This window comes from Vigna unguiculata, chromosome 9 (assembly GCF_004118075.2).
Source record: "Vigna unguiculata cultivar IT97K-499-35 chromosome 9, ASM411807v1, whole genome shotgun sequence".
Classification (NCBI taxonomy): domain Eukaryota; kingdom Viridiplantae; phylum Streptophyta; class Magnoliopsida; order Fabales; family Fabaceae; genus Vigna; species Vigna unguiculata.
This window is the reverse complement of record NC_040287.1, coordinates 10,027,322-10,099,410: the sequence shown is the minus strand read 5'-3', so window position 1 is coordinate 10,099,410 and position 72,089 is coordinate 10,027,322. Positions and strand designations below refer to the sequence as shown.

General features: G+C 31.8%; 2 protein-coding genes across 3 annotated transcripts; both read left to right on the top strand.

Moving 5' to 3' along the window:
• Positions 1-25,710: 25,710 nt before the first annotated feature.
• LOC114163363 (nucleobase-ascorbate transporter 6-like) lies at positions 25,711-31,732 on the top strand. 2 transcript variants are annotated; one of them, XM_028047634.1, is made up of 15 exons: positions 25,711-26,077; positions 26,356-26,475; positions 27,115-27,212; positions 27,324-27,500; positions 27,735-27,835; positions 28,118-28,193; positions 28,280-28,339; positions 28,959-29,143; positions 29,859-29,955; positions 30,151-30,237; positions 30,405-30,463; positions 30,554-30,645; positions 30,750-30,827; positions 30,945-31,105; positions 31,253-31,732. In XM_028047634.1, exons 2-15 carry the CDS (start codon positions 26,382-26,384, stop codon positions 31,469-31,471), a joined length of 1,584 nt encoding a protein of 527 aa, XP_027903435.1. In that variant the 5' UTR covers positions 25,711-26,077; positions 26,356-26,381; the 3' UTR covers positions 31,472-31,732. The 2 variants fall into 2 exon arrangements, with proteins under 2 accessions (XP_027903435.1, XP_027903434.1); XM_028047633.1 differs by having other exon boundaries at positions 25,711-26,226.
• A 19,347-nt stretch (positions 31,733-51,079) lies between these two features.
• On the top strand, positions 51,080-52,299 carry LOC114164247. Its single transcript, XM_028048839.1, has 3 exons — positions 51,080-51,470; positions 51,551-51,675; positions 51,941-52,299. Exons 1-3 carry the CDS (start codon positions 51,158-51,160, stop codon positions 52,064-52,066), a joined length of 564 nt encoding a protein of 187 aa, XP_027904640.1. The 5' UTR covers positions 51,080-51,157; the 3' UTR covers positions 52,067-52,299.
• The last annotated feature ends 19,790 nt before the right edge of the window (positions 52,300-72,089 follow it).

Genomic DNA, 72,089 nt, shown 5'->3' with positions numbered 1-72,089 from the left:
GACAGAGAAATTAGCTTCCCTTACCTGGTATCTTGCTTAAATAACTCTATAAACGTTAGACGTCTCTAACTTCACAAGATGCTCTATCAACACATAAAAACATCACAAGAACGATCAAGACATACCATTATGATCATTGATCAGCAGAGACTCGTACTGATATATAAAACAATGCATGCAAGCGGAAGAGGGTTTACATGCAACAAAAAACATAAAAGACCAAAAAGACAGCGAAAATTTAACTTACGCGAACGGAGAAACTGATCGGTCCAAATTGAAGAGCTCACCGAGAGGATCAATCCTACGGTCTTGATTCTTTAATTAGATGACCAGAAAAGTAGAACTCTTAGAGAGAAATCAGAGAGCTCTAATAAAGTCATTTCTAAAGAGATGATGTGTTTTAAAATAATAAAACTCGTTTATAACAATTCTATTTATACTAAAACTTTTTAATATTATAATAATCGAGTCTCACTATATTATAAACCACTATCACTTCTAAAATACTATTTTCTAGGATTTTACAAAAAGTAAACTAAACAAAATTATAAATTAAAATTAATACATAAAATTAAATTTATATTAGCTTTTTCAAATTCTTATTTATAAAAAGAAACTTATTTTTAATTTTATTATTTTTCTTCAAAACGTTTACATGAAAATTTATCCAACCACGCTCTAAAACTAATGTTTAACCTCCAAAACCACAGAAGATTCAGCAGAATCAAGGGTGTCTGGAGAGGGCAATAAATTATGACTTATTCACCGGATCAAAACGTTAAAAAAAAATTATAAATATAAAAATTTTCTTTCTATTTTTATTCTATGTAATGCAATAATGATTTCAAAGCCAAATTTCACAAAGTTTGAGTGTTGGAAAATAAAGATGGAAAGTACTCGAATAAGGGAATGACATAAAATTATAATGTCTGAAATAGTACACAAAGATTATCCATAACTAATGGACAATACCTTTTTTCTTATGATACAAACCACATAAACATAACATGGTTTCATTTTTATTTTGCGAGCACCAAGATCTGGTTCAAATGATGCAGTTCTTTTTCTATTGGGCTGGAATATGAGAACAATGCTTACCCAACCCTAACTAGTTTTTCTCACACTGTATGTGTTCTGAAAGCAATAAATGTGTTCAATCAGGAACTGTGTTCACAGTGGAAGAAACTTCAAACTTTCTTATGAAACAAGTACAAGCTATTTACTTAGTTTTATACACAAGTACCAATGAATGTGTGACAAGACATTTTATCATACAATTTAGCAGCATTGTAGCAAGAAACTTTTCACTGTTTTTAGTGGTGTCTATGGTCATGCTCGGTTTTCATCCAAATGAGATGAGTCAAAGTTTAAAAAAATTACAACCTTGTGACTCAGACAATGCTCCTTTTAGCAAAAATGCAAGGGGAAAACAACAACAACAATTCTTAAATTATTATTATTTTTTTAAATGAAAGCATGGGTGACGAAGGATGGAATGTTCCTATACATTTCCCATGTGGTCCTGTTCATAAACTCATGATATTTTCCTAAATTGTTGGCGGTGACATTGTGACAATGTTTACAAATACATAACAGTAGATAACTTAGATCGAAGGTTAGTGATATTTTAATTTTGAGTAAATATATTTTGTCTTCAAATTATTGTAAAAAATCATATTCTATATTTAAATTAAATTATAGTACTTTGGAAAAGTTATATAAAACATTCTTTTCACCATGTGAAAATTATACTATAATTTACTAAAAACTCTTTGTTGCATAAGAATATTTTACACGACTTTTAGAAAGTAGAGAAAATAAATACTTAATAATTTGATTGAGAAATTGTTAAGAAATAAATTTTAAATTTAACTCAATTTCATAAAATTGATTTATAAATATACAAATTTTATTAAAATAACTATGATACCAGGTTAACAAATAAATTTTAAATTCACAAAAATTTATTTTTAAGATAAGATTTGAATCTATGTACAGTAAACTAATGTTATTATTAGTTAAAAAAACATGTCAAACTATTTAACATGATTTCAAAATAAGTCATGAATTAAAAACTGATTTATAAAACTGGTTTATAAGATGGTATTACGAACCGATCTTATTCCAGTAATATGACTCATATAACTAGTAATCACATATGATAAAAATCAAACCTAAATTGCTTACTACAAATGGATCATTTCCACAAATACAATGCACGTAACCAAATACGATCAATCCACAAACATTATAAGGAAGAAAAGAATAGAAAAATGGTTGATGATGTTGGTTGGGAATAATGGTCGGGTTGACATTATGGCTTAGAACAGTGAAGACACTTGCAATGTAGCAACAGCAAAAACGCATCAATTGTGTTAATTTGTTCTTCATGAGCACATGGTGAGCATTAGAGAAAAGAGAGAGAGAGAGAGAGAGTGCTTGTGAAAGAAAATGAAGCACCAACAACCATATATATCTCCTGTTTCCAATGTTGTGAGGTCACACTGTGTTAGTGATTCTTTGCAATGGAGAAAGTTTATAATGGTAACCCTAGTGAAAGTGATGGCAACCCCTATGTTGTGCCATGCCACTATATATGTCACTTGTCTTGTTTCCCTTGCTTCATCATCACCATTCACTCATTTGTCTTTGGATACCATTGCTCACTTCCATTATTACCACCAATTCTTTTTATTTATCTATACTTTTATTCTTCCTTTTCTCATTACAATTTTATTTTATCTCTTAAGAAAATTTCTTGTTCTTGCTCTTATTAACTGTGTAATTTAAGTTCGTGTAGTTACTTTATGCATGTTATTAAAAAAGTTCACATCAAAGTATAAACAAGTGTCACATCATGGATATGAATAATGCAAGAAAGTATCTTTTTACAACTAAACACTAGTAACACTTTCATAAAAGTTTTGTGAGAAAAAGTTCATCAATATCTAAACACACATATTTTATCCTAACATAAAATCTTGAACTTATTTAACAACTTGTTAAAAATCCTCTAAAAAGTTTTTCTAAACTATTTTACATTATTCTATTTTCTATCTTCATTTGTTTGTTGGATGTTTCATATTGTCAAAGATAAAGTTATTTCAAATATATAAAGGATACAAATCTTACTTTACAAGTCGATTTTATATAATTGAGTTAGATTTAAAGTCTATTTTTTAACATGATTTCACAATCATGAGTTAGATCCTTCCTAACAAAATTTAATGCTAGTTGTGTTTATTGTTTCATTCCCTATCAAACAATTATCAAAGACCACTTATTAATCTTTCACTTACACGATTTCTGATCCCAAAGAATGTGCGTCTGATGGTATCGTATATAAGAGAAAAGTTTTCTCGTTATTCGGGTTCGGAATGAATTATTGAAAGTCTAATATCGACTAGAAATAAAATTAATTCACATTATATAAGTAAATACAAATCTCACCTTACTAGTCAATTTTATAAGATTAAGTTAAGCTTAAAATCCATTTGTTAATATTTGTATATTTGAATATTTTTAATCACTTATATGTTCAATTTATCCTTTTTACCTTTTAAACTAAATTATAATATTTAAAACACAAATTATCTAATAGTTAAAACTAAATTTTATGACAGAATAAAAGATCTATCATCAATTTAAAATGTAGTTAAGAAAATTATTCATTACAGTATATTATTTCTTATAGGAATTTAAATATTAAAAAAGTATTTTGTGCATTGTAGTATTACTAGTTAAATTGGTGAAAAGTAAAACATATAGAGTTAGAGTTTGTTTAGCAAAGATGGATGTTTATGTTAAGGTTTGGTAAATCCAACAACCTTATCCTATTAATACCCATGTTTGTGGCGATGACAAGAATGTAATGATCCACACCCATATGATTTGGACATGCCTTAAAGTGGAAGAGAAAAGTTGACAAGGACAGATATAAATATGTTAAGGAAAAGGACAAGGTTAGGCAGCTCAATTTCTAATTTCTTCAAACCTTTTTTCCTTTATCTAATAGCTGTCAGAGACCAATCAATTTCTTCAACTAATCTTTCAATATCACATAATTGAAATAATCATGTGCCCTAAGAATTTACATTTGCAACAACACACCAACGTTACTGTCTTCTTAATTTATGCATCAATGTTTCATCGCCTTTCAAATCACCAACGGCTAATTTTTTTCCAAACCTATACACCATTCGCTCACTACCCTAACTTTCATCTTAATAATAATAGTAGTTAATGAAACCTGCCTCAGTTAGCTTTTTAATTAATTCATTAATTAATCCAACAACTTTTCTTTTTTCTTTTTGAATAATCATAACTTCCTCCATTATCATCAAATACAGTGTACCATTTTTACATGAAATAGTTTTAACTTAATAAGTAACTAAATATTAAGATTAGTTAGATATTTTCAATTTTAAATATGGTGTTAACTTTCATTACTCCAATTAATTATAAGTCATTGTAGAATATATATATATATTATGCACAACTTTTCCTATTTAATATGTTATTCCTTTTTTGTTTTAGTGGATACATTTGATCACACAATCAAGTATATTAGTAAGAAGTAACTTTTATTTAACCAAATAATTTTATAAGATTTAGCTAGATCTTATATTAAAATTTTCTTTTAGCTCTTAAAGTTAATGGGTAATTTTGGTCCCATGTAATTAGTAAGAAAAAATATTATTATTTTTATTAGTATAGTCAAAGTTTGTTTTAAGCCTTATAATAAATAGTTTAAGTAAATACGTAATTATTATTATTGTTATTATATGGACACTTAAAAAATTTGTTAGCAATTGAATGACACAGTACTTATGAACCAAAATTATCAAATATTAGAGGATTGATGAAATGTGCTATTAATTTCTTATAAATATTAAAATTGCATGTAAGTAATAAAAACAAATTTAGTAATATATAAATTTGTGGAGTACCCGCAGAAATTCTTTATTACTTATAACGATCTTATACTAAAATAAAATTAGCTTTTGTAATAACAAAATTTGAAAATAACTAATACCATTAGAATAGATTAATGTACATGATTGGTCTAAGTTGGAACAAGGATGCGTGAATGGTAAGATAGAAATTCTTCACCGACACGATATTACATTAATTTTCCATAACACGTGGTACACTATCCAATAATTTTCTTAAGCTTGTCATTTTTTATCCATGTTCAAATAATTAACACCAATAGGATATGAGGCATATGATTTAAATATAATAAAGCATTACATTGAATATAAAAGAGAATGATATTTAAAAAAAAATTATATATCATAACTATAGAAATATAGAATTACGAAATACGGAAAAGAGTCCCCAAAGTATCTAACGTATATATCATATAATTATTATTTTCAAATATTTATATTTCCATCCTAGTTTTTAAATGATGAGTAAAGTTTTATCATCACTTGATTTAACTTTTTGTTTAGTATGAAACTAAAATGATAATAGTAACAACATAACAACATATGATACAATAAAAAAATTATGATTTTAATAACTTAAATAAAACTCTCGCAAAATTTAGAGAGTTAATTTTTTAAAGTAAAGAGTTTTAACGAATGCTTATTTAAAAATTATAAAAAAATGTAAATATCATTTTATTAGAAACATAAGAAAAATGAATATATATTTTAAAACTAGAGAAAATATGAATATACCACTTTCATTACCTCAAAATCTATAAATCCAATTTCTCTATAAAAAAAAATTAAAGGATTAATAAAACTGTAAGAAACAATTTCAGGAATTTAAGTCATTTTTGAGTTTTAATTTGGTGTGATTAACTCTGTTTCATGACATACTGTTAGTTACTTTAAAAAGTACGTTGATATTTTTTTCTTTCTAGAACACAATTTTGTGAAGTCAAAACATGAGTTGTTTTCTAATGTAAAGTTAACGTTGCAAATTTTAATTCAAACATGTAATATAAGACCTTTTTACGTTTGGATCACAAAGACTTTTTCTTATTTTATTTTTATATATAGGGTCTTGCGTAAGAACATTTTATACATAATTAATTATAATATTAAATGAAATCTGATTTAATAACGATAAATGCAATTTTACTTTATTTAAAAAGATAAGAATACCATAAATATTATATAATTATTATATTATTTATTTAATATTTACTAATAAAAGTTAAAAAATAATTAAATAATAAAAAATTATATTTTAATATTATTAAAAATTAAAATATAATTAAACATAAAATGTTTAAATTAACAAAAGAATTAACAAAAAATAATAATAAATATCTAAAAAATTACAAAAAATAAAAATAAAAATAAAAGTATTAATTTGATATTTAATTGAATTTCCAAAATTCTTTTTTTATTGTTTAGAGATTTTAAAAGATATTTTTATATTTAAAAATCAGTTATATCTATTTATATTATTTTAATTAATAAAATTAATTATTCTAACTTTCAATATAAAAATAAATAGATAAAATTAATATGCATTTATTATTTAATCAGTACCAGAGCACTAATTAATATTCTCTTTTTAAAATCACAACATTTAATAATGATGACTAACCTTATGTTATATATTTCGATATACAAAACAAAAAACATCACAAACGAAATACATCCGTTGACGCAAAACCCAGAATAAAATATAACCATTATTATAGAGAAACTAAATAAACGGAAAACAAAAGGAAAGAAATACATTAGTTAATGACAAAAAAAATAGTACACCAAAATCCACACACACTATACATATATTATATTTTAAAATGTATATAAAATTACTATTAATACAAATATTAAATTTTAATTGATTAAAATAAAATAGCATGCAAAATGCATCCAAAATGCAACATAAACGTGTTTTTACTAGTCTTTTATACAGTTCATATTACTTTTTTTGTTCCTTGTGACTTTGATGGAATGTATTAACTATGGTAAAACGAATTTTTAAAAGCTCACTTATGATTTGTTCCATAAAGAAAAAGACAAATAGATTGAATGAAAATAAATTAATAGAGTAAAAATATTTCAAAATAAATTAAAATTTTAAAAATTTTGACTGAAAAAAATTGAAAATGTATAAATAGAAATATTTGAAAAACAATATAATAAAATTAACCATTTCTAAAATTATTTATTTTGATAAGGAGTCATCTTCCAACAAACCAAGACTAGAGTAGTAAGTTTGTATCACGAATTAAAAAACTTCTAAAATTGTTTTTGCACATGGTTTTGTTTTTTATTTTTTAAATTTAGAACCGAAACTTAGACAAAGGTATAGGCTATGTTTAATTTTTGGTATGGATATTCTAATTTAGTATATATAATAAACTTACTTTCATGGCATAATTAATCATTTTAAAAACACATTTGTGCAATAAATGTTTGGATTAATTATGATTTTGTCCCTAAACTTTAACACGATTTTGGTTTTAGTCCCTTCTTCAAAGTTTAATCTAGTTAAGTCCCTCTCCTTACAAAATATATGGAATTGGTCCTCAATAGTGAATGACATTAACTAGTCATGGGGACCAGAAAAGTGCTTCCACCATCCGTCGTTGCTACCACGCCTTTGGTTGGAGGAGTCGCCACCATCGTTCAAGTGTACCATCGTAGAAGAACATGAGACCAAACCTCCACTTGGGGTTTCCCTCTATAGTGTCGCCAATTTTCCTCTTCCTTACCCATTTCTCTACACCCTTCACCTTTTCCTTCTTTTTTTTTTTTCTTATTTTGATGTGATTTTTACTAATGGTAATTTTCTTTGTTGGAAATTTTTTGTTCCGTTAGGGAAGAATGGACCGAAATCAAAAATTGACAAAGAGAGGATGAAGGTGGAATGGAGGCACATAGGTGAAATTCTCTAGGTGTATATCAACGTTGGAAGAGAAGGAATGGAGATTGAAGATGAAATGTGGAGTTTGATAGGTAAGTTTGCAAAGTTGATGATTGAAAATGGAGGTGAATGATGGTGGCTTTGATGTTTTTGAGTGTAAAAAAATGATAAGGAGTAAGATGAAGGTAATGAATATTAGGGACCAATTCCATGCATTTCGTAAGAAGATGGACTTAATTAGATCAAGAAGAAGAAGAAGGCATAAGGATAAGGTGTCACTCTATTTGCCGCATCCATGAAAAAAGTTAATGTCGTTAGTTATTAGGGACCAATTCCATGCATTTCGAAAGAAGATGGACTTAATTAAATCAAACTTTAAAGTAGGGACCAAAACCCAAATTGTGACAACCAATTTCTTTATTTACTTTTTTTTGTTACTATTATTTTCTATATTATACTTATAAAAAAATTTAACACATAATTTTACAATAACATATAACATACTTAAAATATTCACATACACATATATTTATATATTTTGCAGTATTGTATGCATCTTAAATTTACATCATTTGGTACATATTAGATTTTCTACACTAGAAGAGGAAGAAGTATTATTTATTTACAGTTTTCCTCTCGTAGATTAACCTTTAAACATGTGGAAAAAAAAGGTTATGGATAGGATTCACTTGGATTATTGGGGGTAAATAAAAAGTGACTCCAATATGTTCTTCCAGGATAATCAATGCATTTGGAGCATTTAGGAATGTAATAGTAGAATTTTCAGTTCCTTAAAACGTTACCGAATTATTACCACATTAGTTTGTCATGTGTTTCCCATAAATACTGCTACTATATTGGTAAGGAATGGGTCGGACATGTTAGGGGCAGCCATCTACGATGAGATTATAATATTCTTTTTATACACAACCACAAAATAGGAAAGTGGGACAAATATCACATAAAAATATAACATATCTCAATAAAATAAAATAAAATGAAATGAAAACTCTTTCAAATTCATGAAACTGAGTTTTTATCATACTTCATAAAGATTTAATTAATTTTGTAGTGACTAGTCGAGATAAATGAGTCTTATCATGACCAACAAAGTAACCCAAGAACATCTCATCTTGAGTAATATCCACTCATTTAAATTCCCAAGGTCGTACCTCTAACTATAACAATCAGATCTTTATTTATCATAAATTTTATTTTGATATTAAACCATATAATTCTATAAATAAATAAATAGGACTAGTGCATATATGAAAACAAATATAGATAAATAACGAGGATCAATACGTAATTGGAGGTAAATATAAATAAATAAATAAATGAGAATAATATAAATTAAATAAATATGACTAGCACAAAACTGGAGATGAATATAAACAAATAAATAAATAAGAATTAGAACTAAATATAAATTAGAATGAGATTAGGGACACCTCAGTTAAGGTAAATATAGAAATAAAAATAATTATGAAGAGATAAAAAATACAAAAAATAAAAAAATAAAATGATAAATGTCTCATCTCCTTACCTTAAAGATCGTAAGAGATAAGTGCACGTTTCTCCTTTTTATACACTCGCATTGTTGGCTCTTCTTGTTAACTATGCCTTCTTTGTTTTTATTTTTCACTTCATTGTATTGCTTCGTTTCACTCTCAATGTCTTTTTTTTAGTCGTTTGAACCTTTGCTATTTATAAACATCTTAATCTATACATAGATATATAGATACACTTTTGCATTCAATTTCTTTAGATTTTGGTTAGATATGATTTATCTCCATCCTGAATTTTCTATAGAAAGCTCTTAAACATTTAATGTAACTAACAGTTTATACTTAAATTTTATCCATCATCATTCTTTATATTCTCTACATCCTGAATTCCTACATATCGAAAAGGAATAAAAGAAAAACTAACTAAAGCCATATATATTACTATATTCTATGTATGTTAAGTTAATAAATATCTAAAAGCTAAAACCTAAAGTAAGCTAGATACATATGACGATACATTAGCTCCTTCAATATATATTTAGAAGGTGTTTCGGTTTATAAATGTTATTTGCTAACTAAAAAAATTATCTTTATTTATTTACTTTATCCTTTGAGTATTTTTACTATTTTATTTAAATATTTGTTATCATTATTGTAGTAGTACTTATTATTTATTATTATTCTTATTTCTTTTTTTTCTTTATAACTACATTATGTCTAATAATAATAATAATAATTTTTAGTTATATATATATATATGTTAAACAATAAAATATTTATAAAAAATATGATTGTAATGCATCGTATATTATTGCATTATAAAATTTATGGATGTTACAAAAATCGTGTTATAGTTCAAGACCAAAAACATAGTTAACCTTAAATTTTTTAACTGAAAACTCACTTCCATAAAGACATAATTTATATTACTTCTGTAAAATCGGTTTACAAATTTAATTTAACTTAAATATAAATTTACAAACTTAATAAAAAAGGTATTTAATATTTTCAATGTAAAACCTATCTCCTTCTTCACAAAATCAACACCACCAAAACCTTTATCCACGTTCTAACCTCCCTCCTTTCCCTTTTCCTTTTCCTTCCTCTTTAGTATCTCAAAATTTTCTCTCATTCTTCCTTACCCATGAGTTGCTACTCAATCAGAAGGGAGAAGCTCCTAAACTCCTTGCTACTCACCCCATTCAAAGTAAGTGACGATCCCTTTTTCCCTTAGTTGTTTTTGGTTCACACATGCAAGAACTTTTTCCCCCTTGCATGTGCTCTTTTAGGTCTCTTGAAGGATCTTCTTTTAAGTGTGATTCCAAAGAATCGAATGTGTCTCTAATCCATGCTCTCTGTGTGTTCTAGAAGTCTCCTACGAGTTTTTAGTGTTAGAGCTTTTTGTGAGAAGGAGAAATATCGTTTTTGCACCACAAGGTGAGGGAAGCTATTTTCTTTTTGATGGAAGTAATTTTGTCTTGCCTGTTATAATTTGATAGGTTGAATTGCTGTAATTTTTGTGTTCTGATGTGTTGAATTAGTGAGTGCATGTGAAGTTTAATGGTTTATGGTCTTGGTTTTTGGATGTTTAGAACAAGGTGAAAATTTGCTATTTTAGCTTAAGCGAGAATCTTTAGCTTAAGCGAGAACCCCTAGCTCAAACGAGAGAAATCTACTCAAGCAAAATTAACTACAATTTCACTCACTTTTCTCTCTATTTAAGTTTAGTTCAAACGAGAATCTTTAGCTTAAGCAGGAGTCCCTGTGTATATATCATTAAGTGTATGTGTGTGTGTGTGTGTGTGTGTATATATATATATATATATATATATATATATATATATATATATATATATATATATATATATATATATACTTAGATTATCCTATACTTATATATAATATAATGAGAAATATTTTAATTATTTAGCTCAGTTTAAGAATGACAATGTGGGGATAGGTTATGTAGGCAACCCATAAGAAAAAAAGTGTTGGACAGACTGAGTAGTTTGACCTGCTGACTTACTTTCTCTCGTATAACCCACAGAGACCAAGAATAGGATGGGATGGGCTAATCCACATAACCCATGTTGTGTGGATTTGTCTCAAAATGTATCCATATCTTATTATGTGTCTATTGATATGAGTATTGTGAGGGTTTGTCATTAATTAAAATTATTTTCGAGAGACTTTTTTTATCGGTTCTTATTTTCTACAACTTTAATAACTTGAAATTTAATTTTGGTTGTGATTTTAGTTATATGCATTTGTTATGAAATTTTTAAGGGACTTGTATTTAAAAATTAGAAATTATAAAATGATAAATGATATTTATATAAAAAATATGGTTATAAAATTTATTATTTCTACTAATTTAATTAAATAAAATAAGGTTCTTAAAATATTAACTAAGAAAAAAAATTATAAAATGAACAATCTTTTATTGTTATAACCGAGAAAGAAAATTATAAAATGAATAATCTTTTATTTGAATGAGCCGGTTCCCAAGTTCACATGTTAAATGTTATGTAGAGCGGATGAAAAAGATTAACTCACATTTCTTGTACGAACAAACCAAATGTAGTTCACTTATTTCGATTCAAATGGTGGACGGGCCAAAAGAAAGCGTACCAAATTGTATTACATACCTAATTATAATACCCATTGAACTAAGTATAAATAAATTTACTTTTGTTTAATTTTATAAACTTTATTTATATATGTATAGACGACTATGCAGCCAGAGCGAAGTGATTTTAAGGAAACATGTTTTTCTTTGTCAGTAAAAATAATAATCATAAAATAAGAAACGTATCAAAATTATTTGAAAATGACGAACTGTCTTCAATAATCCCACAAACGTGAGAGTTCGTAAACAAAACTAAACTAAACTAAAATAATTTACTCCCATATAGAATATGAAATTTCACAGCAAGAGAGTGAATTTTCAATTTGATCTTTAAAAGTGTTAGCTATTGTTATTTTTTACTTCCTCAGTTTAATAAAATATATTGACAATTCATTTTAGTATAAAAATTTAAATATTAATATTAGCGTGCTTTATTTATGAACTAAAATAATGATAATTACTTAAATTAAGAGACCGATAAACATATAAATGTATATATGATAATTTTTTTCCTTAATTTTAGATGCTATCATTAAAACTTTCATGATGAAAATTATAGTTTACACATACTAAAAGAAAATATGTCTAATTATCGTTTATATTTATAGTCTTGCCTAATGATCCTATCAATTCAACAACTCATTAATGGTAGACATGAGATCTAAAATTTGAAACTTATTATTGTCATCATACTTTCAAATTCAGCCCCTTATACTTTCTCTCTCTTTTCTTTTTTTTTCTTCTTCTTAAAATTGGGTTGGTATTTCACTTTGTCCATCATGCAAAATAGTTATTTGCTAAAAACCATCAAAATATACATAATAATTATTTCAGTATTTAGATCAACTAATTAAAATTTTTGTACAAGCTAATTTAATAAATTATTTAAATGCATATTTCAAACATCAACAATTAAAGAAGATACACTACCGGAATAACACGTAAACAAGTTGAATTGGTCAGTGATTTATACATTCAAATTGTACATGACCTTTCAACCCATTACAACCTTAATTTATTTTAGACCTGTCTAATACGATAATACAAATTAACAATTTAGCACCCTAGAATTAGACCAATGATTTTCTTTTTTAGGAATGGGTCCATATAATTCTGATTTTACCTATATATCTAATATCTTGGTGAAGAAGGACAGAAACAAGAAACAATGAATTTTAAAACAAAGTACCATTGTCTTCACAAACGCACTTTCGTTGTTGGTCATATACGAAAAAGCACATTCACTATGTCTTTCCATGTTGCCATGTCTTTCTCACTCAACCTTATCTTTGGGTAAAGGCCACCAATTAGGGAAAACAAAGGTGTGGATGAAAGTGTGGTTGAAAACAAAGCATTTGTAAACTTTCATTAGAAGTTACTTTTTCAAGAAATACTCATAGCCTAAGTTTTTGTAGGACTTCGTTATATGTGATTGCTTTTAACTTGTTTCGAGGTAATTACTAATTTATTATGTAATTATACTTGTTACGATTTTATTTATGTGAAAATGTGTTTTTTACTGAAGAAATTAGAATCTCTCGCTTTGAAATTTATTATTTAGACACGTGAGAATTATATTGGGTAGAAAATAAAGTTAAAACAGTAATTATTTTAATTTATTGGAAGATGTGATCATGTTCACGAAAGTAGGGGACGTGCTCCCATAGAAGAATGATTTGGACACGTGTTATATTTTGTTTTTAGAGATTATAACCATTTATAAGCATGATTTTGTAATGTGTTTTTATGGGACCAAACTATAATTTGCAATTCAGTTGAAAGGTTCGTACGTATGATATTTAACAAATCTTTTCTTGCTCTGAAAGGGTTCCGAGGACGGCGTAGGGGACCTATAAAAGACACTCTGATGGCTAAGTCAGCACTGTGATGTCAGGGTTTTAGAGAATAATTTAATGCGTAATTAATGCATAGAACAGTGTGCTATTTATACCTTTTTACCTGTGGGTCCTACCTGAAATGGGCTTTTTGGTCCAATATTCCCTTTCTGGTCATTTCTGGATCCAATGGTAAGGAGAGAAATTACCAGGAGGTCCTTCGAGGGTTGGCGATGCTCGGTATTCGGTCATGAGGATTTTTATGGGTACTTCTTGTCTGTCTTGACCATCTAAAAGGTAGTTGGACTCGTCTTTGGTCTTGAGTGCAGAACAAATAATCTGGAGAGGGGTACTCGGTGTAAGGTGTGCGGCTTTAGGGAACTGTTGGCAACCGCACATTGCGGAGGGGGACGTCTAGTGCAGGGAGTGCAGCCAAGAAGGTCGTTGGTGGCTGCATATTACAAGGGGAGACCTCTTGTACAGAGTATGCGGGCCAAACGTTTGCTGAGGGCTGTAGGCTATAGAGAGGGACATCTAATGGAGGGTATGTGGCCATGAGGTTTGCTGAGGGTCGTATACTATAGAGGGGGGGTATCCAACACAGGGTATGTGGCCATGAGGTTTGCTGAGGGTCGTATACTTTAGAGGGGGTATCCAACACAGGGTGTGCGACCATGAGGTTTGCTGAGGGTCGTATAGTTCAGAGGGGGGTATCCAGCACAGGGTATGCGGCCATGAAGTTTACTGAGGGCCGTATACTTAGGTGTGGTTGCGACATAATAAATTACAAAAAGTCATCTTCTTTAAGTTGTAGTCATAGATTTCATTCAAAAATAATGTGTAAAACTTAAGTTGTGATTATTTTAGTGTGCATGTGTCAAATTATTAGGATTATGTTCTTTCATTATTTGATGCATCTAAAGTTATTGAATTGGATCTCGATAACAATATCGAAGTTCGAGAAAACTGTATTATCTTTTAAATAAAATAAGAAATAATTTTGTAGGATTAATATAATTTTGGATATCATATTTAGACTTTACAAAATAAAAAAAAATGATTGTAAATAGCGCATTTTATTATGTAGTATAAAGTTACCATCCTTAAAAAAACGTAACGCATAATAAAAATGTGATTGACATTTTCAAAATTATTAACAAAGTATAAGTTAGGGTTTAGTTTAGATGAAAGCGTAGTCCATATTTTGGGTGTCTAAGTATAGGTCACGTTTTGAATAAATCATAGTTTATACTCAGACGACTAGATTGTAAACTACAGTTTTACGAATAATCGTAATATATACTATTTTGAATAGGGTTAATTTGTGAAATTTTTATTTGTCCCCGAAAGGTCTTGTTGTATCTCATTAACTGCGAATTTGTTGTTTTTCTCCTACTTTGTGAAATAGAGGCTTTTTCCTCCCTTTGTCTTCCGTAAGTTATTGCGTTGAAGTTTGTTCTCTCTTCCTTCTTGTTTTCTTTATTCTCTTTTCATTTTAGTCTCCTAATATGTTAAACTACAAAATAGTAAAACATTTTGGAGTGACACCATTGTAGTCCTCCCATTGTTTCTTTTGAGCTTGTATTTGCATTTGGAGGTTTATGCCTACGTTTTGGGTTTACCCAGTGACATGTTTTTGTATTTTGGGTCCTGTCATTGTGTTTTGCATTTTGGATTTTCATTTTGGGTCTTCCCATTAATGTTTTTGAACTTCTGCATTTTGCGTCATTGACCTAGTGACTTAGTGAGCTTCTACATTGTTGCGCTCCCAGGTTCCTCTCTCGTGGCTATAAGTTTTAGAATTTTTATGTGATTTTTTATTTTTTTATTTGAAATATTTTTTTTAAATATGTTGAATTTTTTTTTTTAAATATGTTGATTTTTTTTTTAAATGGTTTATTGTATGCTTAAATTTCGTTTGTTTCAAATTGTTGTTGCATTGAGTGATCCTTAGTTTCTCATTTGAAATTAAATACAAAAATTTGTACTACTTCTTGTTTTTTTTAGTGTATATTTTATAAAATTAATATAAGACGAGACAATATTGATAATGTACATGTATTGAATCTTGAATTGTCTGGATAGATAGTTTAAAAAGATTAATCATTTGTTAATAGTTTATTTGTGCATATAAATTTTATATACATATTTTAAATTTCATGATTTTTTTCTAATTGTATTTCGTATTAATTTTCGGGTGCATATTAGGTTTTGATTGATAATTTCTTTCATTTCATGCAACCTAAAGACCAATGTGAATGACAATTTTACGAAATTTAAGAAATAAATTTTAAAATTGATATTTACCAATGAACTAAAGAAAGTGAATCTTTTCGAATGGCATAGGGTAACACCTTGAATACAAAAGTGGGGTGATTTCATTCAGAGAATCTTGAAATTGTTCATACAATTTCAGTACATATACGTATGGATCTGGATTGAATTAATTCAGTACATTAGTGTTGAGTATGAGAGATACGTATAAGAATTATACAATTACCGCAATGTAATGAAGGTAGAAGTGGCGATGAAGTCAAGTTTAGATGTCCTTATGTCAATTTTTATGGAGAAGGTTGTATGCAATTGAAATTAGGGAACATTATGATGGTTTTCTTAGAAGTTATACAACTTAGACATAACACAACTGATTAATAAACTTTCCAACTATATCCTAAACTGAAGATGTTGATTCTACCATGGAAGAATGATTGGTGGAAATTAGACTTCCCAAGTATTTTCTAATGATCGCATATTATACAGAAAAAAATTTGAATGATTGAAAAAATGTCTAAATGGTAAATTTTAAGAAAATTTCTTAGCAAGAGTGGGTTGAATTAGCTGCGACTCAAATAATAATTTAACAAATATTAAATAATTACAAATTAAAAATAAATTACGAAATTAAAGATAAAAAAATTAGTATAATTTTTTGTAAATTAGTCGGTAAAGTAGAAGTGTTTTAATAATTTATAAAAGAGTCTGATGAGAATATAATCCAGAACAATGCAACTAATACAAGATTTTTCTGCCGTACGAATATATCTTTGATTTGGTGCAAATTGGTATATAACGTTTTTATATAAGGAAACAATATTTATAAACTAACACGTCATTAAATTGAGAGATACAACTAAAGATTTAAATCTAATAAATAAAAGATTATATTAAATGTGATAAATTATAATTACTAATAAAATAAATAGATATTCTGGTCCTAATATTTATCATAAAAGAATTGCTACTTTACATTCTATCCCTACATAATTGATAAAATTTAATTCAAAAGAAGAAGTACCCTTTTCCATGTTGATGTTTGTTAACTTTAAACTTTATCATGATAATAATATCAAGAAAGTGAGTGATATTTGTCATATATAAAGAGCATAATCTTTATGTGATCCAACTCTAATCATTGTGTAAGAGAGAGTCTGAAAAGGAGCATGGCACTAACTTCTTTTCTTAATCCCACACTCTCTTGTCATCATGTTAACAACCAGAGAATTAACACCAAAAAGTAAGTGCATATTCCTTTAACCTTTTGCTTCATGCTACATCTTAAGTTGATTCTCTCATAATTAATCTGCAATTAAGAATATTGTTAATCATATTATACACCATAGGTGGTTATTACTCATGTGATTCCGGTTAATCAGGTAGGACTTTGAAAATATTGAATACGAAAACCATGTGCTGCTTTAGACACCGGCTTTATAAATAATTTGAGGATGAGTTTAACTTTATGCTTTAAATTTTCTTATTACGGAAGGAGCAAATTGAACTATTTTTTGGATTGCAATCATACAAAATTAGATGGTATTTGAATGAGAAAATTATTAGAATTAGGAACGATAACGAGTCAAACTGGGAATGGATAATGTTTATTCGTAATTCGATTCGCAATAAAAAAATTTAATCGTTGTCAGACTTATTACCTGTACGAGAATCGATATAAAAAATATTAAAAAATTATTTTAAAATTTGCGAATGAAATACCTACAAATATTTCAAAAAAATATTTTATAATTTTTTAAAATTAAATTTAAATAACATTATAAATAAATATAAAATATAAATTAAATTAAATTAAAATTAAAATTTAATCTAATCTAATAAAATATAATTAAATTTGAATTAAATTTAACTTAATTTAAATTTGAATTTGAATTTCTCATAAATAATAAATACTTACACGTACAAATAATATGATATTCATACTCAATTTATTTATAAATATATTAAAATATCCGTTATCTGTTATCTACTGATAATAAATATTCACGAATATCAATTATTCATCGAAGATTTAAAATCTTCGGACCACGTACGAAATTTTTTTTATATTTCTTATTAAAATCACATGTTCCTCTTCTATGAACAATAAAAACTGCAAGTCGTACTTTCTTTTACAAGAAAATTTTCTAGCAATTCCCACAAATTATTATATTAATAAAAATTATTTAAGATATACTCAATGATAAAAATATATATATAAAAGAAAAAGAGTTTTGTTCAAGATTTTTTTTATGTTTATTAAGAATGTTATAGAGTCTTGGAATTAAAAAAAAAAGAGTAAAGTTAAATATGTTTTTTATTTTTAAATTATTATTAAAAATGTGTAGTTTGTCTTGAAATTAAATTATATATTATTTAGTTCCTGAATTTTATGAAAGATAAATATCATTTTGAACCAACGACAGATAAACATATGAAACTTTATTTGTAATACGAAAAACTCTCCCCACATTATTTATTATTTATTAGAGAGAATGTTTTAACTACTATAAATTGCAGAAACAACATAATGTATAATTTATATCAGGGACAACACAATTTTTGTAAAATAGTTTGAAAGAAAAACATATATAACCTGAAAAAATAGAGTAAAAACCATAAATAAAGATTTAAGAAAATTATTGTAAAATATATTGGACACGAAATTTTTTGTAAAGAATGAATATTTAAATATGCTTTAAAATCTTAATATATCTTTAATTTATTTAAACTATTTTTTTTCCTATTTTTCATTTATTTTCTGGAATCAAAATTAGAGGGGTGCAAAAGGATGAGATTACGACAAGTCTGGAGAATAGCACTGACACAGTGACCAGTGTCGGTGTTTTAATGTGACGAGATACAAATTCTTATCGACTTTGTTCTCTCAGAATTGGACGAAACGTTTTTCCATTTCCTCTTCTAATATCGAATAATTTTATTTTTGTTCTAAAAATCAAATGTCATGAAAATCTATTCAGCAACAAAAAAAAAAAAATAGCACTTTCCATCAAATTTATAAAAGTTATTATAGATTAAGAAGTTGATTAGTTTGAAATAGAAGTTGAGAACGTTAATCCAATTAGAAAGTGTTAGAAGGAAGTGAGAAAATGAAAAAAAAAAAAAAAGGCAATGCCAGTTGTAAGTCAATAATAATAAAACTTATAATAATGGACGGCCAACACAGTTCGTTCATTCAGCGATCTTAAGGATAAGACGTAAGAGTATTTGTCGGTCGTCCAATCTTTCTTTCAATTTTTTTTTAAATATATAAATTTTTTTAACTTAATTATGTTTATTTTTTATTTTTAAAATGTGGTTTTAAATCAATTATTGAATATTTTTTATTTTTTATTCTGATTTGTACAGAAAAAGATATAATTTAACAGGTAAAATTTAAGTTTTAGACATCTAATATTTTCATGAATAATAATAATAAAAATAAAAATATCATAATAGTTTAGTCTATACAATTTATAACAAATAAGAACATATTTATTTTTCAATTTTTCTTTAAATTTATTAGAATTTTCTTTCTTCATTTTCCATCTGTGCTAGTAATAGACACACTGCTGTATCGTTCAATCATTATTTTCACAAACTCTCGTAATGGCGTTTACGTAATTGGGTTCTCCAATATTCCTCGTAATGTTCCTCCCAAAAAAGATCTAACTCCCCTTTCAAATTATTCACTTTTTTTTCACCCATGTTACCAATCCCTTTCTAAGAATATTCTAATCATTTTCGATTTTGTATAGCTTTTCTAGGAATATACTAAAGGCCTTACTTCTAATAAACAAAATAAACAAATAACACTCATTTTTATTTTAAAAAAATATAATATTAAGAAAGTAATTAAATATAAGATTTTAGTGTGGTCGTTTAATAGCAAGGTCACTATTTACTTTATAATGTGATCGAATAACCAATTGTTTTTCACTTAAAATATAATATTTATAATCGCTGTGGTCAAAATATATATGTTAAATAATATATTGTATAGCAATGTCACTATTTGTTTTATAATATGATCGAATATTTCACTTAAAGTATAATATTTATAATCGTTGTGGTCAAAATATGTATGTTGAATAAGATATTGTTAATTCTTATTATGTTATTATTTATTTTCAAACTACATTCTTTTGTCTAGTGTATTTGAGTTAATTAACATTTCAATTTCTTTAAATTATTTATTTTCTTAATTTGATATTTTTATTCTTTAGATAGACTTAAATCTCACAAATGCACTGAACTTACAAACATTTTCAAAGTTTATAAAAACCTTTATTCCATAAATTCCGTAAACTTTATAAGTTAAACTAAAATGATGTCTTCGTCAAATATTATTGTTTTACAATGGTTTTGTAAAGACTTGAAAAATAAATAAAGAGTAGATGCAACATCTTGCGAGGGTTATGCCCTTGGAGTAACAGTTGACAGAAGTTAGTTAATTTATAACAATCACTAATCACTAGTGCAGAAATTCATTTTTACCTCGCCTTATATGTTTTGGTTGTCCAGGAACCGAAGCATATAATGACGCGGTGACATTTTTGCAATTTTAGACAACTTTTATGTCTTGGTTCAGCTTAACCCGAAGCAAAAAAGGATCATATGCTTCGGTTCGCCAAAAATCAGTGCCAAAGGAGGCTCATATGCTTCGGTTACACAGACCCGAAGCCAAAAACTCATTAGTCGTTACCTCTTTGGCCTCGGGTGGGTTTGAAACGGTGCCAAATAGGGCTATATGCCTCAGTTCAATTAATAACCGAGGCCATATGGATTAATTAGGGCACCAAATTCGTGAGTCCCCCTTTCTCTTCTTCCCCGCGCCCCTCTCTACAACAACACACTTTCTCTTCTCCCTCCGGCATGGCTGTTCCAGGCGCGGTGGTGATGTCGTCGACGTTCCAGATGCAACAATGGTGGCTCTGGTGGCGCGGATTCGCTGCTGCTCCGATTTGTTCGAAGGTGGTGGTGGCGTTGCGTTGTTGCAGTGGTGGTTCGCTGCCTTCGTTCGTGGTGGCGCTGCTCTCTACATCTGGTGCGTTGTTCACAGTGGCGTGATGGTGGTGGTCCACATCTGGATGTGCGTTCGCGTTTCGCGCAGGTTGTGGGTTTGTGTTTCTGTTGGCTGCAGGTTTTCGCGCAGTGGTGCGTTGCGGAGAAGAAGACGAAATTGTGGTGCGGTACGTTGCTTCTGACAAGGGTGGCGGCTGCCATGGTGATGGAAAGAGATGATGAAAATTAGGGTTGCTCGAGCATGGTGCAGATGTGTGGAAGAAGATGGTGATGGCTGCTGCGTTTCGCCGGCGAGGATGATTGGCTTCGATTCGAATTTGACCTAAGGCAGAAATGGAACTCTATGGCTTCGGATAACAACCGAGGCCAAAAGGGGTGCCTTTTGGTCTCACCCCAATATGCGTTGGTTCTAGACCCGAGGCAAAATGAGAAAAATAACCGGGGCAAAAAGTCTTTACTGCAGTAGTGAATACTCTATTTTGATGATTTGATTTGATAGTAGTGAGATTATGATCAATGCTTTATTATGAGAAAGGTAGTTCTGATTAGTAGTTTGGTATACTTGATTTGTTAAATATTGAGTATTTAATTAAACTAAAATCTTTGATGATTGTATGACTTTATGATTGCTAATTGAATTGGATATATCATTTTGGTCAAATTGTTATATTTAAGACATTTTTGAACTAACTAGTAGTATTTTGTTTTTCAATTGAAAACGGAGTAGAGTTGTCTAGATAACTCAAACTGATGATTTGATGTATATGTAGAATTCTAAAAAGTATGCAAATTTGTTGGGTGAACTAGCTAGTCGCTAGACAAAAATGTGACTTTGAGATTTCAGAGAACTCGAGTGGTCTTACTTGTCGGGTGAGCTTTTGAGAAAAGCTTTCAAAGATCTTGCTCGACGAACGAGTAAACCACTCGCTAGACAAAAATCTTTTTGTGAAAATCTAGTGAGTTGAGGTTGGCTAAGTCACTAGGTGATCTCTATTTTCGCTAGGTGAATTCATTCCCAAATCATCATGTTACTACTATTTGTTTCATTTCACTTATTTAAGGTCAGCCAAATCAAACAATTGCAACACATTCTTTGCATTAACTAAAATCATGGTCATTTATTTTGTTTGTTGAGCTTGGTTGTCCTCAACAAAAAGAAACTTAGTCATCTTCTCATTTAGCCTAAAGAGCTAGAATGACTACAAGAAATGAACGTCTATGTGAGGTGTGACTCCATGTTGTTTAGACATTGGTTGGCTAGGTCATTTACATAAAAAAACAAGTAGCTCGTTCAATGGTTTTAACTACAATCTTTGTTGCATTTGGAAGATATTGATTTCTCCAAATACAAATTCTCATCGATGGTGATAGTGTAGTAAACTCAAAGATTAAGACATTGGAAGATATTTTGACTCTACATTATTCTTGTAAGGAGCATTACGTAGAAGACATTTATCCTTTCTTCCTTATTTCCTTTATGCTTTGGAAGAAGTTGAATGAAGTTTCCATCATGAGATGCTATATCATACACCTCTCAAACTCTATGATGTGGTCCTTGAACCTCATCTTATCCAAGATAAACTAGTTGCTTATTTATTGTCAAATACTTACTTCCAATGTTAGTAGCTTGTACAATTTTTTTTTATTAATGAGCATCGCATCAAAATGCTTAGCTTACAAAACATTTTTCATTATTTTGCCTTGAAGGTACTTTTAGTCACAACCTTCATAGTAATAGTCGTTCACATGATCACCCTTAATGGCTTGACTGAAAACCAGTTGATAAACAATGATAATGTGACCTAACATACAAAAGATGATGTATGTCTTCCTTAGTACCTTCGCAATTCAAGGTATATTTTTTGCTTTATAGTGAAAAAGCCCTTACTATCACATCAAATTAGAGTCATTGTTAAGGCAAGTATCCTAGGATCCAACTCTCTTACATTGATATAATGCTTAATGAAGATCTTGATGGGTGTGATCATTGTTGCCTTGGGTGATACAAACTTATAAATCTATAGTTCCCTTTTGAGTATAATCCCTTATAAAGAGATGCTTAATGTCAATATGTTTGAAATAAGAATGCAATATATGATTTTTAGAGATACTAATGACAACACTATTATCGCATAGAATATGAATGTTACTTTTATAAGCATTATGATCTTTTAGTTGACTCTTGATTCATAGTAGTTGAGAAAAAAAACTAGCCACTGAGATATATTCTATTTCAACTATTGATAGTGTTCCAATCTTTTGTTTCGTGCTTGCCAAAGATACTAGGTTCTCTCAGATGAAGTACCCCTACTTGTAATTTTTTTTCTCTCCACTTTATCTCCATTGTAATTTGCATCACATAATTACAAAAATAAGGTTAGTGGTTCTGAGGAATAACAAAAAAGTACTTTAACAACTATTAAATGAACTTCTCATGGATTATATTGGAAATGTGCACATGAAATCAACAAACATAATAGTTGGTTTAGCATTGTCTTGGTCATATAATCCTTCGTAAATGGACTTTAGCTTCATTTGAGATATGAAGGATAAGTTTTCTTGGAAGGTATATGTCATCCTCACTCGTTCAATCAGATCTCTTATGATAGTCTTAGGTAGATGATTTCTCATGGTTGAACATTTAAGGTGATTAATTGGCTCTCACGTGAGCTAGATTGTCTAGTGTGAGGTTAAATACTTTAACAACGTTGTCTAATGATAAGGAGGACACTTCTTTATTTTTACTTTGATCAATATGCAAGTTAAAGAAAGATTGTCTAGATTTTGATAAATTTCTTATTAAACTTGTGATTATTGAATTTGACATGAATTTCCTCTTCCACTACCATCGTCTTAAAGTTATAAGCTTCCTAGTTTTATAATGTTTTAGAGTATCCAAACATGATTCCTTCATCACTTATAGAATCAAACTTAATGTGTTTACTACTTTAGTTCACATGTGTTTGAAAATTGAATTGAAACTTGTAGTGTAATAACTTATATTTTCTCTCCAATACACTATTTTGTTTAACTTATATTTCCTCTCCAATACACTATTATCACAAAATTGTTAGAAAACATTTTTTACAAACATTCTTTTGTAATTACTTCTTATTGAGACAATAAATAAAATCTTATTTTAATTTTTGTTACAAAATTTTGTAAAAAATTCTAAAGTTTCGATAACTTATGTCTATCTAATATAGTAATCTATTATGATCATAGTGTATGTTTTGCCATACAAACATGATTCTTCATAATTCAAATAAATTTGTCATAGAATTTTCTATCGGTAAAAACAATGACCAATAAAATTTATGTCTTGGCATTTAATAAAAAATAAAATAACGTATAATAACAAAAAATTGAAAAAAATGATTAAAATATTATTCACATATTATATTGCAAATTAAAGCAAACATTTTATTTGTTATATAAGAAGTAGATGAAATAATAAGAAAATTACGACAAAATAAATCAATTTAATTTCATTTTACACAATATTTTTGATTTTTGATTTTAAATAATAAAACAAATAATGACGATTAAATGACAATTCACTAACATCAGGATTGTTTCAGAAAAAAGGTGAAAGGGATTGATGACCGAAACAAAGCATGGGAACTTACAATCCTTCCTTTTATTTATATTTAAGAAAATTAATATTTTATGGTTTCGTAGAAAGTTTATAAAAAGGAGAGGGAGAAAGTTCAAGAAAGTATTAAGATATAAATGTTCCTATTATAGTATATTTCTTTATGCCATTTTATATGATTGCATTTTTCATTTTATTTTCTACTCAATCAAATAATTTTATTTCCCTATTTCCATTTCGTTTCTTTTACTTCCTTCTTTCTAGGTTTCCTTTATCAACGAAACATAACAGTATCATAAATTATATTCCAATCCAACATATAGGTAATGGTTTTATTTTTCAATAAGCATATTGACATTTTAAAAATAACAAAATAAGATAAGATTAAAATTTCAATACTTCGTAATATTAAAAATAAATCATATTATGACTAATTAAAATAAGTAATTCTCTCTCTTTTCTCCTCTTCTTTAGAACCTTCCAAAATGCTGGCTGGACTTGCACCAAACAAACCTTTTTTTTTATATATATACAAAAAAGAAAAAAGCATTAAATTAGAAAGAAAGAGATTAAAAGTTGAGGAACTATTCTTCTTATGCATATTATATTAGAGAAATTCAAGAAAAAAAAACTATACAAACTATCTGTCTTTTATTTCAATCAGTTGGAGAGTTTATAGTTTATCATAATAAATTACTTATTTTAATAGATTAATCTGTTTTTGAGATACATATATGATAAATAAATAGTAGTGGAGAGTCTGATCTCACTTACTTTACTTTTTAGAATGGTATTTGTATATGCATTGAATAACTTCACTCCTTACTTATCGAGTGATCAACCTAACATATATCTTCATATATAAAATTCATACGCACAACATTGAACAGAACAAGATTTTAGTGTTTTTATGTATTAAAATATATGTGCATACTTCAGTTGCAATGTGTGCATGACACGATTATGCTACCTAAACATTCTTCCATGGCAAATTCATAACACCAAACAAAACAATAAATGTGAGCAATATTTGTTGGAAAGTAGTAAATTAGGGTGTGTGAGATAGCTACAATATAACTCAACACAAGGCTACTAGGGAGTGAGAGAAAGACAGAGAAACATTACTTTTTGGTAGTAGCAACTAGCTGGAGAAGAAAGAGAATCTTCATTCATTTTTTTCTGCTCATTTCTGTTTACACCTTTATCGTTTATCTCCAAGCATTGGAGTCTGCTTTACTCCACACTCCACAACAAAGATCGTCTGAATTCCCTTTCCCTTCTCTTTTCACCCCTTTTTCTCCTTTCTTTTCTGGTGGGGGCACCTCATTTTGTTTTTGACTTCATAATACTACTACTCCTTCACTTGGAAAAGGTGCTTTCTTTTTACTCTCTACTCTAACTTCCTTCTTAAATTGTGCAATTATTGTGGCCATTACTTTCACTTCTTAGCAAAGGAGAGTCCCCAGCTCAGCTCAGCTCAACTTTAGTTGTTGCATTTTTCGTTTTCTAGGCTTAGTCATTGTAAGAAAGCTCCTTTTTTTTATGTTTCTTTCGTTTCTTTGTGGCATTGGGGGATCTGGGCTGGTGTTAGATTTGGACGTGTTGTAGATTTATTATTTGTTAATTATTGTTGATTGTTCGCTTGTTCAGAGTTAGGGAGAGAAGGAAAAAGGGTCATGGCAGGAGCAAAAGCAGATGAGCCACAGCCTCACCCTCCAAAGGATCAGCTTCCCAATATTTCTTACTGCATTACTAGTCCTCCTCCATGGCGTGAGTACTTCATCTTGTTTAGATTCAGAAGTGCAGAAAAATAATAATGATGCTGTTGAAAATTAAATATTGCTTTTTTTCAGATTCCAGAGTGGGGAATTTTTTCTTTTTGAGGGAAAACTAGTTAATCTCAAGGTGGTTGTGGAAGCACAGGAAAAAGAACTGCCTTTTCTACTGTGGGGGATTTGGGTCTGGTTTTGTACTTTTATATGCCTTTGGCAACTCAGGCTTCTTTTTACTTGATATTAATGGAAACAATTTGAAGTGTTGTTTTGTTTCCAATTTAGTTGAAATCCTTTTAATTATATATATAAACCAACCGCCCTTTTCTGTTATTTCCAGATCCAGATTTGGTGCTCTGGAAACAATTTGATTGCTACTTCCAAATTTGCCCCACTGGTTTAATACTTTTTAAATATTTCAATAGGTTAAAAAAAAAAACTGTTATTAATAGTACTGAATTTTGGGGTTAATGGATTTTAAGGATGTTGCATATTTGGCTGACTTCAATCTTTTTTATCATTTGTAGTTTGTGTATAAATTTTAAGAATCTTCCTGACCTCCTTTTTAGTTGAGTTTTACTTTGCTATACTATTTCTTCTTTATTTTGACTAGAAATTTTGGGTAATTGTGATGCAGCTGAGGCCATACTTCTTGGTTTTCAACATTTTCTTGTGATGCTCGGCACAACTGTGCTGATTCCCACTGCTCTTGTTCCCCAGATGGGAGGTGGCAATGTAAGTAGTTTGGAATAACATGATAGGGAATGTATCTAACCGTGTGATTGAAGATGCTTTTTCGTCTTAGCCAGAATTATAAACAATAGCAATTCATTTTTTTTTTTTCAGAATGAGAAGGCAAGAGTTATTGAAACGCTACTTTTTGTAGCTGGTATTAACACATTGTTGCAAACAATGTTTGGAACTCGACTGCCTGCAGTTATTGGAGGGTCTTACACCTTTGTTCCAACCACAATCTCTATTATCCTCGCTGGCCGATTCAGTGGTGAACCAGATCCTATAGAGGTCTTGTTGTAACTTGTCAGCACAAATCTAACTATGTACTAAATTATGCATGATTGCTATAATGTATACATTGTCATATGTGTAATCATGTTGTATATCCATTTTTTATGTACTCAATTATGTTGAAAATAAAAGAGTATGAATTTGATTCAAGAATTACCGTTTAACATTATATTTTGTGCTTAGTTGGTTGGAATTTTTTGATAACCATTTTCCCTGTTTTTATGTAATCAGAAATTTAAGAGGATAATGAGGTCAATCCAGGGTGCTCTTATTGTTGCTTCAACTCTTCAAATAGTACTGGGCTTCAGTGGTCTTTGGAGGAATGTTGCAAGGTTGGCCATAGTTCTTAGTGCATTATGTGTTTTCTGTTTTGTCTTGACAGTGTCTAAACTAAACTGCAATCTATATTTAAGAATTTGTTTGCTATGTATGCTCATTTGCCACTTTTCCACCAAGTTAAATTCATGTTTGAAGTGGGTATTACAACTCATGTCATTTGTTTAATTGGACTTGGATTAACTTGCACATAAGCCAAAAAGAAATGAAAGAATTGGATGATATCTTGTGATTGGTTAAAATATTCCCATCTTATGTAAGTTCAATTCTTTCTTCAGGTTCTTAAGTCCACTTTCATCAGTTCCTTTGGTATCTCTTGTTGGTTTTGGGCTGTATGAGTTAGGATTCCCTGGGGTAAGTCTTCTGCTACAAATTTACAATTTTCAATGTATAAAATTAATTTACCAAAGTTTCAATATTGATTCCTATTTTGTCTGTAGGTTGCTAAATGTGTAGAGATCGGACTGCCTCAGCTTATATTGATCGTATTTGTTTCACAGGTAGAGACAGAATTGCATATGCATACTATCTTCTAAGTTTCTAAATCTCTAAATTAGGATTTATCCCATGCCCACTATGGATATAGTCAAGATTTAATATATTAGTGGGTATAAATTTTATGTTATAAGTTGGTTTTGTGAGATTAAGTTAAATTTAAATTTCACTTTCTTTCTAAGATGGTATCACGAATATCTAATCCTATACTGGCTACACATATGATAGATTGACTACAAATACGATAAAGTATACAAGTGAGTGTAAACTTTATTTTACTAGCTGTTATTGTAAACTTGTTAGGTTTAAAATTCACTTTTTAAGACTTAATTGTTAGTGTTGTTTTGGTTTCTTCACATTTCTAGAGTTTCTTACATTATGGTTCCTGGAGTGCCACTGGCTATTGGACCTCCTACAAATATTTAGAAATATGACCAAATTAAGGTATATAAGTAAATGCAAACCTTATTTTATGAGTTAGTTTTGTAAAGTTGAGTTAGACTTAAGATTCAATTTCTTAGACTTAGTTGTTATTGTTGTATTGGTTTCTTCACATTTCTAGTTTCTTACATAATGGTTTCTATAAATTTGAGTTTGTAATTGGTTATTGTTTGCCACATGCAGTATGTGCCTCACGTGCTACATTCGGGGAAAAATATCTTCGATAGATTTGCTGTGATATTTACAGTTGTAATTGTGTGGATATATGCTCATCTACTTACTGTTGGAGGGGCCTATAATGATGCTCCACCTAAAACTCAAATATCCTGCCGCACTGATCGTGCTGGACTTATAGATTCTGCTCCTTGGTTAGTTGTATGACCTCATTGAATTTTAACTGTTAATGGCGATTTTTTTCTGTGAAAGTTGTGTTAACACCTATAATTTCACTATGTTTTAAAAATAATCCCATAATTGAAAAACTTCCAATTGGTTCCCTACCATGAACGTTAACTATCTGGCATTTGTGAACTAGAGGGTGGCCAACTTAATCCATTTCTTGTTTAAGAAACACAGTCATGTCAGTGTTTGCAGGGTTTGTTGTAGTTGTGCTAGGGATGGATTGTTTTGGCCACCATCTAATCCACTGTGGCAAGATGGACTCAACATTAAATTATTGGCAACAGGCCTGTGATAGGGTCCCAAGTAAAAGCTTGGTAAAACTATATTCTGCTTGTTCATTGCAAAATGAGCCTAAATTATATTCATTATTTGACATGTTTCTCCTATCTCATATTTTTGCTATTTCGATTTCAGTGTACTATTTTGAATAAGTGAGGGTTACCTTTTGAGTCGATAAACTGAGCTGCATACATGTTACATGCATCAGTCTTATGTCTTATAATATTTATCACTATTATGCATCTTGTATAGTTAGTATATTGATATTTCTCAAGTCATTCAACTGGATCCTTGAGACATTGTATTTTTTTTTTATTGGTATTTTGGTGGGAATCTACTAAGGCTTAGTCTTGTGTGTTGAAACTTATTGAGAAGAATTTGGCATGGATTTTGAGCTTGCAGGATAAGAATTCCATATCCCTTTCAATGGGGAGCACCTTCCTTTGATGCAGGTGAAGCGTTTGCCATGATGATGGCAGCTTTTGTTGCTCTTGTAGAGGTAATAATTTCTTTCATTTGATCTTCCTCATCTAAGCATTCATTTTTCTTATTAGTCTTATACTTGCGAGATGACATTCTTGCATTATCTGGCTTTTATACTTATACTTTGGCTCAGTATCAGTGTTATGCAGTTACCATGTTGCATACTTGGACTAAATTATTTGCTAATGCTTGTTTCAATTCTCACAAACAGTCCAGTGGAGCTTTCATTGCTGTATATAGGTATGCAAGTGCAACACCATTACCACCATCAATTCTCAGCAGGGGTATTGGTTGGCAGGTAAAAAAATGGCTTTTACTTTAACATTTGAATATCTGTGAAAAAAATTTCACATGCATAAACGTTAGTGGTAGAATACCTTTACTGATTAGTGTGATATTTTTACCAAGATATTTAAGTACACTCTCGAGTATAATTCCCCTCATTCATCTTGTTTACGCTCTCAGGGAGTTGGCATTCTGTTATCAGGATTGTTTGGAACAGTCAATGGATCTTCTGTTTCCGTGTAAGATTGAAATTGTGCTGTTTGTATCCTCTGTACCTTACTGGGAAAGAAAACTTGTTGATGAAAAGAGTTTTGTTGGTTTCCCTACAGAGAGAATGCAGGTCTGTTGGCTTTGACACGGGTTGGAAGTAGGAGAGTGGTGCAAATATCTGCTGGATTTATGATTTTCTTTTCAATTCTTGGTGAGTTGTTAAAACATGATTTTTGTGATTCAAATACCTACTTTACCTTATCCTAGTAAATTTCCTCCCCTTTTAACACTGACTCATTTTCTTCTACTTTGTAGGAAAATTTGGAGCAGTTTTTGCCTCAATTCCACCTGCCATTATTGCTGCCCTCTACTGCTTGTTCTTTGCTTATGTTGGTATGTGTGATTCTTGAAAAACACACTGGTACATTTATTTATATACTTTGATACATAATGACCCTACAAGAAGCATCACATGTAATGTTCTGCTCCACTTTTTCTCACCATTTGCAGGTGCCGGTGGTCTCAGTTTTCTTCAGTTCTGCAACCTCAACAGTTTTAGAACAAAATTCATTTTAGGCTTCTCAATCTTCTTGGGCTTGTCTGTTCCACAGTACTTCAATGAGTACACAGCCATTAATGGTTATGGTCCAGTCAACACAGGCGCAAGATGGGTAAGGATAACATGTATATAATATAATATAATATAATATTTTAACAACATTTAGAGGGAAATTTGAAGAGGTTTTCAATATTAGGGGACAACAGAAGATGGTGTTGTTTGTTCATTGCTTACAATGAGATTTTTGTGCACATGACAGTTCAATGATATTATCAACGTGCCATTCCAATCAAAAGCATTTGTTGCGGGTGTTGTGGCATATTTTCTAGACAACACTTTATTTAAGAGAGAAGGAAGCATTAGGAAGGACAGAGGGAAACATTGGTGGGACAAGTACAAGTCCTTCAAGGGTGACACAAGAAGTGAGGAGTTCTATTCACTGCCTTTCAATCTAAACAAGTACTTCCCCTCTGTTTGATTCTCTGCACAAGACAAGACCTCTCATATAAAGGTGCCTTCTTCATCTTCACCACGCTCCACTTCTCATATTCAATTAAATCTTCTTCTTACACGCCATAGCTCTCTCTATCAATACTCCACCCTATTGTATTGTTATATTTATAGCATTTTCTAATACATTTCTTTTATGCCTCTTGTTTTTGTAAATCTCATCAAGAAATATCGACTGATGTAGCAAATGCGCATGGCTAAATTATCAATGTCTTCTTCTTCTTCTTCACTTTAGAGTCACTTTTACCACCTCCATGCAATACTCTATTTTCTATTCAATTATATGGTGCTGTGTTAATAGGGCAGAGAAAGAAATGGTTGAAGAGTTAATGTGTTTTGAGATTTAGAAAAGTAGGTTAAATATTTTTTTAGTCATCGAAATACAGAATTCGATTCTACTTAAATTTTTGTGTCAAATGTATTTTATTTTAATATTTAAATTATTTAAACTAGACGTGTTAAAATTAGATGAATCTTAATTTCATAAAAAACTAAAATTATATGTAAATATATTTAACTTTGTAAAGAATCGAAGTTTTTTTTTGTTTGATAAAATCATGTTCTTAACCACACGATAGACTTTAGAAGGTACTTGGCGATGGTTAGAATATTTTAGAAACTACAAGAATAGTTAATGTGATAGCTTCAGTCTTATCACATTGGTTTCACATCAGAAGCTCTAAGCCACTCAGTGCTACCGATGAATCTTATCAATACTTGTACACGTGTCAAGGTTTGGGAGTTTCATTTCCGTTCAAAATTATAACATGGCATTAGTGTGATTTGCTTGTTGAACAGGTGACACTTTAATAGCTAGAATTTAGTCTTGAGAAATGACATTTATGAAAAACAATTTTTATTTTAAGATAAAATTTTCTCTAAACAAGTGCTGAAAAAATATTATTAAATTGAGGTTCGATAAAACTCATGAAAACTGTAAGATCTTTAAAACGAGATATTATATCAAGTTGTACATAAAGATAAATTGGGAAGAAGATAGAAGATAGAGTTTGATAGGAAGAAGACAGAGAGAGTTTCAAATATGTCTTAACTTATACTTTAGACCTAATTCAAGACTTGTAAAAGTGAGGTTGATATTAATTTATATATTATAAAATTTTAAATTATAATTTTGATATTATGTTACAAAGTAAATTTTAAATTTAATTTAATTTTACAGAGTCAATTTATAAGTTGAGTTTTGCACTAGAATTTTAGATAAATTTATTTTAAGAAGTTTGTTTTAAAACAGATTATATATATATATGTATATATATATATATATATATATATATATATATATATATTCCAGAAAATTTTGTTTGGTAAAGTTCTTTTTAAAATATATTTCGTGTTTTGGAAGGTGAATTCTGAGAATCCTATTCAAAAAATTTTGTTCTACAAATCCTGTTCCGGAAAATTGTTTTGGAAGATAACCGGAACATATAATCTGTAAGTAATTTTTATGAATGATAAAATGTCCTTTTAAAAGATATGGAGTGGTAAGAAATTAAGGGAGTGCAGGAAGAAACAACCCTTCTGTAGTTATCTTAATCATCTTAACCATCTCCCAAATGGGATCTCACTATCACCACGAAATTTCTTTCTACACCCCCATCAAATAGTATTCTGATTTCCGGAACATACTAAATCAATTCTGGATAAAAGTTTCTGGAAGTCCGTGATAGAGTGCAGGAAGAAATTTGATAGGGTGCAGAAGAAACACCCCAGACTTAATTGTTGTCCATATAAGCATGTGTCATGGCCCATGCTTCCACAGAAATTGGGATCTCACTATCACAATTTTTTGATACAACGTTTACTAGACTACCTCCTATACATAATTGTGTTCAATCCTCCACCTCTCCGCAACTGGAATGACAAACCCTTTCTCTGATAACAAAAGGAAAAGAGCTTTTGAAGTTTGGCTTTTTTAAACGTGGGTTAGTTTTCCCGCAAAATTACAAAATCGGGGGTGTCTTAAATAGATCTGAGTGAAGTAGTTTGGATGAAAAATGACTTTTAAATAAAAGTCGTCATGTATACGGTTTCTTTGTAAATTAAAAAAAAAAAAAAAACAAAATTGCCATAATACATGATGATTTCCGTGTATGCTAATCGAGATCGTATTAATTGAAGTTGTATTGATGGGTAACAACTTCGGTTTGTTGATTTTTTTTTAATTTTAGTTATTTTTTTATATATATTAAGACATGTTTATTGCTTTCTTTCTTTTTTATATGTTTTAGTTATTTTAGTTAAAGCATATTTTTTTATATATTTTAGTTAATTTAGTTTTTTATATATTTTAGTTAGGTCTGATTTATGTTCAATATATTATATTATGTCCATTGCTATTTTCTTTGTAATTTTTTAATTATCTAATAAAATAATCTTACTTTTTCCACTTTTATGAAAAATATCTCAAATTATTATTTTTTACCATTTCAACTTTAATTGATATATTTATATCAATTATTTATGTTAGTTTTATCTCCATGCCACGTCTCAATATATAAAAAATTAAATTAACTAAAATATATACAAAAATAAATTAACTAAAATAAAAAAAAATCAACAAATTGAAGTTCTTACTCGTCAAGACGACTTCAGTTCAGTTAGTTACACTGACGTCGTCATATATCATGACAACTTTGCCTTTTTAAAAATTTACAAATAAATTGTCTACATACATGATGAGTTCATCATGGGTCCAACTCTGAGTCCATCATGGGTCCACATACATCTCAAGCCCAAGCCCACTTAAAGGCCAAATAACGAGAGGGATGCTTAGAAAGATTCAAACTTAAAAGGATCAAAATCATCATGGGTTTCATACGTTGTTTTCATGGGCTAAAAAAGATTAAAATATGAGAGGGTGCATGTAGGAACATTAGAGTAGAATTACTTTGGATCAAATGTTAGGCAATGTTTTGTAGAATAAAATGCTAAAGAACTTTGTTGTTTAGCCTCCAAATTGGGCTATTTCAAGCCCAATTAGTGACATTGGCCGAGACTAGCTTGGAGACAAAGAGTGGAGCATACTTTTCAAGTTGGTGCTAAGTTTGGAACACATTTTTTAGCTTGGTGCTTAGCTTGGTGTACATGCTTTCCACGGAGCAAGGCAAAGAGAGTGTGAGTGGACACATGGCTATTGATCCCGCTCTCCTTTGCATCTCACGATCACAAATTGAGATTTTTCTCCAAGTTACATTTCCATTTTATTTCATGATACATTTTCATTACATTTGGCTGGCCATGAATCCTATAAATGGGGTCATTCTACTCTTGTATTTGGTTACTTTCAAATAGTAATAAAATTGTTGTTGAGAATACTCCACCTATTATCCTCAAGAGTCACTTGCTTGAATTCACTTCTCTATTTCAGCTTCAATTCCGTTGTAACCATGGACCATTTCCTTTTTATTTTGACACATGGTGGTCCATCAATACATGACGACTTTCATTTAGAAGTTGTCCTCCATCTTAAAAACTTCACCAAGAACTGTAAATTTTTTTGCCAACGCAACCCATCTTATAATTTCGTGGACAAACTAACTTACATTTAAAAAAAAAAAAGAAGCCGTATACGACGTTGTACTTGATACTATGTTACGTGTATATGCCATTCATTATTTTTTTCTACTATGATAAAATATTCTTTTAACTTTATCTTTGATATTTGACATTTTATATTTGTGTTGCATACATGCCATTTATAGAAAATCTCTATTATTTTTTAAATGCATAATTATTTTGATAAATAGCTTGATACTTGCCATTATCTATACTTATTTGTTGTTATTTTCAATTCAAAATTTTCTATATTTGCTTTGCAATGGTAAAAAAAGGAGAGATTTGTAAGACTCGAACGATCTAGAGGCAATAGATTATCTTTTTCACAATTTTAATGGCAATAGATTATCTTCATCAAATAAGAAGTATAACTAAATGTTAAATTTAGCTAGTAGCATTTGGTTTCTTTATTGTATTGTGAGAAAAATCATTGTGTTGAAAAACTAAAATAATTAAAAAAATAAAAATAAGTTATAATATGAATAATATGATATATGATATATGATATATTAACATAATTAGAAATTGAAAATAAATTAGAATATAAATCGTATGACATGTTCACGTCCTCGCTTAATTTTAACTTTTTCCATTACAAATTTTAGTTTCCAATATTTCGTATAATTTAGTTTCTTACAAGGAGAGATTTTATATTTTCAACATAAGTCTGATTTAATTCCTCTTGTACTTTTTTTATTTTGTAATATATTTAATGTGAAAATATAATTGTTGAATATGAAATATTAGTCTAACCAATACACCATAATGATGTCTAAGATCATTTTAAAAAAAAAGATTATTTATCTACTTGTGCTAGTTTGGTTGTCCAAATTTGAGTGGAAATAGAAACATAGCACATCAAGATTCAATTTTATGGAGTAATGGAATGATAAAAATAATATTATCAACTTAAAACAATTAAGTTCAAATAATAAATAAATGAAACAAAGTCTATAAAATTCATTTGATATTATATATATATTTAGCCACCAAAAAGGTGTTTCTGGTGTAGGGATATATCATAACACCGAGGAATAACGAACAGAATGTGCTCGAATTTCATGACATTAAAGTTACAACCCAATTGATTGTCAAGGGTCCCATTAATTCTACTGCATAACACGAATCTCTAAACAAAGTTTTAAGTATTTAAACAAATCGCACTATATTTTAAATATTTTAGAAATTTATTTCCATTTTTCTTTAGGGTAGACAATTACATCTCGTATAGAAGTAATCCTTCTGATTTTAATTAAAAAAATATAATGAATTAGTAAGCTTGATTAAGATATCATTAGGATATTTAAGATTATTATTACATAGAAAATAGTTTAAATATTTTCCATTTCATGATATTAGAGTATATTCTACTTCAACATAAAAAGGATAAAAACATAAAAGCATAAAGTTATTTTAAATTTAATTTTATATTATATAAAATATATATGTCAATTAAATTAACGTTAATTATAATAATACAATTTATTTATTTATAAATTTTTAATAAATATAGATATTTGTGTTTAAGTTAAATTAGTATCGGCTTAGTTGATATCAGTAAAGTTTATTAATATTAGACACTAATGAAATAACATCGACTCAGTTGGTTATAAGTCGACTGATTATTTTTAATTTTTTTAATAAATAAAAATATTTAAGTTAATGTTAGATTGGTATTGATTTAATAATACTAATTGAAGTAAATTTTAAAAATAAGTAAGGTTAATGTTAATTTAGTTCACCTATTTAAGTTGATATTAGACACTACTTTTATTTATAGTATTATTTAAGCTTTTGTTGATTAGGCCATAGTTAAATAAATAAATATATTATACTAAGTTAGTATAATTTAGTTGACATTAATTAATATGCTAAGAGTTGTGCATCTGTGACAACAAATGAAAATCATATATTATTTATAATTCAAAAGCCTAAATAAAATTTTCTTACTTATAATTTTTTCTCTTACTTTTATATATAAATATTTTCATACTCATACTTTTTTCTTTCATCTATACCTATCTCTTTCATTCAAACTCTTTTTCATTATTCACACTCATTTCCTTCTTTCACACTTATCTCTTTCATATAATAATACAATTTTTATTTTATCTATTTTGTTTGTATTTTAATTTTGTTACAATTATTTTTAAACTATTGTTATTAGTGTCAGTCACCTCAATATAAATTAATTTCATATTACAAGTAAATTTTATTTAGTATTAAATTATGTGAAATTTAAAATAAAAATGCATTAGCATTAGGTTGGATGACACTAAAGAGCATTAATTGAAAATCAATTTAAGTACTAGTAATGAATTAGTATTAGTTTAGCTTATACTACATAAAATTAGTCTTTAAAAGTTCACAGCGATGAATTAACATCCATGATTTTGAAAACTTTTTTTTTGGAATTTATTAAATGTGTCACACAAATATAATTGTATATTTCTAAATAGTGCAAGCTTTTGGTTATTAATGTTGATTTTTAAGGTGTGCTAAATGTTAAAATTTTTTATAGTAAATATGGAAAATTGTCAAATTAAGTTGAAATATTATGATTTAATTGATTCATCATATGTTTGAGATTGGTGTAAAAAAATAGTTAAATTTTACTAATAAAAGATTAAGCGAACCTATAAATACACTTAAAAAATCTACCTAATTATGAAAATAATATTAAATAAAAAATTTAGTTTTTAATTTCTTATTTTTTCTAAGTTATATAAAAACTTAACACTGATTAAAAAATATAATGTTAAAAGTGAAAAATTTGGAAATGAAAAAATTAAAGAGGGAGTTGATATAATATTTTTAAAACTACTAGAATTTTTCATATTTTATGAAATTTTTCTTGCAAATTTGTTATAAAATTTGGAAGAAAAGACTTACTAGTGTAGGGCACTACCCAATTTTTTGCGTCCTCTTGGTATAATAAAGATTCTCACTTTGTTAACGGTTAGATTGAGTTGAAATTATAAAAGCGGGGCCTAACCACAATTATTTACTTTAACTAGTAAGATCTCGAATTAAAGGTCTATAATGAGAGTAGTTTTTCTCGTAAGGTTCTCATAGAGATAGGTGTTAATCGGAGCGGCGCAGCGAAAAGATGGTGGGTTATATTTTTCAATAATGGAGGTGTTAATTTGAGAAGATCGGTTATAGATATCTAGTGATTACAAAGAGGTAGAAGTGTTGGGTTTCCTAGGGTAAGGTGGACAAGAGGCGAAGCAAGTGAGTCGAGTTCTTTAAAGGTTTCAATTTTGGATTTATGGCAACACCCTAGAGTAAAGACATGATAGTAGATGTTTCAAGAAAAAGATGGTTCATGTTGTTGGTTAGATGGTAAAGGAGTAGAGTTGGTGAAGAGGTTTAAGGAAACGAAACATACGATAAAGTCATGAGGAGTTTCTTTAAAGTTGTGATATGATCAAGATAGGTTAAAATGGAGTTTGTCAGGTTCAGAGGAGATTTGTGTTTCTTCAATGGTAAGGTAAAAGAAGAGGTTGATAGGTTGTGATAACATGTTGATGTGTCAAAATGTGAAGATAGAGCATCAAATATTGAGTGGTTGTTGCAACAAGTGGAGGTCTTAGCTTGGAAATGATGGTTAAACCAATGTAGTATGCTAAACTCTAAATCATATAGCATAAAGGTAAGACTTTAAGTATGGTAAGGTTGGGATGGAACGGTAGAACGGTCGAGTCTAAGTAAAGTTGTAAGGGAAATGAGAAAGGTATGTTCTTATCTTCTACCTGACAAGTGAAATGGGTGCTAGAGAGACCTCTTGGATGCTCTAGCAAGTGACTAAGAGAAGAAGTATGACTGAAAAATAATTTTGGCAGCATAACATTATCATTCTCAAAGTGAGAAATACATGGGGGGTCACCTCTATTTATAGAGTAACGTGTTTCCAAAATGGTCCAAACCCTAAAATGCTAACTTGCACTAGAATCCTAAAAATGATATCTTGGTGAATGAGAGCTTGAAAACATAAACCACTCATATGTTGCCATGTGAAAGCTACTTTATGAAAAACATCTCCTATAGGACAATGATACATGGCCACTACCTTTGTAAGAGAACTCTCCATTAAGGGCTTGCCATGTGGCATGTGTGGAACGCCCTTCCTAAGCTAGCTAAATTAACATGATTAAACATCAAAGAATTGCTTAAGCTAGACGCATATGATGCTCCCTACTTAAGCAAGATTGTTTTTAAAATCCTACACTACATGGTCCTTAATACAAGGCCTTCAAAGAAAAATCTACACTACATGACCATTAATACAAGGTCTAAAACATGATGGCCCAAGTGAAAAGGAGTTTAGCTTCACCTTCACTAGATGTTGCTAACTCTTCTTGAATTTGCTTGGCCATACTTCTTGTGATTGGACCCTTGGCTAAGAGTGTGCCATCAACAGTGGAGGCCACCACAAGTACAAACCTCCAAGGACTCGACATTAACATGTATATGGATAATTGAATCTAGAAGGGTCTGATGATATGTATGATTTTTGTGTGATGACTGTAAGGTGGTAATTAGATGGTGTGTATGTTGTGAATATATGTGTGTGTGTGTGTGAATATTTAGGTTTAGACGAACCTCTAAAGGATGAAGAGTCAATGGTTTGGCTTGTTAGATACAATGAAGTGTCTATTATAATGTTTATTTTTTCATAGTCTGTGGTTGATGTATTGGTAAGGTTTGAAAAAATGTTAGATACAACTTGTTAGATACAATGAAATGTTCCATCTTTAGGAGAACTTATACTTTGTTAATCTGCCTTTGGATATTGTTATCAAATGTCTTATTTTAGTATTACTATGCTATTGAAATGGAATGTTACAAAATTAAGTTCCTTTTGTGTGACATTATTTTTCCCACCGAAATGGAATGTTACAAAACTAAAACCCTTTTGTGTGACATTATTTTTCCTACATTCACAGGGATTGATTAACCGTCTTACAAAATAAAAGGCCAACATATTATAACAAGGTGTATAAATTCCTTCAAAGCATTTTTTTTAAATGTGTAATAATAAGGTGGTAAAATGTATAATATTTTGATTTAAAAAGATTATTTCAATTTGGTTGAATTTAGACTTACTATATATAACACTTGAAATGTGTAACTTATGTGTCAATTTTATAAACATATTTTTTATTGGTGCAATATTCCGACTCATATAACTAACAAGTTTTGTCTAAAGATATTGGGTTTATATAAATTACTCACTATTAAAAAACTCATATTTCCTGTCGATTTTGTTTTGAAATTGTTTTGTAAGAAATATTTATAAATTTTGTTATGAAAAAAAATTTGCAAGAAATTGCTGCCAATTTTTTTGCAAAATATTTTGTATAAAACACTTTTCGCAACAAATTTTTGTAGAAAATACTTGCGAATTTTATAATTTTGTAGAAAATAATTATTCACGAAATAATTATCTATAAATTAAAATTCTTAGAAAAAAGTCTTTTCTTATAAATTTTGTTAACAAATTTGAAAAAAATTCTCATATAAATGAGAATTTTTAGTAGTGACTATTTGTTTCAGGGCTATACAAACATCTTTTCTTATAATTTTATGTATGCAACTATGATCTAAATGACATATCCTACTAAGTACCCAACTCTAATTTTTGTTATATTGATCTCTAAACTTTTATTTTCTACTGACAAGAAAAACAATAGAAATTTTAACTGTCCTATTTTTGACAAAATCTAAATTTCAGTTGAATTGACTGCTGAGAATTACGCAAAAAATAAAAAAATGTATTTACTTAACTTTTATAATTTTATTTATTGTCTGATTGTAATATTGGTCAATAAAGTTAAATTTAAACTATTGAATTATTGTATTACAAGCAAAATAAATTAGACTTTAGGAATGTTATAAATTAATCAATATATAAAAAATTTAGCAATATTCCCATGGCAAGAGGAGAATAAAAAAAATCTTTTCCAATCTAAAAATGTAGCAAGACGAATGAATCATTTATTGGGCATTTAACTTGACTTTGCAAGGATGAAGACCAAAGTTTTTCCTTCGAACATCAATTAAACACGAAGGCTCTCTAAATATTTAACTCATGAAATAATAAATGAACATTTTCGAAAATCCTCAATACCTTTTTACGAAATTCATTGTTCTCTTTATATTTTATTGTAAATACTTACAATATGTTTGGAAATTCAACAAAAGTAATTAAACTCTCTTCATTTTTGTGCTCGTCTCTTTAGAAGGGTTGCCATCTACATTATATTATTATATTATTGCTTTATCCTTTAATCACTAATATATACGCGCAAATAAAAGTCAATTTTTGTTGTAACTACAAGGAGTCTTTACATTTTAAGTGAAATTAATTAAAAGACTAATATCTCAAATGTAAAACCCTCTTTTATTCAGCCTTAATTTTTAAAGGGTTGTCCCTAATCTTATGGGCCTAAGGGCTGGCCCATAGGGTGTCCAAGGCCCCTAAGGCAGCCAAACCCCTCTTACTTCTGTCATTCTTGCAGAAACAATACTCTCACACTCTCCTTTATCCTACATAGGCTCTGCTAGGGTTTAGTCCCAATCTTGGTCAAGCTAGCTCTAAACTCAGCTCGTCTTTACTTCTTAGATCTGCTCTTGGAGTTGCCGGTCCCGTTGGTTTAAGAGTCGAAGCCCGATTTTAGCTTCTTTTCAGGCAATGGAAGCTAGGTGTTCCCGCAGAGAACAAATAAGATGAGTTAGGCACAAGCGTCACCTTACCATGTAGTCCGCTATCTCTTCAGTTGGCCTCTCCCCGGTTGATACATGTCAGCTTGAACCCAAGAGGGGTTAACTGCAGAAGAGTCTCCGAAGCTCAAGTAAGTCAAAGCTCTCAGAAGGTCAAATCAGTGATTAATGAATGCGTACCTTTAATTACTGGGGTCAACGTGTATTTATAGAGCATTAATGATGTCTGATTACCTCATGGGTCGGGCCTTGACTTGGGCTCTAGCTTGGGCCATGAGTGAGCCTGGGCCCTAACCCAGGCCCTTAAGACCTATTGAATGCGGGGGCTTCTATTTTCACTAAGTTTATTAGAGTTGTCGGCCTGGGCTGTAATCTTATCGGGTCTGCTGGAGTAGCCGGCCTGGACCGGCTACCTATCTGAGGTTACATGAGGTGTAGGTTATTCTTCTAGAGGTATAGGTTAAAACCAGTACAAGTTAGGCTGACTCGGCCAAGGCTGAATACTTGGCTGCCTTGATATATACATTGTTTATTTATTTGGTCGAGTTTGGTTAGGTGCGGTACACCAGTCCCCCAGCCTTGTCCGATAAGATTTGTCAATCAAGGGTGATATGTGTTGGTATGCTAGCGGAACTGGCTAGGTGTGATACACTAGGATTTTTTGTATGCTTTTATAAATAATGTGCCTGTTTTGGTTCTGTTGGGTGCTCTTGATGATTTGATGTGCTTTTGATGGTGTGAAAATAATTTGTGTATTATTTATGGATGACTTTTTGGCTTGGCATGCGTGAGAGCAGGTGAGATATGCTATGCTCGCCTAAACGAGATGTTTTTCGTCCAAACGAGAAGCTCTCGCCTAAGCGAGAATGGCAGTAACTCGCCCCCCCTTTGGTTTCGAGTGCTCGCCTGAGCGAAGGCCTCTCGCTTGAGCGAGATGGGCTAGCTTGAGCCAAAACTTGAAGTGCTCTCTGTTTTCAATCTCGCTTAAGCGAAAGCTTTTCACTTGAGCGAGAGACCCCTGTCGCCTGAGCGAGAGACCCCTGTCGCCTGAGCGAGAGACCCCTATCGCTTGAGCGAGAACTCCTTAGCTTGAGCGAGATTGACGACCGAGTTGTTTAAATACTTGTATGCTCCCATGCTTGATTTGTTTACCCTTTTAAAGCATGAAAATACGATTCCAACGTTTTATGCAACAGGTTTGTGTTTTTTTTAGTTTTTGTTGTTTGGGATTTTGTGTTCTTACATGTTGAAACCAATGAAAAGCTGTCAGTTTAGCTTAAACAAGAGATTTTAGCTTAAGCGAGATCAGTCTAGCTTAAGCAAGAACTTCTAGCTTAAGCGAGAGATTTTATCTTAAGCGAGATTAGTCTAGCTTAAGCAAGAATTTCTCGCTTAAGCGAGACCAGTCTAGCTTAAGCGAGATCAGTCTAGCTTAAGCGAGACCAATCCAGTTGAAGTGAGAATTGCTGCAGAATTTTAATTCCTTACTTTAACTTGAACTTGTGGATTGATTCAATTACTTTTAAAAGCATGAATTGGGCGAATGGGTATGAGTAGAATGGTTTATGGTCTGTGATTGATAAGTTTAACATGACCTTGGCATGTGGCATGTATGAGATAGTTGGTAATCAAAGCAGTTCATCCTTAGGATGACCTGAGGTTGTGGGTTTGTCATGCCTCGCAAGCAGTGGCGGATCTTACCCATAAATTTTGGAGGGGCCAAAATAATATAATTCTTTAATTATTAGATGGTTGGATCATTAGTATAATGTTTTAAAGATTGGTTTCTCTAACTGAATAATTTGATCTTTAGTATAATGTGAAAAATATAATCTATCTTGTTTCCATCGTCATGAATAGCTTCACTTTTATCACTTTTGAATAATGAATTTATTCTTTAATTCTTGATCAATATACCTATTTTTTAAAATAATATTAAAAATAATTTATCATACATTACTAAAAAATTTGAGAAGCGTAAATATTAAAGGAAAAATATAGTATAGTTAAGTCACAAATAAAAATCGGTTATGAAAAAACACATAATACATTATTTTTCTTTTATATTCATAAAAAATGAATATACCAAAGGCTCATGAGATAAAAGAAACAATGCTAACTATTAAATTAATATTTCATTACCAAGTAAGATAAAAGATAATTACTTTTCTTTTTTTCAAGAAATAAATAAGAGAAATGAGAAATGAGAGAAAAAATAATTACCTTTACTATTAAAAAAAATATGAGAGTGAGAGATGAGTACAATTTTTGTAAAACTAAGAAGACAATAAGAAAAGGACATAAAAAATATCTTAATAAATATTTGATTTAATTATTCTTTTAGTTATTGTTTTAGTTTAAAAATGTTAAGTTGGTCCTCCAATTTTGTTTAGTTTCAATTTGGTTATGAATTTTGAAAAACTGATGCAATTTAGTTATTTTTATTAAATTTCTTGAAACGGATCAATATTTTTTCACTAAAATTAAAGTTGTAAATAAAAATAGTTTGTTTTGTTGGTGTAATTAACATAATCTCATTATCAATCTTGATGAAAATCGTTGATCCGCTTCAATAAATTTAACGAGAATAACCAAATTGCATCAATTTTTCAAAGGTCGAGATCAAATTAAGACTAGAAAAAACTTAATGACCAACTTGACATTTTTAGATAAAAATAGTAACCCAAAAATTAATTAAACCTAAATATATTTATTATTTATATATTTAATTTTATATTTTGTTATCTATTAACATTAATTGTTGTATTTTATAAAAGAAATAAAAAGACAAACAATTTAATTTTCATCCATTTATAAAATATATTATCTATAATTTAAAAAATTTTAAAAAAAATTCAAAAATTTCAAAATGTGTAACTTTAAAAAAAATTCAAAATCTTGGGGGGGCCATGGCCCCTCCTAGCCCTTAAGATGCTCTGCCATTGCTCGCAAGCGTGAGTAGTCATGTCTAGTCAAGTGTGTCAGTAAAACCAAAAGTTTTAAAAACAGAAGAACGCCTTGATAAAGTAATGAGGATGCACACTCATGACTAGATTAAAGGTTGTTTTTCCTTTCTTAATTCTACTGGCTGGGAAAGAAGGGTGACAGACAAAAATGTTTGGTTGTCTGTAGATGATGGAGTGTTGCTTCGTATGTTCTAGTTTTGTTTTGTTATACCTCTGTACTTTGCGTCTGGTGCCTATAGGAATAAGGGAATGCAGATCCAATGTCAACTTGGCCTACTTTCCTTTACAAGTGTTGGATGAGGTCTCTAAGACAACTTTTTGCCTCAGAGATGGGAAGTTGATGTAGGATGTATATAATTGAGCAAGGAAAGCCAAGTCTTGGGTTAATATACTGGAGAAGATGCTAGAGTTCACGAAATAATGTTTGGTCAAAGGGGGCTTTAAGGATAGACTCTCGGAAACAGATACTACAAGTTTTCTAAAAGGAGTTGAATCTAAAGATTTGGAACACTAAAAGGTATCAGTGCATGCAAGCGCCACATCGTTTGAGGAAAATCAACCTGATTCTACATTCTGACAATGTTGAAGTTCAGAGTCATGCAAATACATAGTGTTAGGAGAAATGTCATTGAATATAGTCATATGGTCACACCTATCACTTCTTGGAGTGGTGGAGGAGGAACAATTGGCAAATTCTAGGTTATGGAAAGTGGAGAGATTGCTTGGCAAGGAGAAAGCTAGGAAGGGAGGAGACCGTGAAGTGCGAAAAGATAACGAACCTCTAGTGAGAGACTGAGATGGATAGGGGTTTACTAATCAGTTAGGAAAGGTGACGTTCCTAAGTAGGGGAAAGAAGAATTTATGGTTAGGGAAGAAGTGACATAAGGGATTCATACTAAGATTAATAGTCAGCAGGTGAGGATGGATCTTTTCAAATTGTTAGTGGGATGTTTCAAGGAAAAGTAGTCCCCATGAGCAGGACATTTGACCTTGGGTATAAAGTGGAAGGTTTCATGCACCAGAAGGAGGGGATGGGAAGAAAAGTTTTGAGTGGTTGACAGGGTGTCTACGATGGTTGATGCTAAATTGGTTAGCACGAATAAATCTCATCCAGAGATGCAGCTTACAAAGAGATGCTTGGACTAAGAGCCAGATTTCTTGGGATCATGTACTCCTTGGTGTCGCTAGTATGATAAAGGAGTCATGGTTGTCTTTAAGAAGGGGTTGCGATTGAGATGATGGTTTCTGCTACAACTACGACCAAGTGGAGATTCGCTCGGGTGTGGTGCCTCGTGGTGATCAAAGTATTAAAATTCAAACCCAATTCGAATTCTTCCCTTGACAAGGTTGGAACATAGTCTCAAGGGTGAATCAGTTGTTTTTTCAATCTCGCTCCGATGAGTTGGGACAACCAACAAGGTGATGTTCTTAGATTAAAAAGAGATGAGTCAGTGATTGCGTATGAAGTATGGATCAAGCTAAATAGTGAGGGCAGAGCTTCATGTAAATCAAAGACATCTGACGAAGGAAAGTGAATAATAGACGAAGATGATCTAAATGGTAAAAGGATTATAGACGTGTTCTGAAACAAGTACTAGAGTTTTGACCTTGGTGTGGTGAAATTCACTTCTTTGTGGGTGTTTGAGGAAGAACCAGTGACAATAGTTCCTAATGGAATGGTTACTACTATGAAATTGAAGTAAATACAAAAGTGGAGGAGATGTTGGAGAAGTAGTGGCTTATACTAAGTATAACCACAAGGATGACTACAAGTTTGGTGAATCCTAGAGGAGAGGTAGTGGTAGGATAGACTGTTCAAGGGTAAACGTTGGATAATAGAAGATTGGCTTTTCGGACCTATGGTTGTAAAGAGTGGAAACATGATGAAGGTAAGGAATTTCAAGGCTTAGTGGCGAGTTTCCAAGTGCGAACAGAGTTTTTAGAATGTGCAAGGAGGGTATTGACAAAGGTTGAAGTGACTAGTAGGACATATGATTTAAAAAGGGTAGATACGATGTTGAGACAATGGGACGTTAAGACTATAAAGGGGTGATTCCAAAGGGTTTTGCAAGTTCCATAGAGGTTTTGGAGGAAGGTTTCTCAACGATGATTGCCTCCTTGTCACGACAGATATGAAAGGAGCATCATTTTGAGTGAACGAATGAGTGACTTGTGTATTGATCAGAGTGGCGCAGCGAGATGGTGGGAAGTGATACCTGTGAAGGGTCAGAGGTGCGTGGAAAGAACTATCTTACTCATGACCTAGTGATTTCTGCGATAACCAGTTCTTCATGAACAATGAAAGTGTCGTTCTTAAGAGTATTAAGTAAGGATGTTCAGTGATCATTTAAAGTTGGAATTATGGAGTTACTCAGAGAAAGTTGGGCAACAGAAGTAGGAGATGGTTTGAGTTATGATTTCAAGTTAGGGTACTAACCTGAAAGTAAGGAAGTAAGGGTAGGTGCTTAGCCAAAGAAGGGAACTCAAGATCGGGGTTTGACGAGGTGAGAGTAAGGAGTTGGTGGAGAAGTAAGTGTCTAAGTTGGGAGGAGAATATGTGAAGAGATTTCATTGGTCTAGTCATTTGACAAGAACTAGTGAATCTCTCAACAAGGTTGGGGAAAAAAAAGCAATTCAGAAAAATCTTAGTTTGAGAAGTATCTTAGAATTGATAGGCATGAATCACACTAGAAATTTGGCATGAATCACACTAGAAATTTCAAGTCAAGAAAAGACATGGTTCTAAGGCTTTTGAGGAAGGATGATTATGAGTTAGTAAATCAGAAATGAAGGTGAGATGCCGAAATGAATTTGGTGGTTGTGACAGAGGAAAGTTTAATTTGGAAATGCACAAGAGGTAGTGGAGAGCATATGGTGGATGGGTCAGTATATCAGATACAAGTTAGTTGGGCAAGTATGAAGGAACATTCCAGTGTTAAGGTTCCAAGTTGGGAGTTAGTTCGAGCGTAGTGACTAAACCAATCTACACTGTTGAACATATATCGCATAGCACAAAGGCAAAGTTTCCAATGGCTATAGGTGTTGGAGTCATCACACCTGTCATGTCTAGGTGGTGATTGTCGTAGGGCGTGAGATAAACGTAGTTTTCTTCCTATCCCATCGGTGAACTTTCGAGGACGAAAATTTTTGTTGTTGGGGAGAATGTAAAACCCTCTTTTATTCTGCCCTAATTTTTAAAGGGCTGCCCCTAATCTTATGGGCCTAAGGGCTGACCCATAGGGTGTCCAATGCCCCTAAGACAGCCAAACCCCTCTCACTTCTGTCATTCTTGCAGAAATAGTACTCTCACACTCTCCTTTACCCCATAGAGGCTCTGTCAGGGTTTAGCCCCAATCTTGGTCAAGCTAGCTCTAAACTCAGCTTGTCTTCACTTCTTAGATCTACTATTGGAGTTGTTGGTCCCGTTGGTTTAAGAGTCGAAGCCCGATATTAGCTCCTTTCCAGATAAGGGAAGCTAGGATTTTTTGTATGCTTTTATAAATAATGTGCCTGTTTTGGTTCTGTTGCGTGCTTTTGATGATTTGATGTGTTTTTGATGGTGTGAAAATAATTTGTGTATATTTTATGGATGAATTTTTGGCTTGGCATGCGTTAGAGCAGGTGAGATCTGCTATGCTCGCCTAAGCGAGCTATTTTTCGCCCAAACGAGAAGCTCTCGCCTAAGCGAGAATGGCAGTAACTCGCCCCTCCTTTGGTTTCGAGTGCTCACCTGAGCGAAGGCCTCTCGCTTGAGCGAGATGGGCTAGCTTGAGCGAGAACTTGAAGTGCTCTCAGTTTTCAATCTTGCTTAAGCAAAAGCTTTTCGCTTGAGCGAGAGACCCTTGTCGCCTGAGCGAGAGCTCCTTAGCTTGAGCGAGATTGACGGAAGAGTTGTTTAAATACTTGTATGCTCCCATGATTGATTTGTTTACCCTTTTAAAGCATGAAAATATGATGCCAACGTTTTATGCAACGGGTTTGTGTTTTCTTTAGTTTTTGTTATTTGGGATTTTGTGTTCTTACATGTTGAAACCAGTGAAAAGTTGTCAATTTAGCTTAAGCGAGAGATTTTAGCTTAAGCGAGATCAGTCTAGCTTAAGCGAGAATTGGTGCAGAATTTTAATTCCTTACTTTAACTTAAACTTGTGGATTGATTCAATTACTTTTAAAAGCATGAATTAGGTGGTTCGATTAAATTACTTTTAAAAGCATGAATTGGGCGAATGGGTATGAGTAGAATGGTTTATGGTTTGTGATTGATAAGTTTAACATGACCTTGGCATGTGGCATGTATGAGATGGTTGGTAATTAAAGTGGCATGGTATTGGTATGAGATGAAATTCTATATTCATGGTTTGGAAAGGATGAGTTGGTATTGATTCTACATTCGAATATGAATGAGTATGGTTTATAAAGGTTGGTCTGAGATTATTTGCATGATAAATATTATTTGATTGTTTAAGCATGATTGGTCGAGGGTCAGTGCATAATTCCTTAAGATATCTAGGTGAGATTTCAGGGTCGTGTTTCAGTGGTCGGGACGTAATTCCACGACCCCTGTTAGTGGGTGTCCATGGTGGTGCCCCATCTGTATAATTTGGTAAGGATTCAAGGTAAGGTTGCATCCTGACACTCTAAGGAGTCAGTTAGTCTCACTTAGAGCAGACTGACTTTTGTGGTGAGAGTAGTAGGAGGCCCGAAACTCACTAAGGGCTAACCTTGTGTGTGAGAGATTGATTCATTGTAACACTTGTAACACATAGCTCGGGGGTGAGCAGAGGTATCCACCACAAGTGCAAGGATCCGCTGAATCCGACCAGATTATATGTATCTGGATGAGTTGAGTTGAGTCTTAGTGTGTTAATTGGAAGGTCATAACATGCTTGGATGATGTATGTATATTGGACTGTGAAAGTATATTTGATTGCATGATAAAACTAATTTTGGCTCTAGCTTACCCTTCTGTTGTTTGTTGTATGTTTTGTGGTGTGGTCTTCTCTTTTGCAATGATCATCAACTTGTTGATGTGAGCAGAGGTGAGAACTCCTCGTAATCATCAGGGTGATGGAGGTTCCGCTGCATAGTGTGCTTGGACTGGATCTAGGTTTACTTGGACTTTGCTTTAGGGCTATGGCCCGTGTACCGCTGGTCTTTAGGCTTAAAATTCTAAATGTTGATGATTTATATTTTATGGCATCGTAGTGTGCCCTTTTCTTATTCAGGTTTTCTCTTGGATAATCATGAGGAATAGTGTCTACACTCTAGGACTTTGTTTCTAATACTATTCTACGTAACATTCCTTTTATTAATTAAATGGGGTGTTACATCAAACAGGTACAATTTGAGTACAAAATGAAATAAAAATAAAAATGATTTCATTTAAAATACAGATAATTTTATTCCTGAGTTAAAAATGATCATAATTTTCTGATATGGCATACAACAAGAAATAATTATATATTATTTGAGTGTAGTGTTATTATATGCGATGGATTCCGATTGAAGCATGATGATGAAAGAACATGAAGAATAGTCTCTAAAGTGTAAACAGGAGTGATGAAATTGTCATGCAATTTTAGATTTGGCGATAATGATTGGCATAGGTGGTTGTGGTTGTCAAACATGGGATGCAACTCAGGGTTCATCATACCTATTTGACCACTAATGCACCATCTTTGTTCCGAAGTAAACCAGACCAAAAGCACTCACTAATTCATAATGTCCATTTTTTATGCACCTTGTTGGATCCACGGAAAGACTAAACCATGTATTAAAAAATTAAACTGTCACTGAAAAAACCGACTCACCCTCATCACTAATCCTTCCTCGTCTTTCGATCTACGTGCAGCAGCAACCTGTGTTGGATTAAGGAAATTATTATGTATTAGCAAAGTACTAAACTAGATCTAGGGAAAATTATAACATGCTTACGACATAATCATGTATAAATGAGATGATTACAAAACAAGGGTGTGTAAGTTGCAACCGACAAGAGACAGGGCTAAGGTAATTGGGTTTAGGTGGTCACATGCATGGCATTTACTTTGTGAACAGAAACATGTCATTTACCCAAACACGGTAGACCCAAGGGAATGTAACGTTTCATCACAATGTTTCATCACGACCTCATGCATCTAATCACTGCCTGCCACGTGTATCCCCGTGGGATGCTTTACCGCTTTTATTCCCACGCCCTGTTTTCACCTACATTCCATTTGTTTACTTGAAAAAAAAAAGGTATAATTTTTTTAATAAGAAAAAGGTTTTGATCAGTATGTATTTAAGCGGTCATAGTCTACAGCATAAAAAACTGTGTCAGTGAGTGGGTGCTATAAAGAGTAGTGAGTGTTTAACGTTCATTTCGGAAGAAAGAAAGAAAGAAAGAGATGGGAAATTGCCAAGCCATCGATGCAGCAACACTGGTGATTCAGCACCCAAATGGGAAAGTAGACAAGTTTTATGTACCTTTGAGTGCCACACATGTAATGAAAACCAACCCTGGTCACTATGTTGCTCTTCTCATCTCCTCCACCACATTGTGTCCAACCAAACACATTCAAAATTGCCCCGATAAGAGTCACCACAAAGGAAACATCGTCAACAACAACAACAACCCAGTTCGTTTAACTCGCATCAAGCTTCTCAAGCCCACCGACAACCTTATTCTTGGTCAAGTTTATAGACTCATCACAACACAAGGTTCAGAAAGTGTTTACTTTTTTTCTTTGTTTATTCCAGAGTTTGAGCCTTTCATTGAAAATGGTTGTTGTTGGGTTCAGAGGTGATGAAGGGTCTCAGGGAAAAGCAAAAGGCAAAGATGAGGCAAAACGTGGTAGAGTCGGTTCAGAAACCAGATTTGGAGAAGGAGAAACTGCCAAGGAGGCCTGATATCGAGGACAATAAGGTAAAATAAATCCCCGAACATTTTTTTCTCTCTCATTTTCTCTTCCAATCATAGTTCATCATTCAGCCAGAGATTTGATATACTTGATGTGTATAGTCTCGTTATACCAATCAATTTTTCATTGTCGGGGTTTTTTTATTGTGAATCATTTCAAACCTCATCGTTGTATACTAAATTACTGGATTTTTTCGGAGAGATTCATGGTGTGCTGATTCGTAATTGGTGATGACATTCATATAATTAACATTTGTATTTGGTTTTTCAGGTAATGGCGAAACCTGAAAGAGGTCGAGCAAGAATAACCGCAGCAACTAATAATGGTGGTGGTGGCACAGCTAAGACAAGATTTTGGCAACCTTCTTTACAAAGTATCTCTGAGTCTGCCAGCTGATCTGTGTTTTCTATGTTACCCACATGTGCTGTGAGGGACAGAGAAGCAACTCAAAAAAAAAAAAAAAAAAAACTCCATGATTGCTTAGTCATGTGGAAATTAATCATAGTTCACTGAGCTTCAGAGGAGCCCAGAGCCAACCCAGATCATAAAATTCTCCTCAGTTGAGATATAATTGTGTATAGTAAAGTTGACATATTTTATCTGTTAGTGTAATTAGCTTTTACTCTCCATTTAAATCACCACTTTTTATTTTTATTTTTATTATTATTGTTTCTACTCTATTAATTGGTTTAACTAATACATATAACAATAAAATATATTAAAATATAGCATATTTTCTTTTTTTATTCATATACATGGTTTACCGATGTTCTAAAATTTTAAAAATAAGTAAAGTCTAATTAATGATGTTTTTGTTAAGGATTCAACTTTGAGCAAATCTTGAATTCAATACATATATAAATAAATACTATAGAGTTAAATTAAGTTTACTTTTTTTTTTTCCTAAGTTGATAATAAAGAACTTATCTAATTTGTATACCAAGCTGGGGTGAGAGATGCTTATTGATCATAAGCGACAATAATATTCCTCTACCATTGATAGGTCAACTCAGAATTACTGCAAAATTATATTTAAGAATAATTACTATAATTATTTTTTTCTTATCTTTGAATGTTGACATTAATATTAAATCTAACTGGTGTGATTGATGATATAAATTTATAATATTATTTACATCACATTGTTCATTCAAATTATTGGAATAAATTTGGTCACAACGAAAAAACATTGAATGGAATCGCTTGCTATTAAAATATATCTGCATAGGGTATAAATTAAACTGACGATGGTCTTTTATTATTATTTTTCTACACATTATTTAATTATTATGTTTATAATAGAAAGAGTCAATTGTTCATCACGGAGATGATCTAGTGAGGTTAAGAAAAATAATATATGGCGCGAAGATCTTGTGCAGTTGCGAAGAATATATGTGGTCACGATTATTGGTTAATCTTAATCATTAATTTTACGATTCATTGAATAATCTTACGTTTGTTTTTAAATTCATCGAGAAGAATAATATCGCCAAGAATATTTGAATATTTTAATTTAAGCACCAGTATATTTGTTTTCTGCATAAAAGATGCTCAAGCTTGCTCACAATAATCTCTTTTATTCGCAGTTTAATATTTAAGTTGTCTCTAAAATTTAATTATAAAGCTCTTAACAAGCTACATATTCGCGTCAGGCACATATAAATTTATAGACAAACTGTAATTATAAATAGCATTTACTTTGTGCATCAGAAAAAAGTATAAATATAAATATAAGCTAAAAGAAAACATTTTTAAATGAAAAATCTTCTTACATAACAACTAACAATTTATAGATCTAGATCATGCAACTTAAATATGAATGATGAAAATTAAAAATAAAAAATAAAATCAGACAAGTTGCGAACATGACTCAAATAACGTGTGTATTATCATCATAATTGATAAAGTGGTTAGTAATCATTAATTAACTTTTAATTTTAATCATTTATATGATAAAATATGCAACTCACGAACATATTTGTTAACAAAAATTATTAGTTACTATGGTTACTGATTTATATACTTATTTATAAGATAAAAAATTATTAAAATAATTATTATTATAAATAAAAAAAAATTATAATTAATTATTGAATTAATTATTAATAATTAGAAATTAATTACTTATTAGTAAAAATTTTAATAACTAATGTTTATTGATCAATTTTATTTAATAGTTAAAATTTTGATAATTAAATTTTAAAAATAATTTAAAAATTAATTATAACGTTTTATTTATAATAATGACTTTTTAATAATAAATAATTTTTATTTTATAAATTGATATCTAAATTAATAATGATTAATAATTTTGATTACTAATTGTTAATAATATTATTTAGTCTTTGTATAAAAAACATATTTGATAAAATAAAGAAATAATCAAGTATATATATATATATATATATATATATATATATATATATATATATATATATATATATATATATATATATATATATATATATATATATATATAAAAGAAGAAAAAGAATAAAATACTACGTTCTTTTTAAGGATGATGAATCAGACAAGTAAAGACATAAAAAAAATATGTTATGGAATATTTTTCACTTTTGTTGCATTAGGATAAAAATAATAATTAAAATGATATGAAAGAATATGGATCCTGACGTAAGAAGTATACCTTTTTAAGACACTAGGAATCAAAGTGGCTTGTGTACACATTGGTTGGTGGATAATTATGTCTTATATAATAAAATATTTAATTTTAAAATTTTCATCCATAAAAAGTCTTAATCGCAATTGGTCAATTTTCTAAATACATTTTAATACTTCAAATAATTAGTGTCAAAGATTCAACTTCTATTAATTAATATTTAAAGAACGCAATTGTATATTGACTGAACTTTATTCGATCAAAATTGCATCATTTATTCCTCTTTATTGTGCTTTTTTTTGTTTTTTATTTCTAATTGATGATAGATTTTGTTCCAAATCGTATAAACAAAGTTATTTTTGTTTTAAAAGTAAAGGGAATTCCTGATCAAGTACTTTCCTAATTATGCCACGTGTTGAACGAGAGATCATTACATATTAGTTTATATAATTATTATTGTCAATGAACCTGAAATTAATCCTCTCAAGTTAGAAGTTAAATGAAAAATAGTGATGATTATTTATAAAATTTTACTATTCTAGTCAAATAATTACAAGATTAACTTGCACTAAGATTTTATAGATTTATTTTTTAAAATATTCTTTTAATAGTTGTATCACTACAACTTTTCATTTTTGTTGGGATTTTTTCGACATATTATTTTATAAAAGAATTGTAAAAATATGTATCGAAAATCATAAATTAATTAGTGATACAAGAGGGTTAATTAAAATATATAACTAGAGTGTAATTTTAATATTACAAATTTGTTTTGGGAACTTTAAAAGTACAAATCCTTAGACATTCATCAGTGCAGAATTGCGTTTTTAACTCGTCTTATAGACTTCGGTTACTGTGGAACCGAAACCTATAAGGATACGGTGACATTTTTGAAAATTTTTGAACTTTTTTGCCTCGGGTCCCTATCCAACCGAAGCCTATAAGAGCTTTTACGCTTTGATTATCATTCAACTGAGGCCTATAACTTGTCAATGTTCCCCAAAATTTCAAAATTGCCACTAACAGCAAAGACTTTGGCCTCGGGTGGAATAGGATCGAGGTCTATACGACTTTATGCCTCAATTATTAATGGAACCGAGGCCATAGACCTTATTTAGGGTTCCAAATTCGCAAACCCTACACTTGTTCATCTTCTCTACGTCGACCCAAATTTTTCTCCTCTCCGTGAGCGTGGTGCAGATGTAGGTTCGTGTGTGCAGGTGCTTCCTCTACCATGATTGGTTGCTTCTGCCATGAATGCAGCTGCATTCTCCGCTGCCATGGTTTAGGTGAGGTCCATGGTGTTTCGTTGTTGCAGATATGTTTTTGGCTCACGCATGGAGGCTCGCGGTGAAGCTGCAGCAATGGTGGTTCGCTGCCTTTGTTTGTCAATGGAGGTGCTGCTGCCGTGAAGCTACCGCGTGAGATAAACTGGTGCAGATCTGCTCCAAGCGGGATGATGAATGGATCTGTTGTGGTGGTTGCGTTGAGGAGGCGTGGTGTGGTTGCTGCTGCGTGGTTCGTTTTGGTTGCAGATCTAGAACTTTTGTAGTGGCGGAGATGGTGGTGTACACAAAGTTGGATGCGCGAATGGTGGCTGGTGCGTGAATCTGCCATGGTTGGATGCGTGAAGATGGCTTCGGTTCTCATATACCCGAAACAAAAAAGGCCCTCTATGGCTCCAGTTCCTTTGCAATCGAGACCAAAAGACTTCTCCTTTTGGTCTCGTCCAAATATGCCTCGGGTCTAAAACCGAGGCAGAATGACAAAAATAATCGGGGTCAAAAGTTCTTACTACACTGATGATTTTTCTTTAACTTTTGAAATAAATTTAAAACGATAAGTTTTTAATTAATGTTATAGCTTGTGACTATATTTATTGAGCAATTGAAAATGGTTCTTGCTTGAAAATAATTAGTGTAGAAATCAGCCAAAATTGTTTTAAATCTAAATGCAAACTTATTTTCTCTTCATTTAAATATTATTTATGATTTATGCTAGTTACATATTAATTACTCTTATTAGTTTTCTATTTCATCAAATTTTTTCCATTATAATATATCTTTTACGAGTCAGAGTCATTACAACCTAAAAAAAAAAATCCTTAAAATGATAGAATATATTTTTTGATTAAATTAAAAAAAAGAGTCTATTAAGTTTTATTACGATACGTTATCTTCTTTTTAGAAAATATTCTTAATCAAATTAAAAATTTATTTATCAAGTTTTATTGCCATATATTGTTTTCATTTTTATACCAAGTTTTTAATTTCACTACAAAGAAGAATAAAAGTTGTAAACATTGATGTTGTTTTTATTATTATATTTTATTAAAAAAAGAGGTTGTGGATAACATAGCCTCCACTCGTGCAGTTGGTAGCATAAAAGTTTGTTTCACTGCACGAGGAGACCCCAGAAAATGCATAGAATTCCCTCAAAATGCCCCTACCAACCAACGCTTTTGCTTTTTCACTTTCTTTTCTTTTCTTTTCTCTGTCACACTCTCTCTTCTTTGTTCTTGTTTAAAAATACAGCAACATCACGTAATTCGTCCTTTCTTCCATCTCTTTTGTTTGTCTATATCTCTTCTTTTTCCTTAAATATGATGAACAATGATGCAAGATGCGAATACTTAATTCACCCAACAAATACTTTTTCTCTTTTTATATCATCAATATGGAGAATCAATGCAAGTACCGTCTCAGTTTAGCATTTCATATGTATACACATTTCTTTTTCTTTTCCAAATAAACAAACAAATGTGTATTTATCAAGATTAATCTAAGGTTTAACTTTTTGTTGTAGCAAGACAAGCTCAGCGTTCCGAAAATGAGATCCATCATCTTAATAATCTATTTATAAGCTCTAAACCTTTTAGGTTTGTTAAAAAAGTTATCAAGAATATTATATTCCTTATCTCTAGAATCATCATAATAATAGAAAAATAAGATAAAAACAAGGGCACGTAAGAATATACGTGAAAACTCCAAATTTTAAAAAAAATCACAGTGATTATCTAAAGACAACTAGAGAATAATATTATTTGAAAATTTATACAACACATACACTACTCCTATGTTCTTTGACCCCAAGTACACCCACACTTTTCAAAAATAAGAATTTAACCAAAATCTCATAACACTACTACAAAAGTATAAGAAAAGTCAAATATAAGCTCAAAGTGTCTTTGACTGGGGCAACAAACACCATGGACTTAGAGTCTATTATATAGTCATCAACATTCACTCCCTAGCTTATCTTAGGTGATGTGGAACTTTCCAAGAAGTATTATTTTCATCAGCACAACAATCTCCACCCTGATTAAAATAAACACATTCTAAGAATTTCCATGTACCATGCATCAATATGTTAAGAAATGCTCGTGTATAATCACCACACACTCTGTATCAATATTAGCCAATGCCCACACATAAACAACATACACTTTGCATCAATACTAACTAATGTCTACGTATAAACACCACACACCCTACATTAATATTAGCCTAGGTTCATGCATAAAAACACCATACACCCTGCACCAAAGCTATCCAATGCACATGTATAATCATAACACACCTTACATTAATATTAGCCAATGTACGTGTATAAAATTACTATACACCTTACATCAAAGCTAACCAATGCTCGTGTATAATAAGAACACACCTTGCATCAATATTAGTTAGTGCCCATGTATAAAATTAATGCTAGAAAAATATATTCTACCATTCACAATCTGCCCAACCAGGAGCTACCATGTGTCATAGTCCTCTGTAAGACCCGTAAAAATTAAATAATTAATTAATTAATTAATTAATAAGTGTAGGTAGTGGGAGCCTTTAAGGCATTAATTATTGATTTATATGATGTGGAAAAGTACTAGCTTAAGTGGTTGAGAGTACTTTGATTGTTTAAGAGGACTTGGGTTCAAGTTTTATGTATGCCAATTGTGTGTTATTTAATTTATTATTATTTTTAATAATATGCTTGATCATGTTGAGTGATAATATAATCATAGAATTATATTAAATATCATGAAACATTATTTGGTTGAATGGTTGTGCATTGAATTGGCATTGACATGGTCATGAGTCCAAACCTTGGTTATTCTAAATTAAACTTTCTTTTTTGCTAAAATTAGTTTTGGCATGAAGGTGAAAGTGTGGAGAAAACCCTAGATGAATGAGTAGCCAAGGGAGGCAAGACACCATTAAAAGACAAATTGTGAGAGAATAGAGGGGTTTGGAGGCTGGATTTTTGAGAGCATTGTAAGGTGCACGAAATTAAGAAAAAATAATGATTAGTAAGTGAATTAGAGGAGCTAAATTGAGGTGGTGCTAAGGAGACCATTGGTGATCAAAGGGGGAACTCTAGCATTTGCGTTTTTAAGCAAGGAAACTAGGTTAGGGGAGCTTTACACGTTAATTTTATGTTTAATTCTTATTGGTATGATAATTAGAGTACCTTACACGTTAACTTGATTTTAAATTTGATTGGCATTGCTAAATAGGGTAATTTCATGTGTTGATTATTTTAAGTCTGATTGACATGCTAAGTATGGTATGATTATTTATGAATTGTTATATTCCATTTAAAGTTTGTGGTTTTGGAAATTTCCAGAATTAGTATGGTTGGCAATGAATTGCCGCTAGATGATCCTTTTCTTTCTAGGCCATTTAGGGTTCCTGCAGAGGAACCACCTACCAAAAATAGTGTAAAAATAGCCTGTTTGACCAACGTTGACCGCCCTTGCCCAGAGTTGACTGGTTGACCAGTGTTGACTCATTGACTGTCCAGTGAGAGACTGCCACGTGTCAGAGCAGTCTCTCTCTCAAGCCAGAATTCTCTTTCCGCAATTAGGGTTTGGCTGCCGTGAGGGTTGCCGCAAGGGGCGTTTCCCAGGTTCCGATGGTGGCCAGTGGTTCTCCAATGGAGAATGTGTTCTACTTGCGTATTTGATATATTGCATTTTTCCAGTAATGTGGTTCGTGGAAGAGATGCAAGTTAACAGCGAAGCATTGGTGAATGTGGTTGACACAGGGGCTGGCTGCGAGAATCGTTTGAATGAGTGCAGGCAATGTGTGTCACGAGCAGAGGTGGTTTCCGAAGGTCGCAAGATGTTAATGGCAGATTTACGATGTTAATTTTGGCTCGTTCATGGACGTTGTGGTGCTTCAATGTTCTCGACTTATGCAGGTTCACGAACTCGAGTATGGAAGAGTGATGGAGGCAATGGAGTCGAAGAAGATGGAGGAGTGATGGAGGCAATGGAGTCGAAGAAGATAGAGACGCGTCGGAGGTGCGGGAGAGGGAGGCGCAATGAAGAAGATGGTACGGCAAGACGCGTAGAGAGGGAAAGGGAGGCGCGAATAGGACGATGCAGTCCGCTGTCCCGACGAGTGATTTAGATTAGGGTTAGGGTTTTGGTTGTGTGAAGGAGAGAGAGAGTGATGAGGTGTCATGTTTTGGTTGGTTATTTTAGTGAGTGGAAGATTGAAGACGTGACTTATTTTCATTGGTTAATCTAGTAAGTGGAGGATTGCCACGTGGCGAAATTTGGTGGACTAGAGTTTAAGTGACATTAGGGGTGCAACTTAGTAAAAAGAAGGGGTGCAGAACAGAAATAGAAAGTCCAATTATAGAAGGGGGTGTAAACCTAAAAACAGGGGATGCAGTTAGCTCCAGAAATATTCTTTTTTCAGAAATAGATAATCCAATTGGAAAAGGGGGTGCAAACATGAAAATTGGGAGTGCATTTAGTACCTGAACTATTCCTCTCCAAAATTTTGATTTTGGGACTTAAATTATGAATTAAAAGATTCATTATTTACACTCTTAAGGACCTAAATTAAATTACAGTTGCATTATAATCCTCAAAGATGTCCAATAATATAGTATGCCACTAAATATAATTTTTAAGCAAAAAAAATAATATTAAATTCTCAAAATTTAATTATTTAATGTGAGCAAAGGTTCGACTCATCATACCCTCCAAGCGGTTTGGAATCGGGCAGCGCCTGGCGATACGTGTCCCCCGCGAGGTGATTTTACTACAGTAGTATTGGTGTTCTTGATTCTGTGGGCATGATCTACAAGGCTTATGGTGATGCTTCAAAGGTGGGATTGTTGGTGTTCCTTGAGTTGTGGCTCAGAACGTATCCCTTGAGTTGTGGCTCGGGATAGGGGTTAAAGCACGTGGTATTGCTTGAGTTGTGGCTCGGAATAACATCTCTTGAGTTGTGATTTGACCCTACCAAGCCCAATTGCACCTTCAAGCCCAAGCCCAAGCCCATTAAAAGGCCCAATTACAAGATCAATGATGAAAAAGATTCAAAAGGGCCTCCCATTAAATGATCACAAAATCAATGGGCTTCTCACATTCTTTACATGGGCCAAAGAGATCATAAAGACTTGAAGAAGTGCATGTAAATCTAGTAGTGTAGATTTAAATTGGGCCATTGTTTGGGCTTTGCTTTCCAATAATACATAAGACATGAAAGGAACATAGGATGGGTTCAAATTGGGCTCGGCCCAATTGTCTTCATACATGGTCGAAATTATCAAGACAAGAAGGCTCCTTTGCTTCATAGTTTGACTAAGGTTGGTCATCACATCTAAAGGCTAAGAATCTTTCTTGTTCTTCAAGCCAAGATCCAAGGGGCGTGATCTTGTCTCCTTCTCCAAGCTTGATCTAAGGGCCAAGATCAAGGCCCACTCCATCCAATGGCTCGAGATGACGGATGAACACGAGGAACTCTTGAATTATGGCTCGGGTTGGCGAGTGTTGCCAATGTGAGTGTGCTGGTAGTGGCCAGTACAGACAGGTCCAGATAGATTGCCCTCCTCAGTAGTTGACTGATGAGTTTGGTAGTCTTGGGACGTTGCGAACTATGTTCATATTTGGGAACTCCACCTGACGTTACAATGTATGATCTGTAACATGGTTTCCCACACGTGTTCTATCGGTTGTGGTCGATAGGTATGACAACAAGTCACCTTGAGGTAATCACTAGAAGATGTAGAACACGAATAACCTGGTTGTGGCTAGGTGGTATGAATTAAAAGGGATGGAATTCGTTTGGGATGAATGTGTTGCCTATATATATGTGTTATATGTGTGTATGCCATTTTATATGGTTTATCTGTGAAGCTCACCCTATCTGCTTGTGATTGACAATGATCGTGTATGCGATACACGTGAGTAGATGATGTTGATGTAGGTGGTTCTGGTGGAGCTTAGCGGCGGAGAAATGATAGCTCGAGAGTTTTATCTTTGTATTATTTTATGTTTGGAAAAATAATTTGTAAAGGCTTGTGGCTTGTTTGATAAAACTTCATTATTTTATTTTGGGATTTCAGAGTACTTTAGTTATTTAATAAAGTTTTAAATTCCCGCATTTTTAGGAAATGATGCTTTAATAAATGAAGTTGACATAATATTTCTTTACTTTTTATTTAAAATCCGTAATATCTTGACGAGATGTTACATTTGGTATCAGAGCAATGGTTTTCAAAAGATTTTTGGACCTTGGGGAGTGAGCTTGACGTGTTTCGGTTGTAACTTGTGTGTTATAGTTAAGTTCTAGTGCTTAACTCTATATGTCTAAGCTTAGTAACAGTGTCCTTGTTGGGTTTTGTTGAGCAGGCAAGAAATGTTGCCTGTGAGGCTTAGAAAAAAAATGACGCTCTTACCGGGTTTTGGTGAATAGGTAAGGGTGAGGCTCTTTTCGGGTTTTGTTGAACAGACAAGAGTTGTGTTTGTGAGGCTCAGGGAAAACAACACTCTTACTGGGTTTTGGTGAGCAGGTAAGGGGTGGGCTCTTGCCGGGTGTTGGTGAGCAGGCAAGGGTTGTTGTTTGTGAGTCTCAGGGTAGGCAACGCTCTTACCGGGTTTTGGTGAGCAAGTAAGGGTGATACTTTTGCTGAGTTTTGATGAGCAAGCAAGAGTTGTTGCTTACGGGTCTTAGTAGAAGCAACACTCTTACTAGGTTTTGGTGAGCAGGTAAGGGTGGTACTCTTGCTAGGTTTTGGTGAGCAGGCAAGGATAGTTACTTATAAGACCTAAGGAAGTAATGCTCTTACCGGGTTTTGGCGGGCAGGTAAGGGGTATTACTTGTCTTTCCTGATGTGTTGATGCGCAAGGGGAAAGGTTCTTTCCAAGAAGCGTTGGTGCGCTAGAAAGGAACTTGTGAAATGGAAGTATTAAGAATAGAAATTGTCTTGGTAGAGTGATGAGGGTGCACACTCATGACTATATCTGAGATAGTTTCCTTTCTTAATTCTAAAGGTTTTGGTAAAAGAGAGAAAAGTGATAGGTTGAGTTTGTCTCCTATACCTTTCTTGTTAGGTTTGTGTTTGTTTTGTGATATGTGTGTGTTATCTGTAGTGGTTGACTACAGAATAAGGGTCAAACTTGATATGTTGTTTTGTAAGGGTCGGGTATGACCTTTTAGAAAATCTCTTGATCAAAGAGGTGAGTACGCATAAGGATATCTCGGTGGACAAGGAAAAATAAGTTGGTTTGTTCAAGCCTAAGAAGTGAAGTCGAAACTCAAAATCAATGCGTTTGGCGAAGGGATTTTCAAGGATAAGTTCTTATGTCTAACACTACAAGTTTGGTAAGAGGAATTGAATTTAAAAGTTAGAACAAGGAGAGGTGTCAGCGCATGTGTGTGCAGTAGAGTAGAAGAGTTAAATTGATACTATAACTTAATATATGGATAAGGTCGGAAGGAAAAGTGGGGAAACATATAAGGTGAAGGCTAAAATAAAAGGGTAGGGACCAGGAAGGGAGAATTTCAAGATAAAGGAAGTTGAAACTCCAAAATCTAGAGAAAAACCACTATCTTGTCTAAAGACAATTAGAGAGTAACATTATGTGAAAATTTGTACAAACCATTCTCCCATGCCTTTTGACCCTAAGTACCCTTACACTTTTCAAAACAATAATTTGACCAAAATCTAACAACACTCTATTACAAAAGTATAAGAAAAGTCAAATACAAGCTTTTAAAGTGTCTTTGACTGAGGCAAGAAACACCATGGACTTAGAGTCCATTATGTAGTCACCGACACCCACTTCCTAACTTATCCTAGGAGATGTGGGACTTTCCAAGATGTATTATTTTCATCATCCCAACAAAGTTAACTATGTTTTAGGTCCTTAAATTATAACACACTTTGGTTTTCATAAGAAATGCATAGATGCAATCCTCCTTGTCCAATAATGTTAGCAATTTTTTGGCATGACAAATGACGAATCATGCTGACCTTTAAGTTGCTAACCAAAAAAGAACTTGTGGCGTGATTTGTTGTTTGTCACGTCTAAAAGTAGTCTACGTTGTGGGACAAAAATGACTTCATCCATGCATTTCTAAAGTATGGGGACTTAATAGGATCTAAGTTTGAGATAGGGACGAAAACCAAATTCGAGTTATGGTTTAATATGGAAAAAAACATAGTTAAACCAAAATTTTATATATGATTCTTTCTTAGGGATGAACTTACTTGATCAAGAATTATAGTCTCAAAGTCACATTTATGATATAAAGTTAAATATAGTGAATTTTTTAGTTAATTGTAATTCACGCATCCAAAATATGATGTTAACACGAGTTATTTCTTACATTTGTTATGAGAACCCCAATTTGTAGAAAACAAATTTCCTTTTAAAACCTAATTTCCTCAATCATCTTCCTTTCCCCCCTAAATCTCTAACTTATCTATACTCTTTTTGAAGATCCACTACCACAGGAGTGATCTATGCAAAGAAATCTATCAAAGCCCCTGATAAATTTCTCCTTTAAGCGAGTTTGCATTTCTACTCTTTTCTATTGAGCATGTTTTCTTCGCATGCATGTCCATTTTTGGTTGCATTTTGCCTCTCCTTGTTGTTGATGAAAATCCCTTTGGTAGAGGTTCCAAAGTTGTGTTTTTATAGTCATTTAGGTGTTTCTGTTATGAAAATAGAGTGATTTCTTTATGTGAAGTTGTTTAGAGGAAACAAGCAAGTGTTAGGCAAAGTTTATAAGGTTTAAGGTTTAGGATTTAGGGTAAGGAAGAGATTTTGGGTCTGTATTGTGAAGTTCCCAAGTGGGGGTGAGATTGTCCGATTTGATATGTTGAGTGATGGTTGATGTTGTTACGTTATGAAATTGGTATGAAAGTAGTGATGTTGGATGAGTAGAAACTTTATTGATTGATTGTGTGACTAAGTGATTTCTTTGGGTAGATTGATAGAGTGTCTCTGATGTAGTGAGATGATTATACTTATGACTCTATTATTATATGAAAGGTACTACTTAAAGAGAATAGAATAATAAATAATCCCATTAAAACTTTACCTAGTATCTTGTTTTCTTTTGAAATGATGACATATGTGATTTGTTGATGAGCCATTATTTTCTCTTATTTTCTTACCTTTTCGTATCCATCTTGATAGATGTTTAGTACTTAATTATTTATTGTTAGTGTCTTTTCATATATTGGGCTTCATTGGGCCAATAATTCGAATTTTTACTAATTTGGATTTCTTGGTCTAATTTCATTTCTTAATTATTTTTAGGTTTTAGGCTTCAATACTTCATTTTAGGTTGGAGAGTAGGGTGCCACGTCAGTGCTACATCTGCTCCACATCAGCTTGCTTTTCCACGTCAACATTAGTAATGGACCAACTCCTATTTTAGCCCAATGCAAAGTTTTTTAATTTTGATGCTGAGAGTGACATTTTTGTAATCAATTAGGTGTAGAATGATGTTACCACATTTTCTTAGGACTTTAGGGTGTTTTGAGAAAGTATTCTTCTTGATTCTACATTATCTCCCACATTGGAATAACACCCATTGTTGGGTTTTCACGTTTTCTTCTTCATTCTATGTAGCACCCTAGTCCGATATTACTTGGTAAAACAATTATAATTAAAAAATAAAATTTAACTCTTTTGATACTATTCATAAGCGCGGGAAAATTTAAAATTTTAAAAACGTATAAAATAACATTACCTCATAATTTATTAAATACAAATCCAAAATCTATAAATCACTTAAAGGAAATATAAAATATATCAAATCATGTATCTTTAATAGGATTTCCCAAGCTAGCCCTCACTCCAGCTCTATGTCTCGCTATCATAACCTGAAAGAACATATGTTTCCATGTGACTCTTCACATGATCATCGCCAAACACAAGTAAAAAGGGTGAGCTCAACAGAATAAAATATGAATAATCCACATCATCACCTCACCCAAAAGCAATAACTTCGCTTAGCAAGACTCACAACTTAGAGACCTTGTCACATAACGTACATATGTAGCCATAGTCTCCTAACCTATATGAGACTAGCACATCCAATGCACATACTCGATCATGGTCTAAGGGATTTCATATGCTTCCACAGACCTGTCCACTCGTGGTATAACTCTACGAACCTCCTCTTTCGTAGTCCAACTCTACGAACCTCCCCACTCGTAGTCCAGCCTCTACAAACCTCTTCGCTCATAATCCAACATAATTGAACACATCCTATTATAAACATCCTCGCTTATAACATCCTCAAGTGTGAGTATGAAACATACAAACCTCCCCGCTCGTATTCCCACACAAGAGTACATTCGATATGAACCTCCCCATCTGTATTAATCACACGTTTCCAGCTCCATTATGAACCTTCCCGCTCGTAATTCATCCAAGCATATCCCAGACCAAGACTCCACAATTGGCCATGCAAACCACACCACAAACGCACCATGCCACTACATTATCGCTTGGTGTAGCCAGGCGAAGTCACAATGTGGACCACCTAGCGGTCCCCTAATGTCGTCGGGCACCACACTTCATAAGCTACTCCTATTTGAAGCTATCGCATGGAGGTCCAATCTGCCCCGCTAGGCGCCAAACTAGTAGTGTGACTTTACTAGTTTAAACTCATTAAGTCAAATTCTAATACACCAATCATTACAGGCACCTCAAAATATCAAATGGCAAATTCATACAATTCGACATACCTAAACTTTACACTTATAACACATCATGTACCTCAATCATATATATTCACATGCACTTACCAATTCTAACCATGCCCACACTTAACTTAGACAAGGAACACCACATGTTCATACAAAACTTTCAAAAATAACAACTAAATACTACATACACTCAGGCAATGTCATATCTTACCCAAAACAACACCTGCACATTCTATTTATTCCAATGCTTCATACCAATATTAAAAGTCATCACTACATGATCATGCAATCATACATAGACTCACATTACTAGCAACTTGAATTTAACAAGATTTTACCCAAACTTCTTAGAGACTTCAAAACTAGCATCCCCTTGAGACTCATAAGTCATGTAACTCATACCATCATCTCAAACAAAACCTCTTATAATCATTTTATTCCTATGACTCAACTAAATCAAGTTTAGTGTTATTCCATGTTCACCAATAACACATTAGACACACCACTATATAATTCTGCACATTTTATCTTCATACCATTTTCATGATACTAAAGGAACCCTAATAGGACCCCCAACTTGCTGCCAAACACAACCAATCAAAAAGGTTGTTGGACACTAGCTATCGCTTGGCGGCAAGCATGTACCACCATGTGGTGTATCAGTTTTTAGGAAAACCATTCGCATTGAACCCAGAATTAGGCTTCACGCATCATGCATCACCTAATGGCCAAGAACCCCACCAGGCAATTTTTGGGCAGAAGCCCATAAACACGAATTCAACACAAAAAATGAAAGAAAAGAGGCACCCCCAATGTCATACATGTATAGAACAGTTATTTCAAAATTAAAACAAGTAGTGCAACTCTCTTTACATGGAATTCATGCTCCTAACGCAATCCTAGTGATCTTCTTTGCCCCAAAAAACTTAACCCTTATCTCCAACTCCCAAGGATCCTTTCCAACACTTAAACCTCTCTTTTACGTCACCAATTCACTAATTTGCAGTATTGTCTTTATTGCTACACAAATAACCCTTTGTGTTCTCCCTAACTCCACTCTCTCCCTTAAATTTTCAATCCAAAAATATAATTAATTAAAAAGATGAATTTAACTTAAATGGTCATCAATTTTGGCATTTACATGGTGATTTCAGCTCCTTAATGGTTATATATTTGCCCTTCTAACTTCTCTGAAGACGGATAGGGTTTCCTAATCATCTATAAATGTAGCAAAAATGATTTAAGCGTAAAAAGGACTATATCACGCTAGCCAAGGTTCAAACTCACATTCACCCAATTCTCAAGCATATGCACAACCAACAAGCCATTACATGTTTTATAACATTTCTTGTACACATACAATTATAATGCCACATCACATACTCATGCATACATACATAATAAAATAATAATTAAATATTCCACTAATGGCATATACAAAACTTGAACCCAAGTCATCTTAACAACACCTAAAACACTCAACCACTTAGGTTATCACTATTTCTTGTTATAATTAGCCATTTAATTCCTTTAGGTGTATCCTCCATCCACAATTATTATAATTAAATATTTATTTATATTTAATTTTCTCGGGTCTTACATTCTACACATTGAAGTATAGACTTTTCATTTTTTTGCACTTTGCATCTTGCTTAAGTTCCTTCTCTTCACTATGGTGATATATATTTGTTTACCTCTGCTTTGTAATTTCATTCCATGGCTTGCTAATTCAATGTATTGACTTCTTGAAAGAAATGCAATGAAGCTTTGAGGTTCTGTTTGGTATTTTCATTTTTGTTCTCTCTTTATCCCGATTCTATGTTGAATAGATAATCTTGTTCTGTTTATGCTTAATTTATAGATTTGGTATATGTTTTCTTGGTTGAGTTTTGTTCATGCTTAATGAATGTAACTTGACTATCACAAATTAATGGATGTATGAACTGCTTAATTGCGTATTGAAATAAGTTGTTAACCTTCATTTAGTGGGATTTGAACGAGTGGATTGACAAAGAGCAGAAACCTATTTTCATGAACCATGATAAGTGGAATTACATTTGAATTCAAGGAGTCAATACTATTTTAACCTCATTTTAATTGAACCTTTTTAACTGTGTTTTTGAATTGTATTTCTGTGTTTTATGAATCTGCCAACCCCCCTCCCCTTTGTGTTGCATCTGGAATCTTTGATTAAAAACATTGGTCACTAGGAGACAACCTTAGGATCACTTCTTGAGTACTACATTTAAACTGTTTTATTTGGTTGGTATGACCTCAATCATTTCTGTCTTGGACAAATTGTGATTGATATTTAGATGGAAAAGAGATTTAACTAAAGCTAGATGAAAATACCTTAAATTGCACTGAAATTTAGTTTTTGATGCATCACCGTGGGCGGAAAATAATCTCCATTGGGCACCACCACAAAATTTGGGAACAAGAAGTTGTAGGGGCCTCACTCTCTATCTTGTTGGGAATCTATAAAATTTGAAGTTTTTTTATGATGTCTCCATCCCCAAGTATAGCTTCTACAAATGGTTATCAGACTAGATTAAAGTTTGTAAAGTTTGAACTATCTTCCAAAGTGTTTATGAGAAGACCAAAATAATTTTGTAGTATTATACCTAGGTTGATTAGGTCTTAAGCCGAGTATCAATTAAAGTCCAAGTTTTTTTCTTAAATGTAGTGTTAAATATTTTTATTTAGTCTTAAGTTTTACAAAAAGTTATAGTTGAGGGCCTATGTAGTGCTAGGCCCAAAGCCTATTAGTTATTAGGCCTGAGGCTGATTAATTGTTAGGACTAAGGACGATTGGTCTTTAACGTAATGCAATTTAATCACTATGATGAGAATATGAGGCAGTAAATGAGGAATTTAAAGTTGATAACCCAAGTAACTATTCGAGACATGAATTAAATGGAGAAGTTTGATGAGCATTGAAAGAGAAGAGAATCTAAGAAAATGAGAAAATGGGCATAAGGGAGAACCTTGAGAGAGGAGGAGGACACAATACTTTGAGTGCTCTAGTTGATTGAACTTTTACCTTTTGGCTAGAACATTTTGGCCTACCATGGGGCATCGGTAAAACACTTCCCGACTCCCAAAACGTATTTTTTCTAATACATGGCATCACAAACAATTTGATGCCAGTGTGTAGTATTCACACCCTTTGTTGCCATGTGTCATTCTAGGGTCATGACGTATGTCGAATGTCGCTTGGCCGGTTTCAAGATCTCTACAACTAATATGAAGAATCTCCAAAACCCTCTTCATGATACTCACCACCTCTATCAAGCCCCTCTTGTTCTGCATCGACATGTTCGCCGATAAGTGCCTTTGGAGAGCCTCGTCCTTGCTCCGAAGCTTGTGTTGGAAATAAGGGATCAACCACACTCTCCACTGACCCAATTTCAAGCACTTCCCAACAAACTCTTCAACATCTTGCACACGACTCTCCAACTCTTCTATCTCCTCTTTGGGCAATTGATAAGCTTGATAAATACTTGGTATTTAAGCTTATTAACCTCTCTTATTTGTTTTTATTTCATGTGTTTGATGTTTATTTCTTAGGTAGTTTATTAGTATTTTGTGTTTTGTTTAGTTAGAAGTATTTTTCTTTTCTTAGATTATTGTATAGGTAATTGTATAGGAAAATGGAAGACTACAAAGCTGTCTGCCAGAACCATCTCGCCCAGCCAGAGCCTCCCCACCCGCCCAGCGAGAAGTCTGTCTCGCCCAACGAGACACAACCATTGTGTGGCAGTTTATTGATCTCTCACCCAGCAAGAGATAGGGCTCGCCCAACGAGCAGACCGTTTTGGTTGGTTAAGTTTTGAGAATCAAAGGAGAGAAGGCAGTTCTTTTTGTGGTGGAAATGCAGAAAAACTCGAAAGTTTCAATCAAGGGCACCGTGTGGACAAAAACTACAGCGAATTCTTCCATCTACTCGTGTGAATTCATCAAATCCGTATGTTATAGATGATTAGGAGTACGAAGGGATGTATATATTGTGTAGTGTTACATTAAGTTGATTCATGAAATCCAATCCTAATGATGCTCTTTACCGATTCACATCTTAATTTTGATAATTTTGCATGTTTTATTTTACATTGAATTAAAAATGTTTTTTCATAATTGCTAAAACTAGTAAATAACCACAAGTAGATTTACAAACACAAATCCCTTGGAAAAACGGCACTTGGACTACCATTTTACTACTTGTAACGATTTGGTACACTTCCCAAAAAGTTAACAGCGATCCAACATCACGTGGTACTTCTTCATGTCCTTCATCAGAGAAACCAAATCTTCTAAGGTTTTTTAGCTACTCTTGAGTGTACACTTGAAGGCTAGACCTTTGTTTATGGTTGAAATAGCCCATTTCATTACCTCTCCTAATAATGCTCCTATAACACCCCCACTGAATAGATTAGCCTCACTAAATAGATGAAGACTCATAATAACTTGAATTCTCCTTTTTCCCAAGCTGTCCTTTTTCTTATATTTGATTTCTCGAGATTTGATCAACAAATATGATCACTTAATTGTTATAATGTTCTTTGCAGTTATATTTGAAGGATGTTTTGTCATTTATCTCGTCAAGCATGTTGAAGAATGATGTTTACTTGTAATGGGTTTCTTTTGTTTTTATTTTGGTTTATTTTTCATATATTTCTTCTTATGATTCCTTTTGTTTCTCTTTTACTTGACGTTAATTAGATTTTTAAAATTGTATTTTCGTTTTTCAAATCTCGAAAGTAGAAATTCTCGTAGCAATCAAATTTAAAGATCAATTTAAAAGACAACGAGCTCAATTCGAGATTATCTATCAAGGTGCTTATCAAGAAGAATTAGTGACATTTCAAGGTGTTAAACCAAAAACTAAGGTGAACTTTCAAGGCGCCTAGTGATCTTTCGAGGCACTAAACCCAAAAATTAAGGTGACTTTTCAAGGAACCTAGTGACCTATCAAGGCAATAAAAAATATTGGTGACCTTTCAAGGGGTCCAAGAAGAAATAAATGACAACTTTTTAAAGCTCCTAAAGAATATGAAAAGCGATCCGTTAAAGCTCCCATAAGGGAAAATGAGACGTAAGACGATTTGCATTACTAAACAAAGGTAAAAGGCAACTTATGATAGCAAAAGGAGATATACGATCAAGTCTTAAGCTGAAGTACCAATTAAAGTTCTAGTTTCGAAGACGAGTTTATTGTTAAGTGTAATGTTAAATATTTTTATTTAGCCTTAAACTTTATAAAAAGCTATGTTTGGGGTCTATGTAGTGTTAGGCTCAAGGCCGATCTAGTCTTTAACCTAATGCTAATGAGATCGCTATGACGAGAATATGAGGTAATAAATAAGGAGTTTAAAGCTGATAACTCAAGTAACAGTTCAAGACATGACAAGAGACTTAAATGAAGTAAAGAAATTTGATGAGCATTAAAAGAGAAAAGAGTCCTATAGATCATAAAAGTAGGCATAAAGGAGAACCTTGAGGGACGATGAGGACAAAATGCTCTAAGTGATCAAACTTTTACCTTTTGGCTAGAACAATTTTCATAAACCAAAATAATTGATTAAGTTTAGTACAAAATTAAGTATGGTAAGTTGGGACTTGCGTTTTTAAATTGATAACAAAATAATCTATTATTTTAAAATATAATCGATTATATTTAAGCTAAGAAATTTTCTCATATACGCAAATAATCAATTAGGTTCGGGAGTACTCAACTAATCTAAGTAAAATTGGAGATAATCACTTTCACACTTAATTAGATGAAGGGATAAGAGATTGTTTTAAGCATTGTTTACGATTTGTCATTGCTAGAGA

What these genes read in the sequence shown, in the direction of transcription:
- LOC114163363 (XM_028047634.1), top strand. Translation starts at nt 26,382, where the DNA reads ATGGCAGGAGCAAAAGCAGATGAGCCACAGCCTCACCCTCCAAAGGAT. An exon ending in TGATCGTATTTGTTTCACAG is followed by an intron (nt 28,340 to 28,958) that starts GTAGAGACAGAA and finishes TGCCACATGCAG; the next exon opens with TATGTGCCTCACGTGCTACA. An exon ending in GATTTTCTTTTCAATTCTTG is followed by an intron (nt 30,646 to 30,749) that starts GTGAGTTGTTAA and finishes TCTACTTTGTAG; the next exon opens with GAAAATTTGGAGCAGTTTTT.
- LOC114164247 (XM_028048839.1), top strand. Translation starts at nt 51,158, where the DNA reads ATGGGAAATTGCCAAGCCATCGATGCAGCAACACTGGTGATTCAGCAC. An exon ending in TAGACTCATCACAACACAAG is followed by an intron (nt 51,471 to 51,550) that starts GTTCAGAAAGTG and finishes TGTTGGGTTCAG; the next exon opens with AGGTGATGAAGGGTCTCAGG. An exon ending in CTGATATCGAGGACAATAAG is followed by an intron (nt 51,676 to 51,940) that starts GTAAAATAAATC and finishes TTGGTTTTTCAG; the next exon opens with GTAATGGCGAAACCTGAAAG.